Source organism: Blennius ocellaris (genome assembly GCF_963422515.1).
Source record: "Blennius ocellaris genome assembly, chromosome: 15".
Taxonomy (NCBI): domain Eukaryota; kingdom Metazoa; phylum Chordata; class Actinopteri; order Blenniiformes; family Blenniidae; genus Blennius; species Blennius ocellaris.
The window spans coordinates 18217104-18289007 of NC_137664.1; the positions used below are offsets into that span (position 1 = coordinate 18217104).

The 71904-nt window shown below is 42.5% G+C and overlaps 4 protein-coding genes across 9 annotated transcripts in view; 1 reads left to right on the plus strand and 3 right to left on the minus strand.

Moving 5' to 3' along the window:
• Nucleotides 1-9270: 9270 nt before the first annotated feature.
• bnip3lb (BCL2 interacting protein 3 like b) lies at nt 9271-24055 on the minus strand. The gene is made up of 6 exons (XM_080509590.1): nt 23758-24055; nt 18626-18857; nt 12296-12374; nt 12105-12208; nt 11366-11515; nt 9271-10404 (listed from the first exon to the last, which is right to left on the minus strand). Exons 1-6 carry the CDS (start codon nt 23813-23815, stop codon nt 10356-10358), a joined length of 672 nt encoding a protein of 223 aa, XP_080365716.1. The 5' UTR covers nt 23816-24055; the 3' UTR covers nt 9271-10355.
• A 3052-nt stretch (nt 24056-27107) lies between these two features.
• Nucleotides 27108-40911, minus strand: ppp2r2ab (protein phosphatase 2, regulatory subunit B, alpha b; the record flags this gene model as incomplete). Of its 2 annotated transcripts, XM_080510467.1 has the most annotated exons (10): nt 27108-27661; nt 28569-28660; nt 30531-30700; nt 30807-30971; nt 31269-31446; nt 32143-32255; nt 33252-33417; nt 33612-33709; nt 38358-38426; nt 40831-40911. In XM_080510467.1, 10 exons carry the CDS (start codon nt 40835-40837, stop codon nt 27382-27384), a joined length of 1338 nt encoding a protein of 445 aa, XP_080366593.1. In that variant the 3' UTR covers nt 27108-27381. The 2 variants fall into 2 exon arrangements, with proteins under 2 accessions (XP_080366593.1, XP_080366592.1); XM_080510466.1 differs by lacking the exon at nt 40831-40911 and having other exon boundaries at nt 38358-38442.
• Nucleotides 40912-45335: 4424 nt separating this feature from the next.
• On the plus strand, nt 45336-66548 carry gsna (gelsolin a). 2 transcript variants are annotated; one of them, XM_080510661.1, is made up of 17 exons: nt 45336-45461; nt 54049-54246; nt 55696-55850; nt 56723-56884; nt 57003-57152; nt 57232-57321; nt 57692-57830; nt 57940-58238; nt 58333-58466; nt 59508-59598; nt 59813-59839; nt 62153-62323; nt 63174-63348; nt 64106-64227; nt 64307-64384; nt 64474-64534; nt 65679-66548. In XM_080510661.1, exons 2-17 carry the CDS (start codon nt 54054-54056, stop codon nt 65846-65848), a joined length of 2217 nt encoding a protein of 738 aa, XP_080366787.1. In that variant the 5' UTR covers nt 45336-45461; nt 54049-54053; the 3' UTR covers nt 65849-66548. The 2 variants fall into 2 exon arrangements, with proteins under 2 accessions (XP_080366787.1, XP_080366788.1); XM_080510662.1 differs by lacking the exon at nt 59813-59839.
• An 866-nt stretch (nt 66549-67414) lies between these two features.
• The window catches only part of stom (stomatin), a 14066-nt gene continuing 9576 nt past the window's right edge, over nt 67415-71904 (minus strand). For all 4 annotated transcript variants that reach the window (XM_080510260.1, XM_080510259.1, XM_080510258.1 and 1 more), the window contains 2 exons: nt 71386-71520; nt 67415-70072 (listed from right to left, as the gene is read on the minus strand). In XM_080510260.1, coding sequence (XP_080366386.1) covers nt 69884-70072; nt 71386-71520 — 324 coding nt within the window. In that variant the 3' untranslated portion in view covers nt 67415-69883. The remainder of the gene's footprint in view (nt 70073-71385; nt 71521-71904) is intronic.

Genomic DNA, 71904 nt, shown 5'->3' on the forward strand with positions numbered 1-71904 from the left:
ACTACCTGTGGGAAATGACGGGTCTGCGTTTGAGCTCACAAAGGGGGGGGGGGGGGGGGGGGGGGGGGGGGGGATCAGCACCGCGGACAGTTCCCATTAAAGTCACACCCAGCGCAACAATGAGGGGCGCTGTCCCTTCAGCACCACACCCAGAGATCCCTCTCTCTCATCCCGCCACAGATGAGTCGAGGCTTCACCTTTGCAGCCTGCAAATTAAACTTTCAACTTTCATATTTAGATTCAACCTGCTGCTCTGCAAACACATGTGGCTCTTTGGCCCTTGTGTAGAGGCCCCCCCCCTCAATCTTTCTTGAAAGTATACCAATGGGTAAAACTTTTCATTTTTGAAAGGACTTTTAACTCTTGGGTAAAAAGAAATGGCTTTTAAAAAAAAGGTACTATAATGGCAAAAAGGGAGGGGGGGGGTAGCTGAAATTGCACAAAATGGGGAGGAAAAAACCTGCTAAAAATTCAAAATTATTCGAAAATAGGGTAAAAATGGCAAATGGATCTCACTTATAAAGCAAGGCAGGCACTATACGTTGTTAATCACGTTCAGCCATTCACACAAACATTCACACACCAATGGATGTGGGTGCCATGCAAGGTGCTCAATCCAGTGCGAGCAGTTTGGGGTTCAGTGTCTTGCTCAAGAACACTTTGACAGATAGGGAATCAAACCTGTAACTGCTCTCCTCTACCAACCGAGCCACAGTCATCTAGAAAGAAAAAAAAAACTGCCACAGAAAATATTTTCAAAAGAGCAAAAGTTTAAAATAGCAAAAATGTTACAACTGTTTAAAATAAAAAAAAAGTGCTGAAAAAAAGGTTTAAACCTCCAAAAATCAGGTACAAAAACAACTGAAAGTGTAACGAAATGTGAACTGTGAAATTCAACATACGATACAGCTGGTCTCAATATTTTCATTTCATTTCAATATGTTAAAATTATGTATGAAACTTTAAGGGCTGTGAGCCTCATTTTTAAAGATTATATGTGTTTTGTGGTTCCAGTTATATTTAATTTATTGGAAACTAACACAAACGGTTCTTTTGGTCATAGACGTGGCAGACCCCTGAACTTCTGCAACGTACTTTATGTAGGGTCAGGGTAACCCTACATATGGGTTACCCTGACCCTAACAGTATCACACTACCATGATAAAGACATTTGATCTTAACTTCCATTCCAAAGACATCAAAGAAATATGTTTTTTTCCCCCCTCTTTTTAAGTTTGATTGGTGCACAGATATGCAAAATCACATCGTTCTTGTGGGAATAAAATAAACATGAGGAATACATTTTATTTACGGATATTTAACATTTTCTATTGCTGGGGCAGTGTGGAACATTTTGAGACAACTGTCGTTTTGCACTTGTCCTGTAAGGATGTTGTAATGCGATATGCAAAGTATCTCGCTGTAAAACGTGTTGATGCCATATTTGATGCGTAGTCGGAGACGTCTGGTTGAGGGTGGGGGGGTGGGGGGGTGGGGTGGGGAGTGGGGGGTGGGGGTGGGGGGGGGAAATGCTGAATCACTGAAGAAATGGAGTTTGTAGTAATGAGATGTGGCTCTAATGCAGAGAGAGCAGGAAGGAAAAGGACAGCAAGCAGGAAATGTGTTCATTTGTCCATCCATCCATCCATCCGTCCATCCATTCCATCCATCCGTCCATCCATCCATCCATCCATCCGTCCATCCATCCATCCATCCATCCATCCATCCATCCATCCTTCCATCCGTCCATCCATCCATCCATCCATCCTTCCATCCATCCATCCATCCATCCATCCATCAACTCACAATTTTCATGGTATTGATTATGACGGCTGCAAAAACCCTCTTCCAAAATCACTTGCTTACTGTGGGGTTTTTTTTTTTCCGACTTTGCACACTTGGCACTTTCAGCCTCCGACTGTCGTCTCTGACAAGGTTATAAAACTTGCGACGCAGTTTACAGTTCTGTTATGCTGCAGCCTATTTATACACTGCCACGCTGCACACAAGGTTTACGTGGAATTCAATATGAGCTTGTGTGTGATAAGATAACAAATCTAACACAAAATATTAGATGTTTGATGTTTTTAACAAATGTAGACAGAATTGTATTTTAACATAAGCAACGTCATTTTGAAAAGCTGAAATGAAGAATTCATATATTTGGCGACCAATCAGTGAATTCACGCAACAATTCTGAAACCATTGTCAGTGAACAATTACTGCAGAAATGAGAATTAGACCAACAGCAACAAAAATGTATGTGTCACTATGTAAAACACTGCTACTCCATTACAGTGATTAATGTCCTTATGTGTTTTATCAGAAATCAAGAATGTTGGTCACCGAGTTGAACTGATCATAAAGTTTCAATAAACTTTCCTGTAATAAAAATAGTCCATCAGAAAATATTGTATCCCGGAAACAAAGCCTGTTCTTCCGACTTCTGAATGATTGAATTTATTGTTTTAAAATCCTCACCTGGTCATTTTTAATCCTGAGAAAGGGTCCCAGAAGGTTGATAAACAAACAGGTAATCAAAGACTTGTCTTTAAATGTGGAGCTCCAGAGAGTAAATGCTAAATGCAAATGCATTTCTTTATATCAACACAATGTGTTTTCCCTCCCTGATGCAGACGTACGGTGGCTAACTGGCCGTGGAGTATAAATAAATCAGTGCTGCATGGTGATCAATAAGACCTCTCACACACTCTGTTGCCTCCTGACTTCCATTACCACAGACCGGTGCTCTCCTGCACAAGAGGCCACTGCCGAGCGTTGGAGCGGCGAGTCCATGTGGGCCCAGTTTCCATAACAACGTGGTGGGCAGCCACTGTCTGCCAGTGGGCGGACAAAACAAGCCTGATGTGTGAGAATCAGAGGAGGAATGTGGGAGTGGAAATGTCCCAAAAGCCGGGGCCCTGACGCCTCGCGTCTTCACTAAAGCAAAACAACCCAGAGGCCGAGTGCAGGACGACTGGAGGGAGGGAGGGGGGGGGGGGGGGGGGGGTAGAGTTGGCGGCGTGCCCTACAAACAGTTGGGGGGGAGTATGGTCCCTGGACAGGACGGGCACGGCCGTGGCATCCAGGAACAGATGTAGGACAAGTGGTGAGGTCAGCAGGATGAGAGCACCCTCCCTCTGAAAACACCCATTAGACCATCAGCCGTCCTCAGCTCTCCAGACAGCCTGATGCCGTGTTGAGGAGAGGTTCAAACACAGAAATCCAAACGTTTCACGGACGAAAGAGGCCAGGTCACAACGACAGAGTGGAAGCACCAGCTATTGTTTCATGTCCTCCATGTTTCCAGCCTCATGGAGGTCAAATAAAGTTTTAATGAATTAATTAAGTTTTAATAAACACACAGCAGGGCTGGAACTGTTGGAGCCCCAGGCTAAATGGGTCTTTTAATAATAAAGAATACAGTTTTTCATAACCTACATGAGGATATCGGAGTGTAGAATAGCCAGTACGTCGCTCCCGCATGTTAATCAGGGGATGCATCAAGAAGATTTTTGCCAGCAAAGACAGACACTGTAGAAGAACCTAAGTCAAGATCGAGTTCTTTGTTATCCCACGTGGGGCGGATCCTGTGCAGAAGCAAACGAGTAACAATTATTCATTCAACAACTTCACCGTAAGAGAAGCTGAAGTGTGATTATTCTGCATTTTAGAAGCAGTGAGAACTCACCGACGGCTCACTTCCACTCAGGCAGCGTTATTCCAGCTGCCTCACTGCACTCCTTCACCATGGAACTCATGTGTGCCGATGGAGAACGTGCACACTCCACAAAATTGACCGTATTTATTAAACACACACACAAACACATCTCCTACAAGCGAGGTGTGTTACACTGAAGACGACGACATCGCATGTGTAGCGGCTTTCAACGTTTCTGTCTTTAGTTCGAGTGAGTTTGCTTCGATGGTGGAAAGTCACATTCCTGCAAAGAATGACGGACAACGGACAACATTGTACCTGTCCAAGCGGAGCAAAGACGACATCGGATTTGCAGCAAATTTGCAGATTTGATTCTAAAACTGTGAAGTCAAGGAAAACATGAACTCGTCGACCCTGACGTGTTGTTGAGGGACTTTTCTAAACTTCAAGACTTGACACTCAGTATAAAGAATTAGAATAAAACCCTGGTCAGTGAGTGTTTGAGCCAACATGATTGATCGTTGACAGGTGACACAAGCAGTAAATCCAGGGTGGCAAATACTTGTTGTCGCTTGTTGCATTTTCACTTTAAACAAAATCGAAACCACGAGCTATTTTGACACGTTGCTGCATTATGGACCTGCATTGTTGAAGTTTTGTCAAACAATTATAAATGCGATCTTCCTGTACTCGAATGTATTTGCACTAAAACAAAGCTCAGACATTGACAGTTGTGTGTGTGTTTTTTTTTATATAGAATTATTACAAATAATGAGGCTGTAATTTCACTGATCCAGCCACTCCAAATACTAATGGGAATAAATCATGAATATAGTTCAATGTGGGCTAACAGCAAAGGTACAAAAACTATTTATATTCAACTAGTTACTAACTAATAAACCACCAACTGTATTAGTTAGCTTTTAGTTAGTTTTAACTGCTCTGATAACTGCTAGTATTGCATTCGACGAAAACATATATTTTAATTAGAGGTGAACGTTTGGAGGGAGAAAAATAACTAGAAGTGAAAATGAAAGCATTTGTGTGTAATTTTGTGCAGAAAATGTGTCGGTTGAGAGCTGCTGCACAACGTGTGTGATCCTGAGGAGATGAGGAGGCGAGGAGACGAGGAGGTGAGGAGACAAGGAGACGAGGAGAAGATCAGGTGAGGATATGAGGAGATATGGAGGTGAGGTGATGGAAATAGGGGTGTGTGGGGGGGGGGGGGGCTCCTTACCATCACCAGAGACTGAGACGGCCACCACCCTGTAACCCATGACAACGCACCATCAGCTGCAGTGGGAGGAGCCGTGCTTTGCTCGCTGCATCCGGATTGGCTGAGAACAGGTGTCCTGAGCCTCCATGGAGGGACGAGGGAGGAAGACGGGTGTGGTTACTTACACACCACTTATTTCTTCTTCTTTTTTTTATCATGACTCCGTTTACACTGATGCATTATTCAGGGGTGTGTTTTGAATCATTTATTGGGATTACTGTATGTATTTTCCCAATTCGGACATTTATTCAATCAGACTGACTAGAATTGTTCACCAGGCTCTTCTATCCAGACACACAAATATCAGGAGATATTCACTCTTATCCAGTTTGAAGTGAGTTTTCATACTTTCACTCGTCACTTTCACTCGTCATGTCTTCCTAAATCAGTCAATTATGTAACTATAGGTCAGTTTACACTTTTAAAGACTTCTGACAAAATACAGTGTTCAGTGATATTCATCAGTCATAACTTGAATTATCCCCTTTGTGTTACGAGTTGAAGCTCAATTTAATCTCATTTATTGCATGTTCACACCATCATAACTTGAATCTCAAGCCAAAATAGATTGGTTTGAATATTACCTCCACCTGTATACTTTATTTAGATAAGATGCTTCAACTATGCAGACAATTCAACAAGAGTAAAAGATATCAATTTGCAAACAACTACAGAAACAAACTATGAGACTGAGGTAACATCTGCATTTTAATTGATGAACGAACTCAAGAGTTTGTGGTTGACAGGCGGTGTGAACTGAACACTGCAGAAGGAGGTGGAGCTGTTAATCCTTACCTAAAGAATAGACTAGAATTTAAAAATGAATTGTTTTGTGTGTTATTTCTATGTTCACACCATGAAAACTCAAGTGTTTTGAGATTTTTAAATCTCATGCTAATCATGTTAAATGATTAAATACGTAAAATAAACCTCAGATCTTATAAAATAGTCCAATATTTTCATATAAAGTGTCTGATTTTTATGTAAATTAAAACAAAAAGGCTGGGGATGTTTTAGTTTATGTGACAATCTCAAATAGATGGATGTCCCATCTATTCACCGACTTCCTTTCTTTCAGAACCTCATATCCTGTCAATTTTTAAATTCATGTTTTGAATTTAGAAATAAACACTGAATTTAGTTTAAAGATACTTGTAGAGTATCTTCTACCTTAATTGCATTGTATTCATCTTTATTTCAATCAATCAAAATATGATATTAATTTAGAAATACACACTATCTTCAGTTTTCTACCTTATCATGTTATTTAAAAAGTCTTCCTTTACTGCTCCAATAAATCTTTATACTGTTAAAATGTTGTGTTTATCTAATTCATGTATTCATAATTCGTGTTTTAATTGTATTGTTGCACAATAGACAGAGTGATGATTTAATCCCGTGTATAATCTGTATATATTGTAGAATTAACTAATTGTTTGCAAACAGACCCACAATGCAGACTGACTGTTTACCACTAGATGGCAGTGTTTCCCCACTGAACAGTGTGCGAGCCTCAAACCAGACTCCACTGGGCCCAGAAACTCAAAATCAACACTTATTATGTGACGTTATTGTTTTGGAAAAGCCGGCTTTCTGGTTATTGCAGAATTCCCCCGTGACTTCAATCCGCACTCATTGTCTTGATTTGTTTTGCTGAATTGTATCTATAAATGAACTGATGTGGCGTCATGCAGCTGAAGTCACAGCAGGTCAAACAGCCTCACACACCTCAAACATTTTGATTTGTGGAGCGCTTGAAATAGTCAAGGGGGGGGGCAGTCGAGGACAACAGGTCAAAAACAACAGGGGGTAAAATTAGCTCCTCAGAGGAAAATGTGATGGCAATAGAGTTCCGGTGTGTGACTGGAACTGGAAATCGGAGAGCAAAACCTCGAGGACCAGGAGACGTCTCCACCTCTCACGTCAGACTCCCTCAGCAGGTCAGAGGAGGACAAGAGAAGGACTCGTGAAAGCCGAAACATCCATCTTCTCTCCCAAGTCGGGTGGAGGCGGCACAGCGACGAGCAGATGTTCCCGTAACCCTGGACAACTTCCTCCCGCTGCTCTCAGCAGGACCCAGATACCTCCAGTCCCGATCGTCTAATAACCCTGCTTCTCAACCTTCTACCAGTAGTAATCCCCCACACCTGTACAGTAAAGTAAAGATGAGCGGTTTTTCTCTGAGGATAAACTCTTTGGGTTGGTAAATAAACTTAAATAAACTCTTTGGATTTCCACTCCGTCTCGGGGTGTTTGATCTTTCATTCTCCAAGTTTTTCCACTGCAAAAGATTCATTCAGCTCTTATTCTGTCCATTGCTTCAAACAAACCACATTCAAACACAAATATTTGTGGGAATAAATTACACTTTTATTGTACATTTTTTAGCTTAGTAGTTTTGTGACTTATCACTTTTTTTTTTAAAGACATTAAAAAAAAAAAGAAAAAGTTTGACCCCTTAAAATCAAGTTACCTGCCATGAATCTTCTAAATTGAGTGTGAAGCATTCAGATGCAAGATTTTGTTTAACTGCATGTTTGTTTCTATTCAGGAAAAGCCAAAGAACTCAACCTGTCACTGGTGTCAAATTACAACCATTTCTGTTGAACAGACAATAAAGTTCTATTCCATTCTATTCTATTCTATAAGCCAAGAAGAAAATTAGATTGTGAGTTTTTAATGAATGCATTTTTAATGAATTCTTCACCATAAAGACTTAATTAACTTGAGCCCATCAGAAAATCTCCAAATGAACATGTGGTACTTGGATTGTGTTCATTTGTCGCTCCGACTACGTAAGCTTTGAGTTCTTTTTTTTTAAACGACAGGTTAAGTGCGGCGTTCTCATGAAGCTAGTTTCAGTAACTCTCAACATGCTCAGCAGTTAAAGTCTGTCGAAATCAAGAAGGACACAGTCGACACTTGGCTTCATTCAGGTAATCTTTAATGACAAAAAAGGTTGATCCATTTCTCCAATGTAGTGGGGAAAAAGAAAACTTAAAGCAATAAAAGCATCATTACGATAACTACTGTTAGACCCTCGCAGTGTGAGGGGAAGCCTCTTCACATCGGGCTCTGCCATCAACAAAGGAGGAGGAGGGGGGGGGGTGCTTCTTTTACTTTCATGCTTTTAGACATGAGTCGAGTCAAACTCCCGCTCCGAGCTTTCACAACCTCTTTCTTACAATCAGGAACAAATCCTCACAAAAAAAACCAAACAAAAAAACGTACAACTTCTGTAAAACGGCTCGTACAAACACAAGTGGAAACAGTGTCGCATCTCTGTGGCTGAAGAGACTCCAAATCAACACCTTAATGATGTTTTTTACTCTTTTCATTGATTTCAATCAGATACCAAAATCGTTCTTTTTTAAAAAATATTTAAACATGTTGAGATTATTTATAATTGTTTGCTGTGGCGAGTTGATCCATTTCTAAACTGGTCAACCAGGTCATTTGTTGACAAGGAGAAAGTGTAGTATATTCTACACTGTGGAAATAAAGCTGTGTTCTTGAGAATAAATTATAAATAGTTCTCAACAAGTTGACTTTAGTTTTGGAATTTAAAATAAAGACATAAAAAAAAAAGATAATGATTTCAGGAATGAGGTTGAAATTTTTATTTAACCTCAATCCGATTCCAAAATCAACAAATATTGAGTTGCACCAAAAAGCCGACTGCAGTTCAGCCTCAGAGATACGTCAGTCAACGTAACGCTGCTGTACTTCAGTGGTCCATCGAGAGACGGGGATGAAAAAGTCAAACGTACTTTCCGCCCCGTCTAAAGTTCACACCTCTGCATCTTCCTCGTCTAGCTTTCTTTTTTTTTCTGACACACTGGAATATCAAGAAAGCGGCGCTGGCTCGAGCGTTTTAATACTCAAGAAAAGCTCATTTCTTTGAATAACATTAAATCAGTTGATGAAAGCAGGCTACTGTTTTTTTTTTTTTTTTTTACTAAAATCACTCAAAACCTCCTAAAATCAAAAGTCAGCTGATTACAAATCAAATCTCAAACTTTTTCAGCGTTTTTTTTTTTGGGCGGTGGAACAAATCATGTAATTACTTAAAGATGCCTTACACAAGATTTGAATGGTACCACTTTTGTACACCTGGTGGCAGTAGTGAGCAACTGAAGCGTCTAGTTTTGGCAGGTTTCGACTTGGTAGCTGCCAAACGATTCAGACATGGTGACTCACGACACCGCCGTGTGGCAGCAGGTGGTATCAATGCATTGATTAGTTCCTGTTTATTCCAAGAAAACGGTCGCTTTAAAATGCAAAAAGACGGGTGTGAAAGCGAGCGGGGGGGGGGGGGGGGGGGGGGGGGGGGGAAGTCTGGTCACGACGCAGAAACAAACCCGGAGCACTGGGGCGTGGGAAATGAACAACACGGCGGCTTTGGACCGCAAAATACTGTCAAGGAGAACAACGCTGACCGGCTTTCCAGTTATTGCCGCTGAGCGAAAAAATGCGTGGTTCTTTTTGTCACAGAGAACGCGGGGGGGGGGGGGGGGGGGGGGGGGGGAGAAAGAGAAAACAAAACAAAAAAAATTCACAGAAATCTTTCTTCTGGCAGAACCTCACTTTGCTCTCCCCACCGAGCGCAACTCACCAGAGCCCGTGGTTCGGGTTTGGCCACTATGGTAACAAACTCCCCTTCGTCGTTACAACCTCTCAATAATCCACCGCGGTTTGTAAAACACTATTTAAAAAAAAAAAAAAAAAAAAGATGATAATACCTAAAGAAGATGGCTACTTTAAAAAAAAAAAGAAAAAGATAAAGGCGTGATCACAGGTTCAGTCTGCGGAGCCGACTCCCAATTTGGTCGAACCCTTCGTGGAGATCGAGTGTGGCACAATCTGTGGTCGGGCGGAAAACAGTACTCCCCCTATGTGTGTGTGTGTGTGTGTGTGTGTGTGTGTGTGTGTGTGTGTGTGTGTGTGTGTGTGTGTGTGTGTGTGTGTGTGTGTGTGTGTGTGTGTGTGCTTGGTTTTAATGCTGCATCCCTCCCTGGAAACCCACCCGGTATAAAGATTAAAACCCAATTTCTGGGGGAAGTGAAAGGGAAGTATGATCTTGCTCGTATTTGAAAAGCTTATACAAATGACTGATGGAGTGTAGGGGTGGGGAGGGGGAGGTGGGGGGGGGGGGGGGGGGGGGGGGGGGGGGGGGGGGTATCTACAGACAACAAGACAACAGCTGATTGAGGAGAAGGTGGATGCACTTCACCTGAGAACATGTCAAATCTCAGGATGTAGGAGGAGGAAAGGAAGCGAGCAGGAGCAGCAGGGGTGGTGATACGAGGGTGGTGGTGGTGGTGGTGGTGGTGTGGGGGGGGGGTTCTTCTGACAACAGTAAAAACTCTCTCCGACAGCTCGTGGCCACCTCTCAGGCACTTCTCTTCAGTTTCGGTTTCAGAAAGAGCTGGCGGGCGGCGTGGTCAGCCTCTTTCCGATGTAGACTCTGGGGAGGCCGAGCACAGAAGAAGCTCAACGACTTGTTCGCGGGAAACAGATTTCAAACTGGCGGGTTTACGGCGTTGGGGAGACGAGGAAACGAAGCCCCCCCCCCCGTTTACCCTGACGCCCAGTGAAACACGGGGGCCGATCGGCATTCTCTCACCACATCATCGTGATCTCACTGCTGCCAACTCACACACTTTAAAGTCATGAATACTAAAATACAATGCTTGGTTGTCATTGGCTGTTCGGCGCCCACAAGCACTGAAAAGTGCCAGACCAGACATTACATAAGCCCGGAATACTCGTACCTGTTCACACTTGACGTCATATTCAGTTCTACAATGTTTCAATAAAAACGTGTCCAGCTCGACGACAGGAAACTCAATGGACCTACATTTGGTGGATCAAAGAAAACTTTCTCCATATTGGTAATTATTGGTGCGAACGATCGAGGTAATCCATCATTTTAAAGCTCAAATTTTAATTTTTTGTATTTCTCTCTTGCTTATATTGCAACGTTTCACATTAGACATGGTGAATACTGAAGTTTTCTGTACGTTCACACTGGATAATGTTTACCCATGGAGGCCACTTCAGGGGCCTTTTTATGGCTTTTTTTTTTTTAATCAGCAGAAAGCGGCTGGAGCTTCAACACGTCGCCGGACTCGAAGAACACTTCTCACGTTTGGATACAGTCCCGTGTGCGCGCAGAGTAAACCCACCTATGACACTACTTTTAGCCTCGTTCGGGGGCTTTTCGGCTTACGCTGATTCAGTGCGAGATTAGTTTGGTTGGCACGGGAGGGTAAAGGACTTTAAAGGCTTAATATCAGGAGAACATTATGACCACAGCCAAAGCTGCATTAAGAACTCTGTTTTTGTTTTGGTTTGGTTTTTTTTTTTAAAACATATTTGACAAGATGAAGTAAAGGTAGACTGCAGAGTGGCGTTGTGACTCTTACCCCAGCCCCAGAGCGAGGATGTGTGACAGTAGCAGCGAGGGGATGAAGACTTTGAGGAACTCGGCGGAGAAGATGCCTCCTTTCTTCATGGCCCCGGTCTTCCTCATGCTGAGTGTTACCGAGCGTCGAGGGTGACGGAAATGAAACTCCCTGCGCACACACACACGTCACAGAAGCAAACGTAGAATAAATAAATGAGGAACTCTTTGAATAAGGCAGGAACTTATGAGTGTCTGCAATGCATAAACTAGAAATCTCACTAATACAAAAGCCACGGGGCAAGTGAGAGAGTCTGGCATGTTGATTTTTTTTTGTCTCTAATTTCACCCGACTGCACACTGATGATTATGTGTGTGTTGATTCTGAAGACACTTTGTGGACATTGTGACCAAGATATTGACTTTCATTATGGATTGCTCAATCAATTGCTGAACACGTCTTTAACAGCTGGAACTGAGCAAAACAATGAATAACTCGGGTCTTAGACTCACGATGTCTTTAGAAAGATTCTGTAAATCTCACTCCATGGAGACCTCAGTTCACAGGACTCTAATTTACAACGGATCCACGTCAATGAGACAAACTGAAGTCACAAAATCCTTGCCATGTCGGAAACCGTCCTCCTGTGTGCGTTACACTGTTTATACTGTGGCGGCGAGGAGCTGCTTCCTCAGCACTAAACTAAGGAGTCGCTGAGTGTGCTCGCCAGCGCGGCCGGCTGCTGTTGACCGAGACCTACTTGGGGGGAATGTTTTCCGGCCGACTGGACCAGTCGGCAACCCAATCTGCGTCCTTCATCAGGATGTCCATGTCCCTCTCCTTCTCCAAGACGTCCTCCTCAGACTGAAAGACACACATTCAGTTCGTGTGACGGACAGTGACTTTACAGCGACGGACTGGTGAAGAAGCCCGCGAGGCAGACGAGCTTACTTGGCTGTCTCTCCTGCTGGTCAAGTCCACGTCGAAGATGATCTGTCCCTCGTCCTGGGGAGTGTGGGGCCGCGGGGGGCTGCGGGGAGCAAACAACAAACATCAGAAACGCACAAGAACTTTTTGTGTGTTTTTTTTTAATAAACTCTCATAGACGTTACTACAACGCTTTATCACAACACTAGTTTGGTCAAGGTGAAGGACAGGCACACAAAAATAAAAAACCACAAGGAAGGGGGTCAAATGAGGAAAACACCAGCTCACATGACCGGAACTGGAACAGAAATAGAAAGATCGAACTTCAACAAGTGGACGGATGAGGTATCGAACCTGAAACCTTCCCAGTGAAGACACAAGAACCGTGTCACTTATAATAACAGTGGTTATGAGCCTGTGTCTGTAGCCGCTGTGGAAAGATCTCAAAGTCACCACATACTCATCATGTTCTTGGTATGGGGTCATTTTTATTTACTCTGTTTGTCAACACGTCTTCAATGTTCATTCCAGTTGGCCTTGTTTGGTTGTATGCTACCTCCTCACCACGCCGTTATTGTGAATAACAACCAATTCTCTACTACCTTACCTGGTTACTAAAAGAAATAGTCAAATCAATTTAAAAAATCTATGAAAAATGCACTGCTGTTATTTATCTTACACATGCTTTGTTTTTTGTTGTTGTAATAATTTCTTTTCATAGTTATTGCTGCTTTTTTTTTTTTTACCATTTTCCTGTCAAAGCCCATTGTAATTGTAATAATAATAATAAATCACTATTATTATTATTGTCATTATCTGCAGTATGATTGCATTGTATTGTACAAAAATGTTTAAATGAAATCACAACAAATAGTTGTTTTTTTAAACAAATTTTTATATTAATACTGTAAAAGACTAAAGAGTAGAAGTGATGGTGAGTTATGGGCAGAAGTCACTCCTTTCAAGAACAAAAATTGAAAAGCTATATAAAAACAGAATGTTGCTGTAACTTTGAGAAGATTTTCCAGTTGATCATTAAAACTGTGGTTAATGAAGCTTGAAGCTCAAAAAGCTGCCGTGACCATGAAAGAGAGTAAACTTTATACCTTTATAGTCTTAAAGTACTATTAGAACTGTTAATAAGTCATTCTGTTGATTCGTGTAAGATAGAATTTATATAAAAACAAATCTTTACTATGCCTATAACTTATTTTTGTCATATATTGACAGTCAGGGCCTCTCTGTGTGGAAATATCAAATATGAGTGGATTAAAATTCATCCATAAAATTAAAACATGTTAGGGTTAGGGTTAGTTGTATTTAGCCTCCAGAGAAATTAGTCGTCTAATTATTCCATCTTGTCCCGGATGTTTGACCTCTTTGTTGAATCGTGTAGTGAAGCCCGAGTCAGCAGCTTCTTAATTAAGTGGGAGTAATGCGACACCGCCCGGCTCTCAAAGTATGAAGCCTTGTTGATGTTGGAGCGGCAGCCTGTTGATACAATGTTCTTGGTTCAAATACTGAAGAAACACCCTCAGGTGATTCACTCACAGCTCCCTGATAGGGCTGCTTCACTGCAGCTCCGGGATTACACAGAAGCACATGATGTGGCTGTGAGTTCAAAGGTCACAGTTTCTTTCTTTTTTTTTTTTTGTAAACATGCTCAGGAAATGTGAGGCCAGACGTGACAGAAGACGTCATGTTGAAACCTCAGCTGCTTGTGGAAGGCGACTCAACAACAGGTTTTGGAAACCAAGTGATATTACACACCATTTGTGAGAAGTGTGTTTATGCTGCTACTCCCATGAAGCGCCTGATGTGTGTTTAACATGTGGGAGGCATTTGGACAATTTCCATTTCCATCAGAGAGATCAAAGTGATTTCTTTCTTTCCAGACTGAAGAAAATCTTGATTACCGATTGGAAATTGTTTTTCTAAAGCAGAGGTCTGCACCCTGCAGTTATGGAACATTTTCTGAGAACTATTTTATATCATCAACATATTGCTTATATTCTTATTTTATTTGCATGCCATAATAATAATAATGATAATAATAATAATATAAAAACTGAAAATCGAAATGATCAAAATTACTAGTATAGAGGATTTCTTTTCAGGCAAAGAAAAAAAATCCAAAAAGGAAAGAAAAGTAGAAATAAGGGAAAAAGAGAAACGAAGGGGGAAAAAACAAAATGCTATTCAAGCTAAAACTGCTCCAACCACAGAGAAACACACAGCAGCTAAACTAGTTAAGATACATAAAACAGCTAAAGTGGGAGAATCCATGAAAGAACAATAGAGACTAGAATCCCTAAAAATGTCTACAACAGTTAAAAACAAAATAAATCTAAATTGTACCTATGGCCCTTGATGAATGCTCCTTCAATTTTTGTTAGCATAGGGGAAGAAAAAAAAAAAGATGGTTTTTCTTCATTTCAAAGAATTTACATGTTTTGCGGCTTCAGACGAATTGTATTTCTGGGAAAATTGTGAAAGTGGCTCTTTTGGTCCTGAATGTTTTTGAGCCGTGGTCTAAAACGTCCTCCAACAGTGCAAAAAGCCGCGTGGAATGGACGGATGGATGAAAGGTATTCATATCATCTGGTCGCATTTCTCGCTTTACAATCTGCCATTTCTTCTTCAATGAGAATTAAAGCAGACAAACACAAAGGAACCACGTGGCTGAAATCTGTCACGAGCTCTGAACTCATGACTTTATTTATGTGTGCAGTCATGCAGGAAATTCCTGTGTCCTCAACTGTATTCTATGTGAAGCAGCGTTTTACTCCTCGGCTCGTCTCTGAGTTTGTGAACGTTCACATTGGGTTAAAAATAATGGGACTCCATGCTGAACTCATTGAAAATGTCAAAAAGCGACAACAGGAAGTGTCGTCACTCAATGCGCGAGACCTCCAGGGTTCAGGCGTCCACGTGGCTACTGTGTCAGGGTGTGTTCACACGGGGAACGATTGCTTTGAATAAAACTGGTGCCATCGAGAAGCTACATCGGGGCAAAACTAAATAATATTCTAACTAAACCACACAACTCTAAATTGGAGGAAATCTTCATTAAAAGCAGTTCAAAACCATCAGAGCAATGGTTGAAAGAGAGGATGTGTCATTGGAGGCTCACAAACAAACCCTGAATTCCAGATTAAGGCTGCTGCAACACAACAAAGTCAATGTCAACATAAATCACACCATTAAAACTGAACAAACACAACCCAGATATTCCAGACAAATGTATATTAAACAATGTGGCACTGTATGCATGAATGCAGGAAGACCGTTTGTGTTCCAGTAACACACATTTTAGAAGAAATAATATCGAAAGGAAGCACTGGATCGTAGGATAGGTAAGGAGGCAAAACGAGACTTTGGAAAGAGACGATGGAACCTCGAATTAGACTTTGGATTAACCCAAGATGAAGCAACATGAAGCTCTTAGGCCCTTTTGTCGTGGCTCCCTGTAGCTTTCACTAAATTATATTCAAATAAACATGTCATCTTATTTTTATTCTGTTTACGCACCAGAGTAACTTTCCTCATAATTTTTTTTCTCTTATATGAAAAAGGCCTTTAAAAAAAATAATAAAAAAATAAAATTAAATAAAATAAATGCACAATCACTAAAATGTGGAAAAATGCTAAAATGAGTAGAATTTCTAAAAGGGGAAAATAAAAAGCTTGAAAATGGAATAAAAAACCAAAAGTGCTAAGAAAAGAGTTCAAATGGTTCGAATGTCGTCCGTATAATTAGCATTTGCTGCGTTTCTCATTTCCATCATTTCTGTGCTTATATTCATCACGGTTAAGCCTTTTACATATTAATATTTAAAATTACTTATTTAATTCTTATCCTGTCTTATACGATATTCAACTTTCTTTCTATTCTGTGTGGAGCTTGATGGAAATTTCCCTATGGGAAGTATTCCTATTTTATTCCATTATAAAATGTCTATATTGTCTGAAAAATGCTGGAAAAGAAGGACGAAACCACTAAAATCAGGTACAAAAACATGTGGGAATGTAAATAAACGTGTACCATCCTAAGTTGCAATTAAAACTTCATACAGAAAATGCAATTCAAAACTACTGTAAATATGAAACATTAGAAACTGCTTGCGCCTCATTTTAAATGTAAAGGTGTTTCGCGGCTCCTGGTGAATTTGATTTGGTGTGAAAAAGCACAAAAATGGCTCTTTTGCGCAAAAAGGTTGCAGACTTCTGCAGACCACTGGAGCAAACTACATAAATACTATAGCAAATCAGAAAAAACGGTCTCATCTAAGCTTATAACTTAATGATGTCTGATTATTTTTGTTGTCTGAGACGATGTAGCTTTATGTTCATACTTCGTTAAAAATCTAAAACTAGATCAAAACATTTTTGGAAAAAAAAAACCCTAAAACTGGTGCGATCGCTCCGTTATGGCGAGTCCTGTCTGAACGCTTATTTGCACCAACATCCGTGGAAATCGGTGCCTGATGACAGACGCAACCCAAAAATAAAGATGGAATCACTCTACTTGGAAAAGTAAACGACGCAACAGCTGAACCTGTATTCTCATGGCCATGTGAACGTAGGAGTCGCTCTGACACATTAGGCGTCCTGTGCGCATTGTGACGGTCGCTTCAATGACTGATCAACTCAAAGAAGTGCAGCTGTAACACCCGGGTGTTACATTTCTGTGTTCCGAACGGCAAACGCTCCGGGGAGACGGCAGCTCGGCGACGGTTCTCGACGCGGGCAACAAAAAGTGGTTTGAACTCCATTACTCAGTACATCGGGCCGTGAACACAGAGGCTCTGACTGAAACCAGCAGCTGTCACTGGGAGCAGGACACGAGAAAGACGGCAGCTCCACAGATGTTTTCAAGTCAGACAGAAGGAGCTCAAAAGAAAATTCTGTAATTTTATCTTTGTTACGACACTCCTGGTAATGGAGATCCGCAGTGCTGCATGTTTTGTTTTGTTTTTTTTATTCCTGTTCCAAAACAACTGAATGTATTGAATAATATCATCGCTGAGTGCTGCAGGAATCCTGATAGTCACAGGCGGAGGAGAGGCTTGTAGCCATGTAGCAGTGTTGCTCTTCAAGGGGCTTTTATTGCAACAAACACAGATGTCGTCCAAATAACTTCCTCTGCAGACTGATTGAAGGACGGACAGAGCAGACGACACCAAACAGACCAGACAAGACAAGACAGGCGCTCGGACCACAAGCCTCTTTGTAGTGTCTCTTTGTTGCCGGAGGGATTCCTGCCTCCTTTTGAACATTTCCATGTGTGATCTGGAGCTTTTAGCTGTTCCAATATAGCCTGAATGATCCTGTCAGTGCATCAAACTCGCCAAGCAGCACCTGCCAATGGGAAGAATGAAAGCAATCGCGGGTGACGTACACCCAACCTGGAGTCTATTTACATCCAGTGTCGGTGTGAATAAATATATCGTGATCCGTGGAGCAAGTGACTGCAGGGTCATGGAGTGTTGACATATTTCCTCTGAAGGACTTGGTTGTTTCCAAAAACAAACATTGCAATCATCTCGGAATTATCTGTGACCATCTTTCGGAAAGTTGACATAAGCCACTGCAGTCATTAATGATTTCACATTATCCTCTGTCACGTGTTTGCAGTCGCCAGATATTTTCAGAAATTTACCAAATTACTTTAATAAAGAGAAAAGTTGAAAGTGTGATTGTGATTTTCTGACATTTTGCTGATTTTTTTTGTCAACGGGTTACATTTATGATCAAAAACAAACTAAACACAATGCAATGTTGCGTGTTTTCTCCATTAATTCTAGTATAACAACATAAAGTGAAGAGCTTCTAGCAATTTGGATTTTACTAATGGTTTTCTCCAGTTGGAAAAAAAAAATGGAGAACCATGTGATCTTCTGAAATATTCTAATAAAGCTTAGACACTTTTTTTTTTAATATAAGCTCAAATAAAGAATGATTCTATACATTTAAAATCTATAGTACTGTACCCATCAAAAGCAATTATGGGAGAAAGTTTGTCGACATGCTGCTGTCATGAGATAATGTGTGACATTAGAAAATGACTTCTCCGTGTTTTCGGAAGGTTTCCACCCCCATAACGTGATTATCATTCTGCCGTCGTCAGCAGAAGCAGAGGCTTCGTGTCAATGTTGTGGGGAGACGGTTAATCTCTCTGCATGTCTCCGAGAGCTCATGGAAGTAAAGTCCAATCGGATGGTCGTTTTTGTATGATTCTGTGAAGCTGGTGTTTAAATTACAAAGCAAAAAATAAATAAAAAATGGAGTGCTTCACGGCCCAGCAGGCCGTTCACTGGGTTCCTGAACCCAGAAGTCTTCCTGCCACACTACCTGTCGCAGGAGGAGTTGCTGCGGCTGGACTCGTGCTGGGCGTCCAGCAGGATCTTCTCCATGTCGCCATTGTGGATGGAGGACGACGACGGGACGTGCTCCAGGCCGCCCACGATGGCCTCCTCCTCCCCCTCCTCCACCTGGGGGAGGGGCAGCAGGCCCGGGGCCGGCCCGGCGGGCTGAGACGACTGGCCTTGATGACCTCTGTTCATCTCCAACTCCACCCAAGAGCCTGAAGCAAGAAAAAACAACCAACAACAACTACTTTTGATTCGCTAGTTTCAACAGAAAGATTGAGCCAAAACATTTTGTGAACGATTAGGACTGACGGGACATGTTTCAACCTGAAGATCAGATCAAATTCCCCATCGCGTTCCGTGTTCGGTTACAAGTTAGAAATATCAGTGTGCTGATAAGATGCAGTCGCCGAAGTTGTGTCAATAAACCAATAAGCTCACATCCGGCTCAGAGCGAGAGCTGCTATTCCTCCGCAGGAATCAACCGTCTGCAAATGGGAAACATCCAATTTCACTGTGTTCTTTTCCTCCCCGGTTGGGAACACTCTATAGCTTGTAACAGCTTGTGTGTGCGCGTGTGCGTGCGTGCCTCTGCGCAGCCCACCTTCTTATGTTGTGCTTCAGCCGATTACAGTCTTTATTTTTGCATTGTTTGGACTTTGGATTTAACTGGAAATGTGCACCAGAGGTTTTTAGCGGGTACTCGTACTTTGTGCTTGCGTAAGGTTTTGCATTTACTACGTCCGTTGCAAGGTGATGTCAGATGGCATGTGACTTAAAGAGTCCAGGGGAAAATGCAGCGTTTTCTTTTATTTTATATCCACTTACTTAAAATAGTCGGAAATCACAGACGTGGGCACTGGGAATGTTCTTCATTTCTCTGTCAACTACAAACATTTTTAAATCACCACAAGTCAGCTACAATAATCCGACAGTGTGTTTTATCGTTTTAGTTTTTTTTTATCATTTGCCCTTGTTGGACTTCTCTCGACACAATAACCTGGAAAACTCCTCCTGTGATAAATCAGGGTTGTGCAACCTTCAGCCACTCTGTAGTGGCTCTCTGAAACTTTCAGAAAATTCCACAAAAATAAACATTTTCCTGTCATTTTTGTTTTACATGCATACCACCGTGTAAAAAAAAAAAAGAGGGAGTCTAACCTCTTAGGCTAAAAGCTGTTCAAGAAGGTAATACTGCTAAAACAGCTAGAATTGCTAAAAATGGATAAAATAGCTCAAACTACACAAAAATGTATAGTAAGAATAATAAAGGAACAACAGCCAAAATAGTAAAATTACTAGAAACAGTGAAAGGTTGAAATTGCTAATATAGCTGAAACTCTTGTAACTATTATTATTACACAACTAAATAGCTAAAACAACCAAAATGCATAAAATGGCTGAAATGGGAAATATTGATTAAAAAAAAGGACAAATTGCTCAAATGGGCTAAAACGGTTGAATGCAAGGTTAGTTTTTACAATGTAAAGCAATTTTTAATGTTTTTTTCCCCCCTTTATTTCAGATTTTTGATGTTCCAAACTGATTTTATGTAGTGGGAAAATAAAAAAAGTCTCTTTGTGCTAGATAGATGCCTTTAAAAGGATTCATCTGTGAAGTCTATGAATATTTATAACTGAAGAATCAGTGTCAATATAAATAACAATGAAAGGATATTCTTGGTGAGATTGAAATTATTTAAAAAAATACCCTGAACATGAATATCAGGGTTCCTCTTTAATACTAGGCATGAAGAGAATTGGCAGTACGCCCCCCACAAACTGCTGCAGAAGGACTTTTGCTCTGAAACGCTTGGAGGAGACAACAGATTGGACCTTCTGAGGCCGTCACTCAGGAGAGAGCAGGAGTAAAGCTCTATTTACCGCTGTGTGATGAAAGGACACTAAATGCCTTGGCTGCGTTATGTGCTGAGGTTCCTTACAGACCTTGACCGTGATATACGACGCCCTGCCCGATCGTACGTGAGCCGGGGGGGGGGGGGGCATGGACGGGCAGCTGAGGAGGCACAGCGCGTCAGGGATGGGCACAAATACATAAAAGGGTGGTTGGGGGGGGGGGTTAACCTGGGCAACATAATTTTCAGAATGGAGAGGTGGGATTCTCGTCGCCACACTACTTTAAAAAAAACAACAAAAAAACACTTTCTGGTTCTTGTGAGTGTGAACATCTCTTGAGGAAGGTTCACATGAGGGTTGGAGGGGCCGAGGTTTAAAAGGCAACAGGCCGATCATACCCGCGACCAAAACGCCGCTCCACTCTCCCCTAAACTGGCCTCGACTCGGCACCCGCGCTCATCCCGTGGATTACCCAGCAGACTGCGAGCCAAGCTGCTGTCCACGGACTATTGTCTCCACTCGCTGGACTAAAACCACGTTGCCATGGCGCTGACGCTTTCCGAACATTCTGGCCGCAGAGCCCCCGTCATCAGCTGTCGGGTGGGTTTTAGCGCGAGGGGAGACGTGAAGTGACCTCCCCGAGTATCCGACGCCGAGGCTCACACTGGACCAAGGCTGCCTCCGGCCTCAAGACCTCGGGCTTTAGATTTTTAAAAAATGTGACAGGAATGAGAGGGCCAGGAGTCTCCAGAGAATAACGTCAGATAATGGAGTAGACTGCAAGTCTCTCCGTCTGATAAGCACAAGGTCTTATTGTCCTGGAAGCTGCGTCTCAGGCGCCGTTTACACAACAAGGATTTGAAGAGAAAACTTCAAACTTTTGTGGCACAATGGTGCTTGGAGTCACTGGAAAAACGTAACTCCCAAGGTGGCCCTCTTCAACTCCATTGTGTAGGCGGGTGAAAACGACGCTTTCTGGAAACGCTCGGGTTCCGTCTCCGTGTAGACGGTGGAAGGGCTGCACACACACACCTGTGGCACCAGCAAATACTTCTTCTGCACATGTGCGAGTGCCGTCTCCAGAGTGTCATGACTCCCAGTCCATATTCTCCTGGAACTTTGGAGTTTTAGAGCCGAGAGTCATCGTAATAGCGATCCAACTTCATAGCCTGTCCGTAAGAATGTCTGTGTCACCATTGTTAACGTTTTTTAGCATATGTGCATGTGTGTGTGTTTCCATTACATAAACAAACAACAGTACGCATTAGTGGGCCTACATGCTCACTGCATGCAGGTTTTCACCAACTATTATAAACATTTGAAGAGGAAAAAGGAAACAAGCTTTTATCTGCTACATCTTGCTGCAACTGAGGATTACGTCTCATCTCACCAACTGTACATCCTCGGTGGAAAAGATAGAAATAAAAGTCATTTTAATCAAAACGTTTGCTTCAATGTTGCAGTTGTAATTTTTAAGACTATGCCAGCCAGATTGGAGCTCCTTCTGCAACCTACATTCCCAACACAAAGCAAAACAGATTGTAAAATGCCATAAGAATTGTGTTTACATCAGGAGGTTTGACCCATGAGCAATACTGCATCAGCTGTTTTTTTTGTTCTTTCTCAAATTGTTACTCTTAGATAGAATTCATCTAATCTCTAGACTCTGCATGTTCCTAACTGTGGCTCGGTGAGGAAACAACAGATCTGAGATAGTCAAGAATGAACACAATTATTTATTAAACAAAGATATTCTCACCACACGGTCAGCTTGCACAGGACGGTCGTCCTCTCCCCAGCTTAAGGCGGAGAAAGAGAGTGATTCTAAAACAACCAAATTTATAAACTCTGGGTGCTTCTCGTCTTCCTGAGAACTGCCTCCAGTGACCCACTCCCTGTGATGCACTCTGAGCCAATCACGATGGACACCTGGTCTCAGAAGCAGAGTCCAGTCTGGAGTCACTTCCTTATTGACATATCAACACGCTACTTTTCTTGAGTATCAGTGAAGGTACATGGTAGAAAATGGGAGGGAAAAACACATGGAAGGATGCAATCCTGTTGACTCTAAACAGTGAACCTAAAATGGCATTCTACATCGAAGAATTCAAGCTACAATAATCCAACATTACATCGATGTTTTGTTGCTAATTCCAGTTCAAAAGTGTTATATTCACAAAGAACATAGTGGGAGAGATGAAACTTCACTGCAAGTTTGATCTTTTCCTAGTCTACTATACCTTCATTTGAATATTCACTGTCTCAGACAACAGCCTGATATGCTGTATGCTGTGAAATGGCTGGAGCAAAAAGAATTAAACAGTCCCACTGTCAATTAACCAAAAGCTGGCTATTTTCTGGTCTTTCCACAATCAACGATTCAACACCAGCTCCTTGTTTCCAAAGGGGAAAAGAAAGTGTAGGTTGGTGCCCAGACACTGGCTCTGAATTAACCCAACTCCTTGTTCCGACAGTGCTACGTGCAGCCACACCATCTCCCCTCCCCTGCCTCATGCTCGAAACGTCTGTCCCCTTCTCGCTGTGGCCATAAATAGCAGGTCAAGTCAAGTTCCTCCTCAGTGTTGTAAAACTTGTTCCAGGCAGGCTGTCCAGGTAGGCCTGACTCAGGGCAATAAACACGCCTTTGTTTACTCCTCTGATGACCAATGCAAGTCGGTGGGTGACACGTAGCCTGTAGGAGTACTCTACTAACACAGTCTGGCTTACATAATGTGTAAGCAAGTTAATATTATGCGAGCTGGTGCATTATAGGTTAATATTGTATACTTAATTAACACAGAAATAAAAATAAAAAAATGTAATTCAGGTTGGCGATGCAATTAACTATATAGAATGTTATGTATATGATATATAATTATAATACAGTCAAACAGTGAATACTTGAAATTCGGTGAAAAGTACCTAAATGCGTTTATCCCTATTTTTGCCACTTCTTCTGAGGCTTGTTGACAACATGTAAGCCCACCCCCCCCCCCCCGCAGTATGTTTGGAACGCTGATTGGCTGACGGAGCAGTCAATCAAACACACAGAACGCCCATTGGCTCAGAAGCTGTCAGTAAGCGCACTGAACATACCGTTCTAACTCCGCCCACTTTCAAGAAGCCTGGCTGTGGGGAAAAATAAAAACTATCCCGGTGGATAAATTTGCATTTGAAGGCAAATACACGTGCAGATGTGTGTCCAGACACGACTTGAGTCAGGGAACTCGATGGCAAGATGTTGTTATTCCCAGCTCACCGTTCAGTCCGGAGTCTCCGTTGTTGTCTGTAGCAGCGGTGTTAGCAGCGGCGGACATCGTGGTGCGTGGCGAGCGGGGCGGGTCGCATAAACAGGTCCAAGTCAGAGCAGAACGCGCTCCGGCTTATCTGCGCACATTCAGACGTGCGATAGAGGAGAGATGAGTCAAGTCCTCCTCCGAAAGAGAGGGAGAGAGGAGAGGGAGGGAGGGAGAGACAGAGAGAGCGAGCGCTAACGCGGCCGGGCTAAAGCTAACAGCTCCGCCGCCTCTGCCGTTTGTTGTGTTTGCTGGTCTGTCGCGAGCCGCTGGCTGATGACGTCACGGCGTCCTGTTGATAACAAAGGAGGGAGAAGGAGTCGGATTACATAACGGGGCGGGAAAAAAAAGACCCGCAAAACATCCGCGGGGGGGCTGCTACGTGCGTGAGCGACACATTGCCAGTAATACCTCTACAGGAAATCGCATATCGCGATTTATTATGGAGAGTTAATTTGTTCACGTAGTTGCATGCGTGCTTCATCCCACGTGTGTGCACAGTCAGCCAAAACACAGGGTGCGTGTGTGTCCGTGTGTCACAGTAAATTAATTTCCAGTGGTGGAAAGATAATCTCTAATCAAATCATAATCCCCTGTTCCATTATTTTTACTCAATCAAAACAAATCCAGGTAAAATTATGAAATATTGGTCACTTCTAAATCACATTGACATGCTCCGTCAATAGCAATTATTTAGTTTGTATGAAATGTGAAAAGGTATACAATGGTACACTATTTAAAATATTAAGCATTCAACTTCAATTTAGGATTTTTACCGAAGTCGGTAAGACGGTGGAAGTTGAAAGTAAAATTTAGACAATTCAGGGTTGTTGATAACTCATCCCAGCTAACAAGGGATGAAGGCATATTTTACATTCACACACAGGCACCTGCAGGTAATTTAGAGTCACCATTTAACTCCTTGATGCACGTTCTCAACCTGAGGAGAAAACACACATACGGGCAGGGAGAACATGCAAACTCCACACATAACGCATAAAAGGCCCAGCTCTATGACTGGACTTGAACCCACATCTTTGTTGGTATGAGGCACAACACCATTGTGCTGCCCCTCTTTAAAGTACAGTTATCTTCAAATAAAGCTTCATGATAGTAATGTCAGTCGTGGATGTTATTGATTCCTGTCATTTAATGCATTTACTTGAGAATAACACGAGGCTGATACATTATATAATATTTTTAAAAACATATTTCCTGTGTATTTATAGAATCTAGAGAAGGGGTGTCAAACATAAGGCTCATGGACTGGAGCTGAGATATCGGTAATGCTGACATGAAACCTTGCGAACTAGTTGCTATTAAATTTTAAATGAACTAGAACGAAGGCAGGGCTTGTTCTTTACATTGTTTAAATGTATACAAGTAGAATCAGAAAAAAATGCGACAATATTATGTGTGGAGACAAATTAAAAAAGTTAGAATGAAATAAAATTCCTGACAACCTTCAAGTTGATGTAAGTTATGATGTAACTGATGCGACTTGGTGACACATTGACCTTTTCCCTTCAAGTCTGCCTTCAGTCAAACAGTGATTTGGTTTCACATTAGGTTGTTCACATATTTCTGTGCTTTACATCCATGTGAATCCGTTTAAAATGCTATTTTGGTTTGAAAACCAGTGACTGGGATGACAGTTTAAACTAATCGGGAATGGATGGAGCTCTGACATGGTGTGGTAGCTTTCACAAATATGGCCACGAAAGGCAGGGTGCTGGAAACTGCTGTATTTAAATCCATTTTATTAACCGTTAAATAATTATCAGGTGCATGTAAGGATTAGCCCGGTGAGCTGATGTGTTAAGTGGGACCCTAACATTTTGAGTGTATGATGAGGAAGCAAATGAAAAAGAGATGCTTTAATCCATAATTAAGTATATATTTCCATATGTAGTTTCCGATTTTATCATTTAAAATGAAGTTGAACTCATTTTTCTTGTCTGAAGACACGTGAAGCTCTGATGACGTCCCATCAACAATCAGGAAATAACAGCAATGCAAAAAGTAGTTCCTTTATTTATTTTTTTTTTCCACCGTCATAGATTAAAACTGTAGCTATACATTACTCGAGGCCTCGATAGAATCTGAACTGTCCACATTTTAAATATGGTGCGGCGACACCGAGCGCCGCAGTTTCTTGGGAGTGGCTCGCCGCACCACCACCACCGCGTAACAGCAGCAGGACCGTCTGCAGTAGTTCAAACACACACTTTCAGTGACGTAATGCCTCAGATAATGGTTTTTCTTTTTGAATTGCAGTCTTACAACACAGACATCCACATACTTTTTAATTTTTTTTTTTTTTTTTTTTTAATTGGTGCGGCAAGAAGAGTCCAGTGTCAAATCCAAATAAAAAGAAGAAAGGTTTTCCCTGTCGTGGTGTGCGGCGACACCGCGGGAAGACCATATGTTCAAAAGATCACTAGGGAACAAAAAGATGCATTTCAGGTCCGGCTTGATGTCACAAAATAGGACGGAACAAACGTTTTAACCTCTTTTTAATATAAATATGACAATCAGAACAATTCTTTGAATAGGTTTTTCTTTTATACCTGACAATTGTTAAACAAAAAAAAAAAAAAAAAAAAGGAAGTGAGACACTGAGCATCTCCAAAACTACAGTAGAAAACAAATGTGTTGAATGTGGCGAACCCAGAGCCTGAGGCACAGTGACAACAAAGTGGGATAAACACATCGCTGGACCCGAGCCGAGCCAGCAGCGAATGTGTGTGTGTGTGTGTGTGTGTGTGTGTGTGTGTGTGTGTGTGTGTGTGTGTGTGTGTGTGTGTGTGTGTGTGCCTGTGTGTGCATGTGTGATGTGTGATGTGTGTGAAGAAAACCGTAAGCATACTGGTGTGGTGGTTGGATACGAATGGTTTAATGAAACACTGGAGATGTGAGGAGACTCAAATAACAGACAGTAGAATGGATTCATTAATAAAAAGGTGTATATACACACACACACACACACACAAATGCACACACACACAAAACAGGTCAATTTTCTCTTAGAAAAATAAACACTACAATGGCACAGGACAAAAAAAAAAAAAAAAAAAAAAAATAGGTGGGGTGTGTGTGTGTGCGCTAAATGGATGGTCTTGTCATTTACAGCCACAAAGCCATTCGGAACAAGGGGAATAGTTATAAAAATAAGTTTGTCTGTATTCTGAAGTATTTAAGGAAATTAAACGTTGTCCCACGTAAAAAAAAAAAAAAAAAAGCAAACGGGCAGGTGGTCTGGCAAAAAAAAAAAAAAAAAAACATGGGGGGGGGGGGGGGAATTGGCACATCACTTAAACAACAAGGCAGGTGTCACTCTGCCACACAGACTGATGATGGGCACGAGCGAGTCTTCCTCCGTCCACATCGAGAACAAAGTGGCAAAGTCTGGGCACGCAGTAGCGACGGACGGGGAGGGAGAGAGGGAGGGAGAGGGGGGGTGAGGGCGACGCAGGTCGTTACCACAGATCATCCCCCCCCCCCCCCCCCCCCCCCCCCCCCCCCCACCGGTGAAGCTGCGGGGCGGGGCCGAGTGCCCGATCTCACGCCGGGCTCGCCGTCGCACTTTAGTTTACTTTATCCTGGAATATGTATAGGTTGTTGGTCGTTGCCACGGCGATGATGTTGTCCTGGGGGTGCCAGGCCGTGTGGAGGATCTTCTTGTTGAAGTCCAAACTGTCCACGCTGATTTCGTCCTTCTTGCGCTTGCCGCCGGCGCACACCTTGCGGGGCTTGAGGACCTGCATGGGCTTGCTGTTCTCGCGGGACGCCTCCAGCGTCACGTCCCGCCGTTGGCCGCGGTCGAACATCCGGAAGAAGTTGTTGTACGAGCCGGTCATGACCACGCTGGGGGGGGAAAGGGCGAGACGCTTTAATGCAACGACTCAAGAATGTCAACATATCATAAAAAGGTAAGATACATTTTTTGGGGGGAAAATGTATCAATTGATGGAGTATAAACTAGGCTTTATGATATGTAGTAAGTAATTGTATCAGGAGTAGGAATCTGCATGCAGCTAAAGCTTAGATGTATCTCTCAAGATCCGAATGCCTTCTAAAATTCTAGAAATTATCGTTAATGTAGCCAAATTTCTAGGTGTAGTAATCCTGATCACCTGAAGTGATTCAGTTTTACCCATGTGCGCATCCTGGTGGTCAAATCAACATATTGCAGTTAATGATCCATCTCAGGTCTGATTGGACTCCATCAGGCCAGGTTTGGCCCCGCCGGCCACTACTGAACCAGACTATGACATAACACTTCATTATTCAATAACACTGGGACCTTCAAGCGTTCTTTGTTTTATTCTTGATTACATTGGTTTATAAATCCTGAAAATTCAAAAAGCACAATTGAAAAAATGTAACAATTTTCCACTTGTTCTCTATGAACCTGTATCTTTTTAATCTGAAATACTTAAATGAGGCTTAAAATCATGTGTTCCCAACATCCTATAACAATTGAATCTAACATCTGGTCTGCCCGAGGAGAAAAAAGCTGTCAGGCGTCATCGCCGGTGTTAAAAGAGGATATATGGGGAACCTCTACAGCAGCTCGATATATCGCCATCCAGTAAGTGGAATCACTTAAAACTGACTTGATAAACTGTTAAACATGATGTGCAATGGTCATGCAGGTAAATGTCTAATGAGAAGAATTGTGATGATCATGGCCTGTGGTTTAAAAAGGAAAAGACACCTGATCAAAGAAGCAGTATTGAGAATCCAGAAAAAAGAATTCAAAAGTGTGTACCTGTCATTTCCATTCCAGCAGCATTCAAACTTGTCGAAGATGCAGTCGTTCTCGTAGAGCGAGCACAGCTTGCTCCTCAGGTATTCATGGACCTGGACAGAGGGGAGGGAAGAAAAAAAAAAACAACGTGAAAAATTCTGACCACAGCAGCTTTTAAACCTCAGGAATGAGTTTACAAAAAACATTCAGAAGGAGGGGGGGAGCATATTTGGACTTCAATGCAGTGCAGCCCAAAAAAAACAAACACACACACAAAAAAAATACCCCACCAGAGCCATCTAGTGGTCACCAATAGAATTACAAATGATTCAGAACAAGGTGTGGTCACAGTAGGAAAATATGTGATTATTGCTGCAATCAATAATATCACACGCAGACCATTGTTCATTAATACTAAAAATATAACATCTGTCTGAGTGTGACATGACACTGAGGGGCTGATACAGGAATGTAGCAGCTTTTAAAGCTGGAAGAAAGCAACTTGGAATGAATAATATTTATCAGGGTTAACGCAGAGTTACAATGAATCACACATTAAAAAAAGCACCGCAGACGAGATCGCTATTAAACGCATCACTGATCTCACTCAGACGTTACGGGTGTGGTTGTTTGATAGTGAACCAATAGAAGAAAATCATTTCTTCTGTAGACTTATTAGGTTACAGTGAGCTCCAGTTTTGCTATAAACGGAGGCGGTGTGTCAAATAAAGCAACAGTGCATGAGAGGACACACGGTGCCAATTAATATATTGTTTAAGACATTTATGGGTGTTAACAAAAAACTGTCAGGTTTTCCTGATGCAGCTTTTCTGCATATTCCAAGTAAATTTATAGAATAGAATAGATTTTATTGTCAATTTTCTGGGCCAAGGCTTGCAGGGCAACTGAATAAAAACATTTCTCTCTTACTTTGTAAAAGCAACCACACATCTAAAATGATTAAAATGCAGTTTAAATAAAATAAAGTATAAAAATAAATATAAGGAATGTAGAAAGGCCAATTCAAGCCTTTTGTCCAATTCAATGTTCCTCTTTAAAAAACAGATTATATCAATTGCTGAGCGCCTCATCTTTTTTTGTAAACAAATACATCTAGCAGTGTCTTGAGCTTTTTACGCTGACTTATCAGTATTGCCATCATTATTTTCAGTGCACCTATTGATTGAACTCGCATGCTGAACTTAAAGATTCAAGATTCATTCAGCCACTTAAGGCTATGGCAGCGTCCTTGCTGTTTAATCTCTGGCTGCTGTGGGGGGGCATTATGCAACACATGGACAAGGTCATGATATTGAAAACGTCAGAGTTAATGAATGACACCAAACATAAAAAATTGAAGAAAAAAAAAAAAAGACAATGCTGACAGCAGCATTCATCAGTGCTGTGGTTGTAGAAAACCTGCTGTCACAACTTATTTTCTGATGACAGGTATCAAGAAGTGACAGTATGTTTTTATTCTATTTTATTAACGCAGAAAGAACCCATTATGATTATAAACCACAAGAAAATACTACGTAATGTTGCTGGTATGAGATCAGATCTGATTCCATACTTTACTGGAAAACCAGAGCATCACCGCCCCAAAATAATAAGAATGAGTTTTTCTTGTCAGAGATCATCTGGTATTTATTTGGTATGACACAATCATCATTCCTATAGTTACAAGGCTCGACACAAAACAGGTTAATCTTCATTCGAAAGGAATGCGTGTGACAATTGGCCATAAAAATAAGAACCTGCGCGAGTGGTGGAGGAAGCCGATTTGTTCGACTAACGTGGGAACATGAGCAGATATGATCATCAGCCAAAAAGAAGAGCGTCTCATATAAATCTATCAGATAAACAAGTGTACCCAACTTAAAAATGTTCTCAGAGCCATGTGCCTTTCATTCTGACGCCTGTTCGCCACTGAGAAACACTCCACTCTATAACAAACTGCTGCATGTGTGTGTTTGCAGTCACCTGGTAGGTCTCCACCGGCCTGTTCTCCATGTTCAGGTCCCAAATCTTCACGGACAAGTAGTCCCTCGTCATCATGTATCGACCGTTGTGGCTGAACTTGACGTCTGAGATCGAGGAGATGATCTCGGAGAAGAAGGAGCGATTACTGGGATCCTCTGGCTCTTCGAACACTGCCACGCGAGAGAAGGGAGAATGAAACATACCGAGCGGGACACAGTGGATTCGGTCCGCCGGCCCGGTGCAGAGAAAAAGGAGGGATCGGCGGATTAAACTCACACTTTGAGTGCTTGTCGCAGAGTGCCGAGGCCCTCATGTCGCACAGGCGGATGGTTCCTTTGCTGCTGCTGTAGACGAAGGTGTTGCACTGGTGGGGGTGGAACTCGGCCGCCGTGATCACCTCCGTCAGCTCCTCCATGTTGGCCGGCTTGATGTCCACGACGTCTGAGGGGCACACGGGTTAAGGAAAACGCTTCCAATAAAGTGGGCGCGTTCCAGCGTTGATTGACATTTTCAGCAGCTAATTAAGCCGAATGTGCATCACAAAGCAGTTGATGAGGCACATGTGAAGCTGCAACTCCATCAAAAACGGAAAGAAAGCCAATCGTCCCTCTGACTCTGACTTTTTACAGTTAGATAAAATCCACTAGTATATTGTAAAAACACTTCTGGGTTAACAAGAGCAACGATCAGCCCGTAGACGCAAGATTAAAAGGTGTTTGATGAGGCCTTTAAGGATACTGAAGCTGCGGTCGGTGATCTCCAGGTGCCACAGGTTGATGCGCAGGTCGTCCGCAGACAGGTAGGTCTCATTGTCGCTGTTGACCGAGATGGAATTGATATGGTAGGTGTGGGCGTTGGCGAACACCCTCCGTGGACTGGCTTCCACCATGAGATCCATGGGTATTAAAACAGGTACCTGAAGTATGAAGACGAGAGTGCATGAGTCGACTGGAAGGCAGCGGGAGTCAATTCAATGAGTAAAAGAGGAACAGACATCCGATACGAGCGTCATCAACTGAACCGTGACTTGAAGAGACGTAAAGGGTTGGTGTCAATTTTCTACTGCGAGCAAAACTAAACTTAAAAACTGAAACAAAGAGGTTTTCCTTGCAGTGAAAGTCATAGTCTATCAGGTCACTTTGCTGACGGCTTCATAAATATAAATATGGCCTGGCTTCTTTAATCACTTGTAATACTTGGTGTATTGTATTCAGGTTAAAAAAAAGAAATACAATTTAGGCTAAATCCAAGTTCTTTTTCCAAAGAGCAATTAACACTTCGATTAGTGATAATCAATGATCAATAATGAAAATGCACAATTTTCATTGATGTGATTGAAGATGGAAAGACTTTCCTCACACACACACACACACACACACACACACACACACACACACACACACACACACACACACACACACACACACACACACACACACACACACACACACACACACACACACACACACACACACACACACACACACACACACACACACACACACACACACACGTCATATTGAAGCAACCTGTCTTTTCTGCTAAAACTAAGCAATGCAGCCGTGCAGCCTGCTCTAACTGACATGAAGCAGTGTTTGAAGTGACCACTGACCCGCAGTGACGTGATAGTGTTGGGGTCTTTGTAGCGTCCATCCTCCTCTTTCAGATTATAACCTTCTGGTCTCTTGTCCCGTTCACTGATTTTCCACAATTTAATCGTCTTATCTGGAGAAGAAAAGGACAAATTCACAACAAATGAATCACAGAAGGGGATATGACAATACAAAGTCAAAATTCTACTCGGCTTGCATCAAATGATGCAATGTGTCCCATTCTTTGAAGTATAAGGCCCTGTTTACACGTTTCAAGTGAAAACATTTTTGCAATGTTGTTAAAAAAAAGTTGCTCTAAAGTTTTGACAAAGTGTCGTTTTTAAAATAACTTTGAAAAACGGTCGTTTTTAAAATAGCTCCTGTTGAAACAGGCCTGAATCGACATCGAGGACTTCGGTTTTCAGAAAACTTAAGACATTTTAAAAGATGACTTCAAGAAAAAGACTGAGCAGCTCATAAACATTGTGTAAAAAAAAACTGCTTCTCATCAAGAGAATGTTTTATTGAGCTAAAATCATGTTGCCATCAATAGCAGTGCTACGTTTTCATGTCCCTGCCAACCACAGTCAGCTGGGATCTTTTCCAGCCCCCTGCAAGGAGAGATGTTTTACTTAAGATCGTCTTCAGGTTACATTTAGGAAAAGGAAAAAAAAATAAAGTGATGATCTTGGAGCAGCTTGTATACAGTACACAATCGCTGAGGAAGAGTCCCATAAGTTAAGCATTATCAACAAGTAACTTGTGTTTGTGCCGAACCACCTGTCCAAAAACAGTGTTTTCACTTCAGTGAAGTGAGATCACAAAAAAAAAAACTGCTCAACACTGCTGTCATCATCAGGAGGATAAAAGCTTCAGTTTGTTTTCAATCAGTTTCTCAGTGAAATATAATGTTGCCAGCATCTCTTTAGTCAAAATCGTGAAGGCATGATTGTTTCTTTCTTTTAGTCTTTTTTAGGCTGGTCTTTATGAGTTGATCTGCTTTTAATTTCAACACCTCAAAGCAGATCTTAGCATCCTCACACATTGTTGTGAATAAGTGAATGAACTTGGTTGGTCAGGAAAAGGGAAAGGCCGGGTTGCCAGGTCTGACGAAGACATTTGTTCTCACCATTAGTGGAGAGAAGGAACTGAGCAGCGTTCTTCTGAGGAAGCCAGCGAATCTTGTTGATCTTCTCCTCGATCTCCAAACTCTTCAAGTAGTCGAACTCGGGCTCGTGGCTCTGGAAAGTGCTGTAAACATTGTACTCGCTGCGGAACTGAGGCAGATTCTTATTCTGTAGGGAATATAGATAGATAGATAGAGATAGAGATAGAGATAGAGATAGAGATAGAGATAGAGATAGAGAGAGAGAGAGAGAGAGAGAGAGACGTCCCACGCAAACATGAGGAGAGCTTTCGGTCTTTGTGTGGTTCGATGGAAATCTTTGAAAGCTTTTGCAACGGCTGTGGAAATGAAACGAGGCTGTACCTCTATTTCCTGCTGGAATATGACCACACGGCCGCCCTTGTCTCCGGTGGCCAGCAGCTCCCCTGTGTGGTTGAACTCAACAGTAGATATAATATCCGCTGTAAGAAGAAGAAGAAATTCGGACGTTCATTTCCCGGGTTTCACAAATGGGGCACTAAATAGCGAGCGGCCGCTTTCCACTACGCTGAGAAGCCACTCGTTTAATCCTAACTAACCCTGGATTTATCCCCGTGGTGGACGGACGCGAGCGCAGCCCACGGCAGGATGTCGCCGCATGTGGAGCAGACGGAAAGTGATCACTAACCTACTTTTCTCCATTTTTCTTTCCATCGTACTCGGACAGCGTTACACATCCCCCCCCAGCAGCAGAGCGCCACTTCACAATCCGTAGCTCGCTGCCACATAAGACGCACACTCAGTTAACCCTTTGTTGTCTACTGGAGCATGAAGACACTACTCAAAAAAGAGGAGACGGCGTTTGTATGTGCTGTCCTCCCTGAGGGCTTATGTATGCGGGGTGATGCGTCCAAGCTGATAGCGTGGTTATTTAAGATGATGCATAGTCGAATGAAACGACAGACATTACACGGGCCTTATATTATGGTACCAAATCCTCACCCAGACAACAGTATCAACAGCATTACTGAATCCTGTAGGTCAATGAAAGCTGCCATCGGAGCACAGACATTCTCCTCAAAGTGTGTGGCAACAATCAACAGCCTGAGACTCCAGAGAGCAGCTGACTGAGGATCCAAATGTGACGCTAAGTGATGTGTACAAAGCAGGAGAGGGCTATAAAAAGATATCAAGATCATTCCAGCATGCAATTTCCGATGTCAATTAAAAGGCAAAGGGGAGACTGCGGAAGTCGTCGGAAAGATGAAGCTTCACATCTGTTAGGCGGGGACGTACAGATCCAGATTTGCGTGCAGAAGATCGTCAGCTGACGTTCAAGTGTGGCTGCATCCTTCAAACTGTGCAAGGTCGACGCACAAATGATGTGAAAGACAGACCAGACTTTGTCTCAGAGGCAGTTGGCTGAAGAACGCAGTGCAATGCGGCGAATAAGCAACTGCCCATGCCTAAATTCTATAAATATGTATATAGAGATCAGCCCAGGATGATAAAAGAAGTACCCGATTAAAAGGCTGCATGAAAAGCAACACATTGAAAATGTTGAAATCGGTTGATACAGATGCTCAAATGTCGTGTCAGGCTGATTACTGGTGCTTCCATAAAAATCGTATCAGCCTTTAAGAGAAGAAAAAAATAAATAAAAAAATCCAAACTTCATCTTACAATCACCAAAACGTCTCTTGTTTCAGGATACAATACACTGTCATTATACTGCTCCGTTCCAAACGGAGATATTGTGTGTTGGTTTATTTCACTGAGTAGCAGCTACTTCTGAATGCAGATGGAGAAGTCATTAGGAAATTATCATGAGTTAAAAAAAAAAAAAAGAACGCCAGGAAGCATTTAAGAAAAAAAACAACAAAAAAAACATCATCACACCAATAGAACATTACACAACCACAAGGAAGCATTTGTATATTAATTGCACAAAACGTGTGCCGATAGCAGTGCGAACCACATGCAGGCTGGAGCGACGACTTCTCCCAGTGCGATACTACATGCCTCAACATTTAAAATCTGATGTTAATTGTAGATTATAATTAAAAGGCTTCAAATACACATAATATATTCTGGGCGCACTGAACAACATCCACTTATAAATTGCTATCGGTTGCCCGTTTTCTTACGATCGTAATCACGACCATGTAAAATCTGCTCCCATTTAGTTGAACGCACGAAGCCAAATTTCAAGTCATTTAAGCGTTTCCTTTACTGAGATTTAACCGACGTGAACTTTTTGTTTCGTCGACATAGAAGTCAGTCACGAGGGACATTCCTACACAACAGAAACCTCCTACAGGAGCCTCCACAGGGAGATGGAGGTCCACCCCCTGGATGGATTGAGGGCAATTAAAACTCTTGTGTCACTCCTCTGTTGGTATGTGTTAAAGAGCTGAAACATACCAGACAGGTGCAGAACATGAAAAAAAAACACATCAGGCTTTTAAATGAAGAATGACTCAAACGTCTCATTGTATTATGACTGTGGGGAATTATTCAATGTCAACTGCTATATAAATGCTATATAAAGTTAGTTAATGAGATTATAAACGTATGCATGAACTGGATAGTGGGCTCACAACTGGGGGTAACGTCAACATCATGAGCACATTAATATCAAATCGGATAAAAATGTATAATTAAAAGCGTTTTTTCCACACAAAGAACATTTACCCAAAGAAAACCCACAATATTTAAATGAATAGGAGTTTTATAGTTTGTGCCAAGTGTATTTAATCTACTGGTAAATTAGTGAAATACTCATCAATGGATTATCCAGTATGTGTTTGAGGTGAATCACTACAGCGCATAGAGCTGGTCCAATTGTTGGCCGTTGAATAGCCTTGAAATATTCTTTCTTGATCAGAGGCGTCAGACGTTTTAGTTCAGGAGCCACAAATAGTCCAATTTCATCTCGAGTGGGTCAGACTGGTAAAATAGTGCGATAATAACCTTTAAATTTGATCTTTAACTTTGATGTTGTATGGAGTGCACGTGATGAAAATGTCGATATTTTCATTAAAAAAAAAACTATTAAGACAATCTCAAGTTAAAGCCAATTATAATGCGGTGTTAAGAAATTTGTTGCCATCTATGTTCTTTGACATTTTTTCCATTTGCTTGATGGTTTGGCCGACAGATTAGAGGGCCAGTTTGGCTTTCCGTTTGACATCCCTGTTGTAGGTTCTGTCAACTCATCGGATATTTTAAATTCTATTAATATTCTACTATGTGTGGAGCAGCACTGTAAGGAATTTACCCTGGGATTAATGGCATTTTCTATTCTAGATAGACGGATCATTTTGTTCTTTGAGGTACAAGTATAGATAGTAGGAGTATCAAAAAGGGCTGAACGCAGTCATTGGAACATGTGAGACGCAATAATGTTCTACAGATGTCAAATAATACAATTCCAAATAAATGCAAAGACTTATTGTCGACGTTTATGTCCTGTGTTTTGAGATTTGTACCTCCAAACAACAGCCGCCCTTTTCAAACTGGTGATTCACTCTTTCCCCTGGACAGTGCAAATAACTGGAAATGTTGAATGGAATTTGAACCTGCGGTCGGTCTGTTGATTGTGCTCACAAACCCTGCTGATGGGTGCCTGGTGGTTTCACTGGACATTTGAAGATCGTCCATCTATCAGGCACCCAACTGAAATACAGATCCAGAGGCAGGAGAAATCGTCTGCATCCACAGCAGTTTGGAAAGACGCCAAGAAACACTGAAGTATTCGTCAGTCCCACATTACCTGACTGGCTGCACCGACCGTGACACTCGCCTTCAAAAAAAATGCCATCTGGGACGTTGGAGCCCTTCACGGTATGTGATGCTGTGATCATGGCGTTCTGTCAAGTATGGGACGGCCTCTTCCACCTCCAAGCATAGAAGTAGTTGCTTGTGGACGTGGGTGGACTTTACGGTGGCGTTAGTATTATCAGATTGTTGGTCAGGGGTGCCGCTGCGCAAACTATTTATTAAATTATCTGAAGGCTTCCAGATGTTCCGTTTTCTGCATTTTGTAACTTTTATATTTTGAAAACGAGGGATGAACCAATACCCTTTTTTTTGAAGGACACGTATGAGTAGAAACCTTTGGCTACTTGCCTCTACCGAGTACCAATGCAAGTACTTATTAAATTCGATTAAGGCTAAATCATTCTCGGATATACAAAGGCTATACGTTGCTGTGAACCACCTCCGCACAGCCTCTGCGTTGCTGCTGCGCTCACCACCAACAGCCTTGAAGGCTCCAGTAGAGTACTGCGTCTACAGTACGCATAGGACGGTATGTAGTGTACATCTATGCATACTGCGGATGCATTAGTAGCCTTGAGATAAGGGACCGAGCATGCAGTGTGCCGCCACACCCTCCAGCTCACTGTTAACAAGTGCATCAGTCATACTTTAATAACTTAAAAATTGGAGCCCCAAAACTCTTAACGTGTAGCACAGCTCAGAGTAAAATCATCCTGGATCCACTGAGCAGTTAAACTAATGAGCGACAAAGGAGCTACCTCTGCTGGTACAAATGTCTCTGGTGTTGTACAATGCATCTTTCACGTTCTCTTGATATGTTGGGAGAACATAATTAACATCCTAGCTTACTTTTGTAATTCTCATTAGTAATAAGGGCTTTCCGAAATGGTGACATCACTGGTGCTGTCTTGCATACCCGCGGGCAAACGTAGCTGACGGATGAAATCACGTAATACTCGCTGGGGAGTATTGAGGTTTTTTTTTTTTAATGAGTACCCTGCACAGTATTGGAACAGAAACCCAATATCAGTATTGGTACGTTGTTATTAAAAACAGCACTGAAAATTTAGTTTTTTTCTCATAACATGCACATAACAATGTCACGTCCTTTAACAATGAACGACAGGCCATAAATGTATCTAATCCCAAAACGTGCTCCAACAAAATCCAGATCGAGTTCATCACACAGATAATACTCTGCTTCCTCCATCAACTCCAGGCTTACTGATGAGAGGCAGCTCACTGATAAGTGTTTGATTTGTATTCGCACCTCTACAAAATGGCAGATAACACTAAATACTGTAAATATTACTCAAGCTCAATGCAGTGAGAAAACAGAAGTCGTACCTTCAGCTACGTCATCATCGATGGCTCCTTTCACCTGAGAGAAGCACCACTGCATGTCACCTCCAGGTCCTGCACAGACACACATCAAGTGACACATTAGCAACATTTGAACTCCTGCAGTACATGCATATTGTAAAAAAAACAAACAAAAAAAAAAAACAGTAACGCAATGCAACATTGTTGGTACATTTTTGGACATGTTGCAAAAACATGCACGGACAGAAATGTGCACACATCCTCTCACAACTTCTGCAAGTTCGGCCTCAAAGCACAGAACTTCGATCCATCGCCATCCTGACACAACGGTACACCCACATGTCGCGACTCAACACAATGTTCATGTTATGAGGTCAATGTGTTCAGTCCTTATGAAAGTTATACCAAGGTGGAACTGACCAAAAAATACCGTTGGTGTAAAAATCTCTTTGACGGAGATAGATTTCTGCAAAAACATTGTTATCTTGTTGTTACAATGACAGCAAGAAAGAAACCATTAAAAAAAACTGTCGCAGGTTTATATTTACAATGGTCAAACTCTGTGTCATGTCACTCGCTGCCTGGGAGTGAGTAAACCAAGAGCTACAACACCACCATTTGTTGTATTTTGAGAAGTGGGAAGCAAAGGCATTTCTAAATGTCCATAAAAAATAAAAAAAATACTTCAAAACTCGCCTGTAACTCGAAGTTCAGCACGAACTTTTTACACATGTATCTGGTCGATTTCTTCAATTTATCACAGACCGGTTAAAAAAGTACGGTTACTTTGCCAATAAACGGTTAATACCGTGGTTTTCTTCACTCTGCGAGGAAGAGTGAAGTCCATATTGTGGTCATAAATACTGACTGAAAACCACACTACAGTGACACTGTGTGAATGCAGTTTTTAAACATCCATTATTTAAACCGTGGTCCATTGTTAACAGTCAGAGATGCACTCGTGCCAGGCTCCTGCGTTAAAAATACATCGACAAGAAAACACATGCCTCAATATTTGTTAAGGGCCTCTGCGACTAGTCCCTACAGGTTCCCATCAACACAGCTCATTGCTCAATAAAGAAACTGGAATTCTGCATATTCTAAAGGCGTAATCATTTCTGTTATTACACAATAAAAAAACTGGTCCGATTGGATAACAATGTCCAGGCCTATTGGAGGAGCTCTGCAAAATAACCAAGGACATTTATGAGTCACCGGTGGCTTCAGAATGAACACAATCTGAAGTGAATCATGCTTTAACATAAAAAGGCAAGGCTTGGTTGCACAAAAAGCAGTGTCTTTACATGGAAACCTGAATATCTGAACCATCCAGAAGAGGAAATGTCTCAAAAAGCAAACAGGTGTGACAATGTGCCGATCACGCAAATAAATGATGTGCAAAGCATCTGCATCCAGACCAATGCGATTTCCCGACACAATTGGACGTTATGCGTGATATTAATACACCACCTCGCTCCCATATTCACTTCATTCATATTACACTGGAAAATCTAAATCGGAAACAGTCGCATAACCACGATTCCCTGCCAAATTGACGATAACGCTGACTTCAATGCAAATAACGCAAATGAATGAAATGAAGCTCAAGTGTCCAAATCCCTCAACTGTGCAGCTCTATATTTCAACGAGATTGATTCAGATTCTGTGCAGGTGTATTTTGCCAACACTGGCTCTTGACTGTTCAGTTTTTTACAAGGAATAAATAGAGAGAAGCAGCCTGTGGGTGTGCAGCAGGCCTGCTGAGCTAGCCTGCATGTGGGCAATGTCAAAGTTTGCGCTAGTGGAAGCTAGCCGAGCTCTGAGGAAATATATAATGATTTTAGATAAATACGTTTATCAGCACAGACTATTATTCACACCAAGAGCTATTAACAAGTCAGGAAACGAGCTGCGAGAACTTAGTGTCACGGATAGCTGTGTTGGACTATGCAAAGTTAGCATGCTCAGAAAACGGTCCCGGGCCGGTGTTTCGGATTAACTGGTCTCCCTGTTGAATTGTGACCGCCTGCCGTTAACATCCGTCGTTGAACCGACAGTCACAGGTGCAAGTCACAGCAAATATCAAAATAAGATTCGTAACAAGGTGCAACACTTGGACACTTTATTGTAAATGTGGTTAAACGGACAGCTACGGATTGCTGCCGGGTTTCCAACACCTGCTGTTACTCGCAGCAACAGAGGACACGAGAGGAAGTCAATCACCAGTTAACAGGGAAACCGGTTAAGCCGAAACACCGGTCGACGGTAAACAGCTAACGCATGCTAAGCGGCTAGTTAGCCGGCCAGCTAGCTCCGGGCCGGATGAGCGGTGACATCCGCGCTAGCATTAGCACCGGCTAACTTCTGTTAGCTCGGACCGACACCGAAACGCTGCAGCCGCCGAAGCAGAAACCCGACCGGACTCAAGTGTCCCCCGCAGACACCGACAGACACTGCTCTCGAGGCGGTGGTGCGTGCGGCGGCTCGGCTGAATTACCTGCCATGACGAGACAGACAGTGGAGCTCGCCTCAGTCAGTCACGATCCTGCTCCCACTCCCACGCGTTGATTCATGGGATGTGAACTTTTCCTTCCGCTCTGTGTGCGAGTGTGTGTGTGTGTGTGTGCAGTAGTGGTGTGCGGTACGATACGCCAAGATTGGGTATCGATTCGATACCAAGTAAATACAGGGCCAGTATTGCCGATACCGATCCGATAATGATACTTTTTTTTTAATATTCAAGGTTAATACATTATCAAACTGATAAATCTGGATGCATTTTCATGACCTTTCCACTTTTTTAAGATACCTCCTTTGCTATTTTTATTACTTTAAACCTAGGGCAGAATTAGAGTTTACAGGTAAACAGAAAATACTTTACTATGATTAATATATAATCATATAATATGATATAAAAATGTTTATTCAAACAACAGTAAGGAATCAATTTTCTCCCATATACTGGAATGTCTGGATTTTTTCTATTCAATGAATAAAATGTAAAAAAAAAAATAAAATAAAAAAATCAACAAAAAAAAACTAAACCAGAACAAAGTAGAACAGAAAATGTTGCACTCAAAGATATTACAGAAAAATTGCAAAAACAGTTATAATCAGCATATACTTCTGGTACTTGCAAGTATAATAGGGTCACTCTGAACACAATTAAATAACGTTGTGTAATGTTGCTGCCACAGTTCCAATATATTATCAATGCCAGAGATGCCATCGACCATACACGGCAAAGAGACCTTAGTTTCCATGGCTCTGACTTCTTTCCAAAACTCAAATGTATTATTACACTGCAGTTTTCTGGCCATTAAGTCAGCTTTCATTGCTTGTTCATTTTTTTTTTTTTTTTGATGTAACGAAGAGCATATTTCTATTTAGCATTGGTGACATTTTTGTGCTCAAAAACTGGCCCAAATCTTGGTCTACCTGCCAATATCCACTCAATGGATATTGCACACAATAGGATACAATTTCCTGTTATGTGAGGGAGCTACGTAATAACTACTGCGATTGTCATAATTTACTGTCAAAGGCAAAGACTGAAAATTAATTTCCATCCCAAAAGGTATATGATCAGTTGTAGATAGCTCATAAACATTTTTTTCATGTCTGTCAGTGAGCCAGTGATCCAACCAAGAGGTTGTGTGCCATGCCTCACTTGCATATGTAAAACTACCAGCAGGTAAATGGACTTTGGATTAACACATTATCCTCACAAAACTGGTTCAAATGACTAGCAAAAATAGACTTCCCATCAGTAATATCTGCATTAAAATCACCAATAACCAACACATTGGAAAACTTGGAGTAGGAGTTCATAAAAGCAAGTCTATTAAAATATTTAGTTTCATTAAGATGACATTCATACAGAGTGTACACATTCAAAATAACACATTCCTTGCCATTGTATGTTAAATGTATTTCGATACACCAGTCCACTTCAAGCCGAATAACAGTGGCGCATGAGTCGAGTCTTTTAGTCCAAGATTTTGGGCCAGAGTTTGGGTTTATACATCTCCGCCACATCATTGCACTCAGCAGTCACTTTAAATGAGGAAAATCTACTGTTAGCTGTAGCTATTTTCTGACACAACACTTCACGGCCAAGCTGTTCTTGAAGATAGTCAGACAATGTCTTTACATCCAGGTCAGGTGAAAATTTGGAGGCCAATCCGATACCGATACTTTTTAATGTTCAAGGTTAATGTATTATCAAACTGATAAATCTGGATACACTTTCATGACCTCCACACTTTTTGAAGACACTTCCTTTGCTTTATTGATTACTTAAAACCTAGGACAGAATTAGAGTTTATATGTAAACAGAAAATACGTTACCATAATAAAAACGTTTGTTCAAACAACAGTAAGAAATCAGTTTTCTCCCATATATTGAATTAAATGAAAGAAAAAAGAATGAATTTCTTTTTGCGTTCGCTCCCTGCGGCATGTAAATAATAACAAGCGCGTCATCAAACTGCGTCATCAAACTGCGCTGCCCCCTGGCATCTCTTGGCAGCTTTTCCCTCACCTGATGACTGTTCCCTTGTTTTGCTTTATCACTTGGGTTCAACAGCAGTTGGCGTTCGTGGAGTTGCACTACCACCATCTGCTGGTTCCAGCGAGTTTATACTATTCCAACCCCTCGAATAAAAAAATTACAAATTAAAAAGAAAGTGGAGATCAGTCATCAGATAAATGTCTATAGTGAGGATCGATCTCACATGATAATCCAGACAATTGTCACAAGATTTTGCTTGAAAACATCCAGAGTAAGCAGAAAGGAGTCTTCTGTATTATATAGCTTAAGTATTTTGAACAGATAAGATGGCTGTCGTGTACAGGGAAGAAGTATTGATAAATACTGGTAGAGGATAGAGAGAGCTTTGGGTTTTCTGTTTTTGTGAGATTTGTGCACAAGTAATCATTTGTTTCTCAGTGTTGCTCCCCGGGGCGGGGGCAGCAGAAAACCTTTGGGGGTATTACAATAATAACGAGGCAGACGAGAACTCAGAATTTGGGTTTTGATGTATGAGGCCACGGTGTCTCTTGATCACAGCCCTGGCCTAAGAGCAAGAACATCTGTGGTTTGAGTTCGATAGAGGCTTGTTGGCCTTTCTGTGTGGAGTTTGCATGGTCCCCTTGTGTGTGTGTGTGGCGGTCCACCACCCTGTGACACGTGTGTGAGGTTAACTTGTGACTTTAAATTGCCTATAAATGTGAGTGTGTTCCTGTTCTTTGTTTTATTTGTCCTCTCTGATTAATTTTTGATCTGTTCAAGTCAGTCCAGCACCAATTGACTCTACTAAATCCAGTCTGCATTGGATGGCGAACATGTGCTTTATTGTGCATTTGGTTGACAGAGGGTCACTTTCAGTCCAGTCTCAAGTGTGCAGCTCTTGTCTTCTGAGAGTTACTGGACTTCCCGTATGCTGAGCTGCAGTACGAAAGAGTCGGGCCCGACAACAAGACCTTCTTGTTGCCATGTTTCCCCCCCCCCCCCCCCCCATGACTGGAGCCCTTCAGCCCTGCGCATAAATTACAGCTCCTAATTTTAGAAAGTGGCAGACAATGCACATTAGGGAGAGTAATTCAGTAAGCGGTATCTGTTTACAGCAACACGTGATTTCCATGATATCGATGCTTTATCCCCATGGAGACTGAAAATATTTCCTGCATGCTCGCATGCAGCCTGATGTTTTTGAGGCAGCTGTGGCTCACTAGTTCAATCGGAGGGGTGCAGGTCCAAAGTGCAAGACCTCCACAGCTCCCTGGAGTGCCCTAATGTGGCTGCCGACCACATTGTGGAAATAGAATGGGTAAATGCAGCAAAAGGAATATTCCCAAGTGAATTAATAAAGTATGATTAGTTTATTAATTACAATTAATACATCGTCAGCAAAAGTCATTTTCTATGCATATGGTCAACAATATCTCTTGTATAGTTTTCACATTGAAGAGTGAGACAGCATTGACAATAAATACATAAACATGTTCTATTACTAAATAAACAGATGCATATCTTTTTTCAAATGTGATCAAAACTGATAATGCAGATTAAATTCTGTCATTCTTCATTTACCTAGCCTATATTCACCCCGTATTGTAAGTATTTCCTCAGCAATTGTCAGGGCACTGTTTGCATGTAATTTCTTGCAGTTACTGTTTAAAAAGTGTTGCATGAATGCAGATAAAATATCATAGGCACGTATAGACTTCTACTTTTGTTGTCAGATTCTTTAAAAATCTCAACAGGCCAGCTGTGATTCACGACACAGCCCAATTTCATCTGAAAGGTGTGCAAGTCATTTTCTTTTTAAATTCATATTTAATAAGACCTCTTGAAGTTTTGAGATTTTAAAGAAGATCCAGTGGTTTGTTTTTTTGTTTAAGTTAGTTCTTGAGTTTGAGAATGATATCAAATATCCCTTTTGGTCAGAATAGAGACTGACGTCTGGTCTGGCCACTGGCGAGCGATCAAGAATGGAGGAGTTTTGATTTACATTGAGTTAAAATATTTTTCATCTTTTGTTTTTTTTGCATTACATTGTGTCTAAAATTACAATTTCAGGAAATATTTTTAGATACATTTAGTAGAGTATTTTTACTGTTTCCAAAAAGGTCAAAATGGGTCGAATCTGACAGGAACGTTATGTGAAAGTCAATTAAAATGAGACGGAGCAGGAGGGGTCAGGGTTGTGTTGGGAGTTGTGCTTCACTCAGGACAGAAGGGGGCAGTGTTGTTCAGGGTGATCCGTCCTCTGGAGGGTTTTGAGTCGTGGCCGGAAGTCCTCCTCTGCGTGCACGTTATCACTTATAACATATGCATTACAAAATTACAAACAACACTAAAAAAAACATCCATCTGTCGGGTTAAAGAGTGAATGATCAGTGCACGGGAATAAACGCAGGTTGCAGACTGACATGTGCGGAGACGCGTCCGCCCCTCCTCTCTTGCAGGCGTTGCAGGGGAGTGTCACAGGGAGTGTCCCGGTCCTCTTCCCCCCCCTGGCCCGGAGAGACACACAGCGGCTCGACGCCTCTCTCTCTGCTCCCCGCGGCTCATCCAGACCCAAACTCCTCCGATCACCTCCGATCTCAGTCCTCCTCTTCCAGGTAGGACCTCTCCTTCAGCCGCACACTGCGTTTTGCTCCGCGTGCGCGCAGATTGCGCAGATTGCGGCATCAGATTACCGCAATCTGTCGTATCAAAACCGTTAGTCTTCACGGATTCTGAGTCTTTCAGACTCAAGCTTTCATAGGCATAAAATGAGAAAAAGAAACTATTTATTTTGATGTTATAAGTGCAGGTCAGGAGCGCTTCCCATATTTGGGCATCTTAAACTACCAGCAGAACAGCAGCGCAAATGTCCCGTTAACCGTTTAAACTCAGTGTTTATTCACATTATACCATACAAAACTTACTTTTATTACTACAGATAATTGAAAACCTGGACTATTTTACTTAAAAAGCCAAGTTATTAGATTGCGCATTGTCTGCCTCAGCATCTTTGGTGCGTGGATGAGGAAGTGGGAAGTGGGAAATGTCCCACTTCCAAGTGAAAATTGAGCTGTCGAACTCGAAACTTTCCATCGAAAAACATTTGTTTTTTGCACCACCACAGTTCAGTCGATGTGACAGCAGTCAAAACATTTACACGAGAAAGTTTGCAATTCAAATGTATTACAATTAAAAGAAAAAAAAAAAATCTAGATTTTTTTTATAAAAACTTCCAACTTGGAAGGTGGGGAGTTTCAAAGAGCTTGGGAAAAGATGTGTCGTTACCATACATACACAATGCAAAAACAACAACAAAAACATGTCAAAGTTAAAGTGAACATAGGCGGACCTCATTAGCCTTGCTCACATCGTTCCCACTGTCTACTGGGAAAAAAAAGTCACCTGAATGCTGTGAAACTGGGAGCTTTCCACTTGGAGAATGTGAAGTTTCAGAGACCTGAGAGAAGCTACTGTGAGATCACTCAGAATGACTGCATTTGTGCAGCGACTTCATAATGAGAGAAACAAACAAATATGCAGAGGTGACAAGTTTTAAATGTGTTTAAATGGCTTGTTGGTTGTTTGGTGTTGTCATGTGAACATTCCCAGCTGGGGAATAGCCACATGAATGCACCATGAAACCTTTAGGTTGCCATAGAAACACTCAAACAGGGAAACTGTTTTGAGGAGGTTCGTCACAACATCCTGTGTATGGCCGTTTGCTTCAGCAGTGTGGCGAATGTGTCAGAAGCGTGCCAGTGTGAGATATAGATAGACCCGTGTTGGCCAATCAGCGAGGGATGTATCAGATCCCTCATTGTAGGGATTATGGGATGCCTGAATTCTCCAGCTGCACTTCAGCCCTCTTCAAGCCACAAGCAGCTGTGCGTCTGCGTTCCGGGGAGGGGATAAACGGTGGGGTGTGTTTGCATATCAGCAAATTCTGCATATTTAGAATGAGAACTCCACCTACCAGACCCTTCTTTAGGTATTTGTGCACCATTTAGCCTCTCAGCTATAAGTTCTGCATTCATACAAAAAGAAAGAAAAGATTTGGCATCCAAAAACTAATACAATACAGTTGTGGGGAGGAGTTTGGGACTGGGGGGGGGGTTGTGCCAAGCAAAAGTACAATAAAACCAGGTCTTAAACTAAAGCCTGACTCACTTACCTAAAAACAGTGCTTAAATCAAAAGTGAATACAGTGGTGGCACCAGCCCCGAAAAAACCCCCTCGTGCTTTTAGACAAAGGAATACCTCCTTGAACGAAGAAAGTTACATGGCACCAAAACTCAATCCTACGAACCATTTTGGGTAAATTGTCCGAGAGCTCGGCGCTCCAGACGAACACAGCAGGCCACAAGCCAATGAAGAGAAGCTCTCCCTTCCCTGCAGGGGAGGTCTTTTTATAAGGAGGATTACTGGCTGTGATTGGCCAGTTCGTAAGAGACGACAGGAGCCCACAGGTGCAGGCGATTAAGCTGATCACACCTGAGAGCAGGCAGAGGAGGAGGGAGAGAAAATAAACCCGCCCGTGAAGCGAGCTGAACTATACGACAATGCAGCATGGAACGACATGACGACGGCACTCAGAGCCATTTGAAAATGCAACTTTTTGAAAATGGCTCCCCGAGGTGGAGCTGAGTCTGACTCTGTCGCCGTGGAAACCGTGAGAAAATGCAACTTTTCTGAAAGTGCTCCGTGAACCAGTTGTTTTACATATGCACGAGGAGATGGACAACAACAACGGTGGTCTCCAGAGTGTCATGACTCCTTGTCCACGTTCTCCTGGGACGTGGTGGTTTTATAGTTGACATTCATTCATCATCTTTACCCTTTCTGCCATATTCGTGTAAACCTGGTTCTTTTTCGTCAACCAGCTCACCTGGGACAACAGGTTTAGAAATACAAAATGGTACCAAATCTGAATCTGTTGGTGAACATACAGAATATAAGACCCCAGAACAGTAGTTTCGTCACACTAAGAGACACGTGCGGAGTCCATGGGAAACTAATGATACAAATGAGGCGCAACAATTACAGAAAGTGGAAGTCAAGGTGGGAAGTTGTGCAAAAATGTCCACAAGTGACTTTGATCTGTACTCATCTTGCGTGACAGTGTTTCCAATATGGAGTTGCCAAACAATTATGTGCAATATTGACGTCTTTAAATGACCAAATCAGTGTTTCCTGTCTTTGGTTGCCCAAAACATCCACCCGTCGAACCTCCCCCAGATCGATTTCCCCAGTATTATAGACGACGACACGCCAACACGCTGGACAGTCGCTGTATGGCGGCATCGCCACACAAAGCCGCTTGTCAGGCGATGTATATAGACTCCATGTTCAAGCTGTAATAAGACGAGTCATGCTGTCATTGTCTTGCGAGGGGTTTTCTCGAGCAGATTTTCAGCAGCTGACTGCAGGCCGGGAAATGTCTCCTCGATAACATTTCGTGAAACGACAGAGACCTACTTATCAATTATGGGGATATGACTTTGATCTAATATGATGATAATTCTTAAATTATCGCCAAACACTAAAAGCATCTCTGATCGGTACCGGATGCTTGTGTTCTAGACTTATACTGCAGAAGTGAGGTAGCTATTGTGTAAAAGCATTAAAAGCAACCAGTTTTACAGTGTTTTTTCTGAGATGAGCAAGATTCTTCCTCTTTCAAGCGCTGAGATTTCCCAAAATACATATGGAAGCAAGTGAAATGAAAAACCACACCCGTATTAGTCTAAATTATTGACTTTACTCTTGTAAAGTGGAGTTTTTTGTTTCCGCTTATTTCACTTCAACATACTTAACGTTTCCTCAGTTGTAAAATGGCCTCATACCTCTCACTCAGGCGGCCTTCTCGTCATCTCATATCCAGGATATTGCAGCGCTTTAGCCTCTCTGGAGACTTACTTCCACATCCTAATTACAGAACGTTTTTAATCCATTAAGTATTTCCTGGTTTTATATGATGGCTGATTTGAGAACTGGAGCCGCTTCCTGCAGAACTTTACACTGCAGACGGTTGGCGTAATAACCCTCTCATAGCTTTTAATAACCATCCCGATACCAGGGCCCTTATTTACAGAGTCATAAACATCTATTTCGTCTCCCTTTGTGTTGCGTTGTGTCAACAGATGAGAGGGAAGCCGGCCGGCTGATAGAGAGCCACAGTGTTATCTGAAGAGTCAGAGCTGAGCAACGGGGCAACAAGACGGGCCCTGGAGGGGTTGACAGTGGAATGCTAGGAGAAAATGAGTCATCAGAAGCCCCCCCCCTTTTTTTTTTTTCCCGAGACAGGGATCTTTCTCTCGCTCACATTGGAGTTGGTGTTATCGAGAAATCAGATTACACAGGTTGTGGTTCGGAGCGTCGCACCAGCAGGCAAATCACAAGGCCCGAAGTGACGGCGTCACATGAGGCCACGCAGCAAGTGCGGCGTGTTTGCACTGGGGCCTCAGAGGAAACACAAAAGGGAGGTCGGTGTGGGGGGAAAAAAAAAAAAAAAAAAAAATGGGGGATGGGACGGAATAGCTCAGGTTGGACCACCACACTGGTTTGGAGGAGAAAGGGGGGGAGCTGAACGCTGGGTACAAACTCACACAGAGTGCCTACCCTGCTCTGCTTTACCCAGCATGCCCTCTGAGGACTCGCTGGCCAACACGTCATGTGACCTGTTCTATTTCAGCTCGCGTCGCCACGAAAACCCTCCTGAGTCACTTGGTCCAAGGAAGTCTCAGAAGTTAATCTTTTAGTCAGCTGCTTCCCGTCTCCCAACATTGTGTTTGCAGGAACAACCACACTTATTGTGCCCTTAACCTTTCTTCCCCCTCGATTTATTTATTTATTTATCCTCTATATGTTTGTCAAAGCTGTTGCAGGTTTTAATGCCGTCTTTGATTCTTCAAAGGTGGCTCAGATGCGGCGTATTCCTTGTGATGTGTGCTTTAATAAGTCACAGACGGTATCTAACGGTGGGATAAGAACCAGCTCTGATGTTCCCAGACAGACAGAACTCCGTCTGACGGCGAAGATTGCCCGTTAGAGTCGCGTTTATTCTTTAGAGTCGCGTTCATTCTAGTGCCATGGAGACGTTGATCTCATGATGCCAAGTTGCACAAAAAGTGACGTTTTCCTTGTGGGAAGGTCAATGAACTTTTTGTGTGATTGAGCCAATTTTTGTTCTGGACTTTTAATAGAAAAGTTGAATCGCAGACAGCCAGGGAACGAGATATTATTGAGCCTCTGTAATGGAAAACGAATTAGATTCAAACTTGCAGTGAAACTTTCTCTGCGCCGCTGCAGTTGCGCAAGAGAAAAATGCAAGATTGAGAGCAGTGGATTTTGTTTTTACCCTGGAGCAAAAGGCTCCAACCTCAGTGTCTTGGTTTTCAAATTGCTCATTAAGATGCTTTTGAGATATTTATACAATTTGTCTTTGTGAATCAACATTTAAAGTTGAAAACGATGATGCACGGAAAGATTCAGTTCGGTGTGACCGTGCTGTGAACTCGTAAGATTGTTAAAAATTGCACAACGTGTCGCGGGTATTTGGTAAAACCTGAGCATTAGATTAAAAACCTTCCACCATCTGAATGAGATGACCCACTCGCCGCAGGTCCGGCGGTGCAGTTTCATTATTTCCAAGCCCCTGGACACGATTGCCCACTATTTCCTCGCAGGGAAAAACCAAATGAATAGATTGTTACGCAACATGACAAAAAATGAGTAGACACGCTGCGATTATTCGCCTACGCGTTGGATAAACTCTTCAGTCTGCAGCTTTCCAATTTGACTTTACCAGCAGAAAGTCCGGGCCTAATGCTGATTCGTAATGGAATCGCCCCGCAGCCCCGCTCGCTCGTCACCCTCGGTGAGCGAGTTCGGGCGACTCCCAAGACAATTCTGTTTTAACTGCGGCCGGGCCTGTCCTCATCTGAAGTCGGGCTATAAATTGTGAGAGGTCTTTATACTCTGACCTGGAGACAAACTGGGACTCGTGTTTATTTATTTATTTATTTATTTATTTTTTAAAGTTAGGAATTTGCCAGTCACGTCACGGAACGCTGGAAAACGTCCACGTCTGTCGAAAGTTATTCACCACTTTTTCCGCAGCGTTTAGAAAATACTGTCCGTAAACCTAAGAGGAGAGCAGGAGCCCCGTATACAGCTGTGGGTCGAAGTTTGTGGTACGCTGAGCCGCCTCCCTCCTCGTGGATGAGGATGGGATTCCTGCCATGTTTGTGGGCTAAGCCGGCTGCCCGGAGGAATTGGCTCCTCTTGCTTCAATGTGGACGGGCCAGTCATGCAGAGGGAACGGCAGCAGGTCCAAGAAGCATTCCTGAGGAAAACTGGACTCTTGAGTTCCTTCTGAAGCACAGAAACCTCCATTTAAACTCGTTGTGTTACTTCTAAATTGGACTTTTTTTTCCTTTTCTTTTTTTTTAGTCGACATAAAACATTCGGCTCCTTTTGTAATTTCAGATCATTGCTTCACTTTAAAATGTTTACAACGCTGTGTGCAGTGTTTATACCCCATCTAGTAATGAATATGCTTCGGGGGAGTCGGTGTGGGTTGGAGTCTGCTTGTAAATTGTTTTGTAGGTTTGATGACGGCGTTGCTTCATCGTACAATCTGACTTGGTTTGACTAATAAACTGCTGCCAGAAGTGGAAGAGGAATTTAAATATTTCTCCTCAAGCAGTTATTTTAACTTTGGAAACAGATTTGCGATACGTTTGGTAATAAACGGACTCAAAATAAGGGGAATGTAATTGTACACACAAAGCAATGTTTTGAGCTTTTCAAATACTAGAAAAAGTAGCAGAACTGAGTGATTTTAGATGGAGGTGTATTCTCACTTGTGGCCACAGAGGGCGCTATTGCCACTGTACAGCCAAAGTTTCATATACATATGACTTTTTTTTATCTCAAGCTGTACACATACATTAACTCAGAAGTTTTGTTGAAGAAATGTACTTTCTGTTTCTTGTTCACACAAGCATTTTGAAGTGAAAATGGAAAACCTTTGTTATGTTTGGGCCCGTTTATACGACGTCACTGAAAACGCGACTTTTTGAAAACAGGTCCCAAGGTGGAACTTTTTGAAAATGCGGTCACTATGCGCACCACTGCTGTAGTACATCAGGGTTTTTTTTCTGCACATCAGGAAGTAGGTGGACAATAGCAACAATGGCGGCATCCACAGTGTCATGACTCATGACGTGATTTGAGAATCACCCGGAATTTCTGGGTAAACAGACAATGTTTTCAAAATGCTGCTGTGTAAACGCCAAACTTTTTTGAAATGAAAGCACTTAAATGATGCATTTTCACTTGAAATGTCATGTAATCAAGGCCTGAGGATGGTATCATTTTGATGCACTTTTATTAAATAAGCAAGAGTGAAAAGTGAAATATAACTAATGCTGACCACATGTTCAAAACCTCCACATACTGGATTTTATTGCTAGGTTTCAAAACTTTTTTATTAATTTTAAATGGACTCAATAAGCGGTACGATGCAGTTTCAACACAGAGTAAAACAAGAAACTCATTCGAATAACTCCTCCTTCGTTACTCTATCCTTTAAAATAAACATCCCCCACATGTAACAACGCAGACAGCTGATCACCTTCTAGCTGCGACTGCAGTCTAGATTATGTAAGAAGCTTCCAGACAGATCTGAACAGGAAGCTCAGCTGCAGTCTTAATAATCTCAGGCAGCCACACACACACGCTGCCGAGAGGCCAGCGGATCGCCAGCGCAGCACAAACACCTACTTCAAACGCTTGAGTAGGCGCCATCAGTCTCATGTGCTATCATACAACTCGAGTGTGTGTGTGTGTGTGTGTGTGTGTGTGTGTGTGTGTGTGTGTGTGTGTGTGTGCGCGCGTGCGTGTATGCGTGTGTGTGTGTGCGCGTATGAGAACAGTAATATGGTTTGTTTTACGAGAATATTTTTTATTCCCACTTTCATTCTACTGTTTTAAGGCTCTTTAATTGAGCAGCTTTAATTTGCTTGGATATTGACATAAATAAATGATTTCAGATCACGCTGAATTTTTTCAAATTTTTTTTTTATGTAGAAATAAAGCTCCTCTGAAAATGTGTTTAAGCTACTAAACCACTTAAAACCGAGCAATTTGAAGGGAAGGCGGAGGGAATTGGCTGATCTGTGCGTTATTGTCTGAACTTTTTGTCCTTCATCTCACAATTCTATGAAAACTATCAAAAGGTCCATGATAAGATACGTTTTGGTGGAGGTGTGACAAAACAACACAAAATGATCATTACAATGCAAGTACTAAACAATTATTTTGTCATTTCAGAGATAAAACTCTAAAAAATAATACTACTTTGTACCACAAGATGGTGTTGTGAGTAACTTATGTAGTAACATATGAGTGAAGACAAAAAGGGTAAAGACTTGTTAATTTAACCCTGTGGTGAAAAATGATATAAAATGAGATGACATGGTTTGACAGGCATTTGACGGTAACTGTAACACACACACACACACACACACACACACACACACACACACACACACACACACACACACACACACACACACACACACACACATACACACACACACATATTGATTTTCTTGTAGACAACCTTTTTTTTGGCTTTTTTTAATTAAAAACTCTTTCAGGCATCTTTTAAGACTCCATGTGTTATTTCATTTAATTGTATATGTTTTGTCTTCTGCAAGGCACTTTTAGTTCCACTTTCTTTGCCAAAATGTGCCCAAAATACGGTTGAATTGATTTGGATTTACATCTTTAAAGTGTATAAAGGTTTAAGAAGTAGTTTAACATTTTGCGTTGGTTCTTAGGAGGTTCAAATGTTTGTTTTTGTACGTGTAGTTATGATAAAATGAGGAACCAAGACTTGAAAGTTATAAAGTATTTATTTACACGGAGGTTCGTCTCATACAGTTATGATTAACTGAGTCATAGCTGCCAGGACTTCCTGTTGCTGCTGCCTGAGAGGAAACACCCGAACATCAGTGCCCCAGTGACTCACCCTGGTTGTGCACTAATGTCTAACTACAGCCCTAAACTTTATCTTTGTCTCCATGGCGACAGCTGGGCCTCAAGGGGAGTGGCTTTGCCTTTTCCTCCGCCAGCGTCTCACAGACACAGTGGCTGGCAGAGCAGCAGTAAGCAGTGTGATTTCCCCCCCCGCAGGAAGGATGGCCAGCCACCCAGAGTTCGAACGGGCCGGACAGAAGGCGGGCCTGCAGGTGTGGAGGGTGGAGAACTTCGACCTGGTGCCCGTCCCCGAGAACCTCTACGGGGGCTTTTACACCGGGGACGCCTACCTGATCCTGAACACCATCAAGCAGCGCTCAGGCAACCTGCAGTATGACCTGCACTTCTGGCTGGGTGAGTGCAGGAGGACGGACACACTCACTCTTTAAAATGTTTTTTTTTTTATGATCAACAATAAATGCAATTCAAATTCAAATACATACGTTTCAGTGGACGTTCCCCGTTTCCATAAACCACGACCTCGGTTTTTCAGTGGAACGATCTCATCTGAGCAGACGAGGCTCGGCTTGTGGAAAGTTTATCGCTATTATTTAGGATGTCTTTACGGCTCCATTTACAGGCAGTTTTGTTGTTCGGCATATTGGTGAGATTTACAGATTCTGTTGCTCGATATAAACGCTGGCGTCATATTCTGAAATAAAAGCATTTGTCCGGGAACGAGTAATAGAGCAGCATGAAAAGTTTGTGAACAAAAGAAAGTCACAGTATTTTCCAAACTACTCCTTCGCTATATTTTTATTCCCAAAATAACTCCCTTGAAGACACATTAAGCCCCACAAATCTCACTCCAATTGGTCACTTGTGGTTGAATGCACAGCTTCCATGTTGTTTCCAAACATTGACAGATATTATTTCCTGCTTTTTTAAGGATCCTTCTGCAAAAAACAAAACAAAAACATAACTCCAAATGTATCCTAGGTTGTTATACAAGTCTGTAACTGTCACGTCTGTCATGGCATATATTCAATTTTACAATAGTTTACAGACCTTTTCCAAACTCAAAGGATTCTTAATAGTATTTTTTTTTTAACCAAACATCGGAAATTCACTGTTAATACTTTGTAAATATAAAAAAAAAATACTATCAGTGTCTAAAAAGAAATTGAATTTCACCATGTGTTTCTGAACATAATGTTGCATGAATAAATTATGATTGACATATGAATAAACTCTTAATATGTTTACAGGAATTAAAAAAAAAAAAAAGAAAAAAGAAATTGATCTGGTTTTAAAGTTTGAGGCTGAAATCTCCACTTCTTTAATCCTCCACACATTCTTCGGGTTTTTCTGATCTTTACTCCACATGGATGGATGGATGTTGATGACGTATCATCGTTGTGGAAAAAATCTTCACGTAAATCACAGAAATGTTCATATTAGTAGGAGGCCTCATTGAAAATAAGTATTGGCTGTCAATACAGGTCTGAAAATCGGGTCACTTCTGTTATTTTCGATTGATTTGCTTTGCTTTTCGTTGGTCTGATTGATCGTGGAAACACGACTTCCCAATAAGAGAGTCTGATGTAACGCCGCCCACGCTTGTGCCGAACCGCTCTGTGACGTCGGGAATAGAATAATGCCACATGTATTAACGCATGTGCTCTATCCGGAAGCCCCCCCCCCCCCCCCCTCGCTGATCGATTCAGTGACTCTCTGAAATCGTCACTGGGACATTGGGTCAGACGGGCGCTGCGTCTCCCCGGGGCCGGGTACAGTACGAGCGCTGAGATGAAATAAGGTGCAGGATTAACATGGACTTCATCCGCTGCTCCTCCATCACAGGGGATTCATGCACGCAGGACGAGAGCGGCTCCGCGGCCATCTTCACGGTCCAGATGGACGACTTCCTGGGGGGGAAACCCATCCAGTACCGCGAGGTGCAGGGATACGAGTCCAAGACCTTCCTGGGATACTTCAAGTCTGGGATCAAGTACATGGTGAGGAGATGTCCTGCAGTCTGCAGTTTTTCTTAAAAGTGATACAGCTTTATGGCCAGTGGGGGGCAGTAGTGAGCTTTCAGCGTGCACTCAGTCAAAGTTAAGCTTCTGCGACGAAAAGATTTTAGCCCTCGCCGTGTTTATCCTTCAATTAAAATGCGGATAGCCGAAAAACTTGAATGAGTCAAAACACCACCTTGTGGTACGGAGTAGTATTGCAGTACTAGCTGGTTATTATCATATACAAAAGATTAGAGAACCAAAACAAAAAAGGTTCTTTTTCATGTAATTTAATTCAAACAGTGAAACTCTGATCTACTATCAACTCAATTACAAAAACATATTTCAAGGTATTTAAAAAGAAAAGATTATTGACCTCATAAGTTATGAAAATCAAAAATAAAGTATATTAACATGCAAGCACAGTTGTCACGTAAACAGACACCCAAAATGCAATGAGCAGTTTTGTGTTTTCACTTGAAATCGTTGTATGAATTCACTTGAGCAAGTTAACTTTTCGACAAAACAAAAAGAAAGAAATGCAAGCCAGCAAGTGACTGTAAATATTTGATTCACTTGTATTATTTCGTTTTGTAACTAGCACGTCCTTTAAATGGACTGAATGAATCTAATTTTATTTATTAAATTTTTTTTTGGTAGAGATCAGAATGTCTTTCCCTTTAATTCTCAATAATGAAAATGTGACTGTGATTCGTGATTCATGTGACAAAAAATGAAAAACAAGACAGACAAGACCAACACGATCAGAATTGCTATATTACAAATATTAACTCAGACAGTGATCGAATTTCCCCTGAGTTCAATTCAAAAGTCCAAATAATTACCCTCATTGACTTTATTCTACCTTCCAGAAAGGAGGCGTGGCCTCCGGGTTCAAGCACGTGGTCACCAACGAGGTGGTGGTGCAGCGGGTGCTCCAGGTCAAAGGTCGGCGTGCCGTCAGGGCGACCGAGGTGCCGGTCAGCTGGGACAGCTTCAACCAGGGCGACTGCTTCATCCTGGACCTGGGAGACGTGAGGCACACCGGCCGGATTGCAAATCCCATGAACGTCCTCGGATTTGTCTGAGACGCGATGCGAAAGTACAGAAGAAACTAACGGTTTGTGCTGTTCTCGGCGTCCCCCCCTGCAGGAGATCTTCCAGTGGTGCGGCTCCCAGAGCAACCGCTTCGAGAAGCTGAAGGCCACGCAGGTCGCCAAAGGAATCCGCGACAACGAGCGCAACGGGAGGGCGCGGGTTTACGTCTGCGACGAGGGCATGGAGAAGGAGAAGATGATGGAGGTGGGAGGGCCGGCCGGTGACGACGAATGGAGTGATGTCTCTTTTACTTTGGTGAAAACGTCCTCCCGTCTGTGCTCAGGTGTTGGGAGCGAAACCGGACCTGCCTGCGGGAGCGTCAGACGACATCAAAGCGGACGTTTCAAACCGGAAGAGAGCCAAGCTGTACAAGGTGAGGCGCCGGAGGAGGAGCAGGAGATCACATGATGACGTCCTGACGCTGATAAATCCTCCATCGTTCAATTAGAACGGCAGTGGAAAAGTAAATTTTTGCATTGACATGGGGCCGCCATGGTCAGATGTTCATTCTCAAAATATATTCATATATTCATCCTCAAAAATTCAACCTGTGCAAAAGACAGAGTTTGTATTTACAGAGAATATTCGAGGAGTCGTCATTATACTTTTAAAACGTCATCAAGATTCACATATTGAAGAGTTATGTATACAGATTTCCTGACGCCATTCACAAAGAGGGGACGGTGGTTTCCCTTGTCTCAGCCTCATGTCTCATCTTCCTGTGCTCGTCTCCCGTCGTGAAGGTGTCCAACGCCAGCGGCGACATGACCATCGCTCTGGTGGCAGCGGAGAACCCGTTCGCCCAGAGCGCCCTGGAGTCCGGAGACTGCTTCATCCTCGACCACGGAACGGACGGAAAGATCTTCGTCTGGAAAGGCAAGAGTCTCGTCAAAGACCTCAGACAATCGGCGGACATCACGTTTTGTGGATTTCATACTTGGGTGCTCGGTATCTTAAACAGCCGTTTTTTTTCCCCCCTCCTCAGGCAAAGACGCCAACATGGACGAGCGAAAGGAGGCGATGAAAGCAGCGGACCAGTTCATCAAGAAGATGGGCTACCCCAAACACACCCAGGTCCAGATCCTGCCCGAGATGGGCGAGACGCCGCTCTTCAAGCAGTTCTTCAAGAACTGGCGGGACAGGGACCAGACGGTGGGCCTGGGCGTGGCGTACATCGCCAACAGCATCGCCAAGATCGAGAAGGTCGCCTTCGACGCCGCCGTCCTGCACGAGTCGGCGGCCATGGCAGCCCAGCACGGCATGGTGGACGACGGCACCGGAGAGAAACAGGTGGGGGGAAGCGGCCAAAGTGGAAGATTCTGACCGCGAGGAAACTCTCGTTACGACTTAAAAAAAAAAATAAAAAAATGTTTCTTTTAAATAGATCTGGCGTATCGAGGGAGCCGACAAGGTGGCGGTGGATCCATCCACGCACGGACAGTTCTATGGAGGAGACAGCTACATCATCCTGTACAACTACCAACATGGCGGACGGCGGGGACACATCATCTACATGTGGTAGGAACACATCAAAAGCAGTTGTTCTGAATTCTGTGGAAAGTGTGGAAAGTGTCTTTCTTTTGTTATTGGCATAAAGACAGCTGGTCGACACCACCTAGGGCTATGAAAAATAACTACATGTTCAAAAACGATTCAATATCAATTCAAGAAAACTCTATAAAATGCAATAGAATCGGCTGGTTTCTCATGTTCTCACTCTTATAATGATGAATAAGGGTTTATGTTTATGGAGATTTTAAAGCCAAAATACAACTTCTCGAGGTTAAACGTTAACGCTGAGATGAAAATAATCATACTATATTAAAAGTAATAATAATTAAGCTGGGTTGTTTTAGCATGAAAATATGATTACACTGAGAATCTGCAGCGCGACATCAAGTGGCGACGGTCACTAATTTCCTCATTTCGACTCGCAAATGACCATTCTTGACTTTTTGTAGTGCGATAGTGTCTCGTACTAGAAAGAAGAGGACACGGTACATCACAGTGTCTGATTTGGAGGTTCAGAGAGAAATATAACGAAGCGCAGGTTGAAGAGTTCAGTGCATTTTTTTAATAATTTTTTTCCAATTGCTGCATCTGATAATCACGCCATAAAAAAATCAATACGTTCCCATTTCAGAGAGAAGTTTATACTTCATCAAATATACATTGTGCATCATGAGAGATTAGATATCAAAGTGGGCTGGTAGAGTCTCCTGCAACGTTAAAATTCTTGTTACAAGTTGAAGCATCAATGATTAAAACGCAAAAATAAGGCGTCCAGTCTTTAGAAGTTCCCTTTAAATACTTTCAACCTGGAGGGAAAAAAAATTTAATAAAAGTCAAGCATTAATTCAATTGTATAAGAGCTTTAAGATGGATAAATAATCGACCGGCAACAAAGCTTGCAAATCAAAAACAAAGATAATCAAATAAGATAATAATGAACGAGAGAGTTTGGGGAAGACGGATGAGGGAGAGACACAAAGCCGTGTTTTTCCCAATGGAGCACGTGTCTCGTGGGTTTGAAAGCAGACGAATCCATTTGTTTCCCAGGCAGGGGATGGACTCCAGTCAGGATGAGATCGGGGCCTGTGCAGTCCTCGGAGCACAGCTGGACGAGGAGCTGGGCGGAGGTCCAGTGCAGGTATGACTCCTCCCCCCCCCCCCCCTCTATGTGTTGGTCTACATCTGTTTTCATGAGCTTACAATCATTTTCAGATTAATTTTGCCTCTGCTGCTCAGTCAGTCACTTCCTGTCTGATCTTTACATCCTTTAACTCTTCTTGTCCTCCTTCTCCGCCTCCTCCTCTTACTGCTGCTTGCTCCTCCCTGGTTTCTGGCCTTTTCTGTCATTTCAGGTTGTTGGTGCTCCTATAACCACTCAGGTATCTCCTCCTCCTCCTCCTCCTCCTCCTCCTCCTCCTCCTCCTCCTCCTCCTCAGAGGCACATTACCAACTTTATTCACTTCTCAATGAAGCAAAGCTGCAATAATTAAGATTTCTGCAAAATTCACAAATCTGAAAATAATCATCAAACGTGAGCAAACCGTGTGGTTCAGTTGCTTGTAATACCCCCTTTTCACCACAAGATGGTAGCAGGGATTACTCTCAGGGTGTAGTGGTTCTCTGTTCAACAAGTGAAAAAGGAGAAGCAGGGAAACCGAAGACCAGGATAGAGCAACAGAAATTCTTCACCGCTCTGGATGTAGAAGTTCACCGGTTTAAGAAGTTTTAACAACACTCTGGCTTGAAGTAAAGAGAAGTAAAGACACGGTTACTGCACTGGTGCAGTAGTCCGAGATTCTCTGTTTTACCCTAAATCTCTCATGTCACTTTTGTTCCCGGATGCACGATTGACTCAATGCACCACCCTGTGGTTAGAATGTGGTATTACAATGCTGCAACATGAAGGTAAAGCGCAATAACTAGGAACCAGTATGTATCAAACAGCCTTTTGGGATTTGATCCTTCGACGTCAGCGTCTCCATTCAAGGTGAAACAGGTGGAACTCATGTGGTTCTTCATCTCTATTCTATAATGACCTGTGAGACAATTTCAAAAAAAAAAATATTTTAAATATCACTTTCAACAGTCATTTAACCACATTGCACTTCATTTAACTGTAAAAACTCAGTTAATAGCAGTATTAAATTAAGACTTTTATGAAATTAGTAGCCATAACTTTGGTATATAATTGTAGTAGAATGTCTTAACTGTTAGTTTATCCTAGTTTTTAACCACTTAATGTTATTTTCTACGTTTGAAACTAGAATTATGGGGGGAAATGCAGGTTTATTTGCATATCACACACAACTTCTATCAACAGGCGCAAACAAAGATATATTCTCATACATATTGAAGACAAAAATACATGTATTTTTATTTTATGATCCTCAGGAGACGTCCTTCATGTCACCATTGTCTTTATCTGATAAACAAACAACACACCTGTTTATATGTGGTGTCCATCAGTTTACAGCCTCAGTGTTTGTTTGTACTGTAAATTATATTCAAATCAATATAAAATCAGAAAATAAAGCAGGAATATATCTATCTATATCATTTCAATCCTTATACACACAATCATGCGTAGAAACTGTTTCAATGATTAAATAGCTCATAAAACTACTTTTTAATTCATTTTAAACACTTTGGCATCATCTGAATATTTTAGAACAATTTTGTGTTGTATTTGTGATTTATGATTTTTTGAAAAGATGTTCTGATGCCATTACTGTGCTCAGCTTTTAGCTCCACACAGACAAAGATCTGTGGAGTTGTAAACTTGAAAATGTACACTTGTAATGAATATTTAAGTGGGATAATGATTCAAACTGATATCAGACTATCTGAGTTGAATACAAACAGGACATTCCAGTGTGGACGCTGATAAGACGCTTCCTTCTTCTCCTCCACCAGCACATAAATAACTGATCTTCAAACTCCCGAACAACAATCTGACGACAGTAATGCTTGTTGTCAATGCACAGAGTCGGAAAACCGCCATGATGAACGCTAGACAGTGAAGGTTGAGTTAATGTGTCTCTGTCATCGCGGCAGTCTTTGCTTTCTTCTCCACGTTGCATGTTCATCTGTGTGCAGTGGCATGTCTTTGAATCCTTCCATTCATGCAGAGATGTCAGATGTTTCCATGTTTTCTGCTGTAAGTTTGGTGTAATTCAGCCTTGGGGGGGGGGGGGGGGGGGGGGGGGGGTAAAAAAAAAAAGAAGAAATCTCCCAAACATTCCCAGATCTACAGAAACTGCGAGTCACATATCAACTACAAGCTTCACATATCAAATATTTGATCCAGCGTGTGTTAAACATCCTATAACGCACAGATCGGCTGCCTGCGACGTGATTCATCAGTAAATATTTACTCCGCTTCCTCGAGCGGTTTCAGGATTAGTGTGACTGAATCAGGAGAACAAATGCCTGTAGCACATAATCGCACCTGGAAATATGTCTTAAAAGCTGCACGTCAGGTGACTCCCGTCATCTTTTTCGACCCTGGCCTTCACTTTGTGCCTCAGAGTGTCACAGATGTCACCCGGCTCGGCTCCACGTCGCCATCGTGTGGCGGCAGCAGAGTCTGCATCTCTCTCTGGGGCTCTGCACTGGAGTGGTTCACAGCATGAGGTGTGAGTGTAAGCCCCGCCCACTTACCTGCGGTGACCGTGGTGCTGCTTGTGTGCCAGGTGAGGGTGGTGCAGGGGAAGGAGCCGGCCCACCTCATGAGTCTGTTCGGAGGCCAGCCCATGGTGGTGTACAAGGGGGGCACGTCCAGGGAGGGGGGGCAGTCGGCGCCCGACGAGACGCGACTCTTCCAGGTGCGGTCCAACTCTGCGGGACACACCAGAGCCGTGGAGGTAAGACCACTTTCCAACTCTACTTCTCTGGATTTAATGAAGCTTTGGAATGAAGCGGCGTCTCACAAAACTGCTTTACTGGAATCAAACCATTACGTCTGCAACCTGCAGTGAAACAGCTAAAACAGTCAGGATAGGTGGAATCACTAAAATCAAATAAATTAATTACAAATATAATATTGCAGACTGAAAAACTGTCAGTCTGCAATGAAGGAAAGACAAAGTGAAGAAACAAAATCAGATAAAATAATTGAAAAAGGAAAAATTGAAGAAAAAAGGAAAAGACAGGGACAAAATAAATAAGGGAATAAAAAGGAAAAAATAAGATAAGAAAAACAAGGAAAAGGGGGAAAGGAAAGAAAAGAAAAAAGGAAAAGACGGTATGTAAAAAAAAAGAAGAAAATTAAATAGCAAGAGAAAAGAAAAAGGGAGAATAAAGAAAATAAATTCAAGTCGAGCAAAAACTGATGTGAAAAGTCAGCGGCATCACATGTTTTTCCACAAGTTTTCAACTTTTAATTTAGGAAAACGTCTTTCCTAAGAGGTCATCCACCCTCCTGTGAGCCTGTGGTCGCTCCATAATGTCCCGTGGAGCTCGTCTGTCAGAGAAGCCTTTTTAAAATGTTGTATTTACAAATCACAAATTAACACATGTTAAATCACTGTCTTGTTTTCTACACCTCACCTCTAGATTTGCTTCAGTTAAATATTGATTTCAGTCTAACTTGAAGTTTTTTTTTTTTTTAACCAAACACCAAAAGCACATTTTTATCTCGCCGTCGCATCACGATGATAATAAATCCCGGTCTTTGTGACATTTGCAAACCTCACCTCACCTGTTCTCCCGCAGCTGGACGCGGCGGCGTCCAACCTGAACTCCAACGACGCCTTCGTCCTGGTGACCCCCGGCGGCGCCTTCCAGTGGGTGGGCGTCGGTGCCAGCGACCCGGAGAAGCAGGGCGCTCAGCAGCTGTGCGACATCCTGGGGGTGTCGGCCTCCGCCGTGTCGGAGGGAGGGGAGAGCGGTGAGGACACGCATCTGTATGGGGCGGCGGTCCGGCGCCTGCTAAAGCTAAACAGCTAAAGCGCTCACGCTCGTCTATATTTAAAGGGCAGCGGGTTGCGTCACTCCTTCAGATGTTTTCAGCCGAAGAAACTCACGACCAACAATTTCTCATTAAAACAAAACAAAAAAAAAAAAAAACTCCACCTCGGGCTAAAATCACAGCGCGGTCAATTTTTTATAAACGCTCGGCCTCGTCTGACTGCTGCCAAAGACAAAATTCACCATTTCGGCCTAAGCTTTTCCATTCGATACGCTTGACGTTTGATCAGGGATGAAATAACAAAAATACACTGATCTGCGCTTTGCCTGAGCTTTACGGCCTCATTATCTCAGCCTCATCTCGCCATTCTCTGCGTCGTTTGACACAAAGCCAACACTGGTTTTAGGTGTTTGCAGTAAACTCTTGTTATCGAAACTAAAAAAATTCCCTCGTTCTTTTCAGTAAGACAATCTTAATCATACTACACCCGCCCCCCCCCCCGCCCCCCACATTTTTTTAAGCAGTCTAAAAGGCTAAAACGTGACCCGCATCACAGGTTTAATACTTAAAAAGATACTTTTCCACTTGTCATTGAGGACAATATCTTTGCTCCAGAGCTCATTCTCCCCTCGTATGAGACTCATATGTTCTACGTGTCAATGGGTGTTTTATTCCTCCATACGGCTCCCGGTTGCCTGGGAATAGTAACCTGAAGCGTGTCTGTCGGGATTCACAGACGACTTCTGGGAGGCCCTGGGAGGAAAGGCACAGTATCGTACCTCCACCCGCCTCAAGGACAAGATGGACGCTCATCCACCCCGCCTCTTCGCCTGCTCCAACAAGACTGGAAACTTCATCGTAAGTCTTCCTCGGGAACGAGTCTCTCTCTCGCTGGTGACTCCGGCTGAATCACGGGCTGAATGTTTGCTCCTCTCAGATTGAGGAGGTGCCTGGAGAGATGACTCAGGAGGACCTGGCCACCGATGACGTGATGATCCTGGACACCTGGGAGCAGGTAAACACAACGCCGCCGGGACGGAACGGCAACTCACGATCCGTGTGGAGGAGAAAACAAGTCTGAATACACCGACCTTCTCTTTCTAGGTGTTTGTCTGGATTGGAAATGAGGCCCAGGAGGAAGAAAAGACCGAAGCCATGACATCCGGTAAAGAAACGACACAATCGCGTTATATTTAAACGTAAAAACTCACCAGCTCTCATTTCAACTTCTTTGTAAATCGAAAGACAACCATGTGAATTTCTTCTCCTAAATGACCCGTAGGTGTACGTACTTGTGAGGACAATATATTTTGAGATTGTTGTAGCGTTAACGCCATGTCAGCTTGTTGGCCAGTCGCTGGTTAAAGTGGCTTAGTTGATGGGTTGGATGGTTAAAGAGGATGGGATGGCTAAAGAGGGTTGGATGGCTAAAGAGGGTTGGATGGCTAAAGAGGGTTGGATGGCTAAAGAGGGTGGGATGGCTAAAGAGGGTTTGATGGCTAAAGAGGATGGGATGGCTAAAGAGGGTGGGATGGCTAAAGAGGATGGGATGGCTAAAGAGGGTGGGATGGCTAAAGAGGGTGGGATGGCTAAAGAGGGTGGGATGGCTAAAGAGGGTTTGATGGCTAAAGAGGGTGGGATGGCTAAAGAGGGTGGGATGGCTAAAGAGGGTTTGATGGCTAAAGAGGATGGGATGGCTAAAGAGGGTTGGATGGCTAAAGAGGGTGGGATGGCTAAAGAGGGTGGGATGGCTAAAGAGGGTGGGATGGCTAAAGAGAGTGGGATGGCTAAAGAGGGTTTGATGGCTAAAGAGGGTGGGATGGCGGGATGGCTAAAGAGGGTGGGATGGCTAAAGAGGGTGGGATGGCTAAGGAGGGTGGGATGGCTAAAGAGGATGGGATGGCTAAAGAGGGTTGGATGGCTAAAGAGGGTGGGATGGCTAAGGAGGGTGGGATGGCTAAAGAGGGTGGGATGGTTAAAGAGGGTGGGATGGCTAAAGAGGGGTCACTACTCAGGGACACCAGTGTAATATCCGTCCGGGCTGAACCCACCATGACTCCCGAGTTACACGAAGCACTATCAAACATGGATGGATAGTTGGATTATTTAATCTGTAGAACGAGAGAAACCCAGTCAGTGTTGACTTCTCATTTCACAAAGAGGGAACATCAATATAAAATCCCCACGTCAAGAACGATGGTCTACCAAAGAGACCGTCTGAAAAAGCGACACGTGTTCTGTCGTGCTTGCCATTCTCACGTCTCTCATTCCCTCCTCCTCCTCCTCCTCCTCCTCCTCCTCCTCCTCAGCGGTCCGTTACATCGAGACGGACCCGGCCAACAGAGACTCCAGGACGCCCATCGTGAAACTCAAGCAGGGCTTCGAGCCGCCCACGTTCTCCGGCTGGTTCCTGGGCTGGGACAACGACTACTGGAGCAGCGACCCTCTGGAGCGCGCCATGGCCGAGCTGGCCATGTGAGAGCTGCCCCCCCCCCTCTCTGCCACGCTGCTGCACTGAGCTCCAGACTTTTCCTTCTTTAAGCATGTTTTCTTTTTTTTAAATTTGACTAATTTCAATCCACTCGTGTCTCACATGCTCCAGCGGTGCCTTTACACTCGTTGTGAAACCAGGAGAAACAGCCGGGCTTCCAGCAGATAAACGGGCTCTGTTGGGTTCTTTGCACTATATAGTATATATATATATATGTGCTGCTGTGACTCTTATTCAACACTTTCTCATTTATAGTTTTGACAATAAAACACTGCGACGGGCAGAACGTACAGCGACAGTTTAGAGTTCAGCGTGTTACAATATTAGAAACCTCACTGCCACGAAAACAGAGCTTATAAAAAGCAATACAACAATGCCTTAATATCATTTCCTCTAGTTTACAGTAAGCCTGCTCTTTTTTTTCTTCTTTTTTTTTTTAAAGGTACTGTTCCAGTTCTAGATGTGTTGTTAGTAACTTTCGCTTAGATGTCACTTGTATTTATTTTTTAAAAAGATAATTTCACAGATCCACGCCCGGAAAGCTCGACTTCTGCCGCTCTGTCGAACTTTTAGTGTGGGAGCTGTCGCTTTGCTGCTTTAAAAAAAAAAAAAAACAGTTACATCTTCTCTGGCACTTTCTGAAGGTTTCCCCTCGGTATCAATTCAATAAAAACCAAACCTGTCAAGACTTTTCTGTCTCTGCTTTTACAGACACTTAACTCAATAGATGAAAACTCAAAATGGCACATGGTGCCCAAGTTATACGTCTTATAGTGCAGCAGGAGAAATCGGGGGTGGGGAGGGGAGTGTCTTTTCCCAAACAGGATATTTGTGAGAAGAAATCCTGTTAAAAAGAACAAACTACATTGAAACATTTAATATTTTAATGAAACACTCAAGTTGTCTGAGGTGTAATGTCGATCAATTGAAATCACAATTTGAAATCCAAGTGATTGATTACATCTAAAAAATATATAGCATTTTTCCTTTTATCAGCTGGATCTAAACGGCCCGTCATAACAGTAATATAAATAATACAAGATTAATGTTGCCGTGTAACAGTCGTGTAAACATGGCCTTATAATGAATAAACATGGCTAATGTTGAAAATCAACATCAACAGCATGTGTGGCTTTTAACCATGAACTGTGACCCGGTTACGATAGAGTTCACCTCAACATCTGAGGCCTATTTGAAAAATATATCGATGACCATTAATATTTCAAGGGAAGACGTGTGAGAAATGACCATGAAAGCGTCATAATAACCATTATGTTTGTAAAGGGGGTCGGCGACCTGCAGCTTTGGAGCCACATGAGGCTCTTTTGCACCTCTAGTGGCTCCCAGAGGAAATGCAATTCACATTAATGTTGCTATTAAGGTAGAACAGCTAAAACAGCCTAAATTGCAACCAAAGAAATGACCTGAAAATGCTAAAGAAGCTAAAATGGGAACAAATACTTAATAAGGCAGCTGTATTCATAATATATTCCTAGAAATTCAGCATTAATGGTGAAGCAACTCACTTCATTTAAAAAAAACCATCAGACAAAATCATATTTGAGTAACAGCTTTATTTGAATTCTAGGTATATATCTATAGGTACATAATTCAGAGATAAAAATTATACAAAAATTAGCAAACCGTACAAAAAATATAGCTACAGCTAGCGTGAGCACGGACGCTGAATGAAACTTGTAGACAGCTTTGATATTGACCGGGGCGAGAGGACGAGACATGAACATTTGACCACAAACATTTGGCAAGTCGATTCTGAGCAGCTGATCAGTGATCAGCAGTGGTTTTGCTGGATGTGTGTGTGGAGGTTTTTTTTTTCTTTTTTCCTCTCTCTCTCATTCTGCTCATTCAAAACCCTGAATTTGGTTTCCCAGCTTGAAAACAATTCTCTTTCTCGCAGCAGCAACACAAAACTAAAGCACATCCTGATTAATGTAACAGTGTTCAGATGTAATTAACTCGACGTTTAATTACAGCAAAACTATCATAAAGTTCACACGACAAGTCTATAGAAAAAACAAAACAAAACAGCAGAGACTCTAGAAATGTATCAGAACACAAACTACGGCAGTCTCAACACACAACAATGTTTTAACACTCGAGATAGAAAAATAACTAAACTCATTCATAGTGCATAGAAGTAGCATTAGCTTGTAACGTATGGATGGCAGGAAGTTAAGGCTCTTGGCTCGTTAGAGCGACGTGGGCGAGTGGTCACACCTTTTTCACAACAACATGAACATTTCAGGTTTGAATAATATATATTTTTTTTAAACAAACAAAAAGACACTTTCGCTCATAATGTGATCTTTGCCAATCTGATAAAAGTGTACAGTTTCTGTGGAGCCTTTTCTGACAATACTGCTGAACTTTAGCGAGGTTTTATGCCATATATGACATAAGCCTGCTACTTTACGTCCGTTTGAATCTCCCAAACACCACGAACAAAAGTGAATATTGGCGTCGGGCTGCACGAGGTACTTACTTAGGTCAGTGTTGCGCAGGAGTCCAGCACATACTGAAACTTTTTTTTTCATGTCGGCGACACTAACAAATAGTATTGGTAATGAAAAGTCATAGTACTGGAGCTCAGAAGAAGGTATAAAAGGAAAGCGTGAACAGGACCAGAACTGCTAAAGAAGCTTAAAAAAAAGAAGAAGCAACTTTTAGCCGATCATCACCTGCCGACCCTCAAACACACAACGACCATCCGTGAGCACCTCATTCCTAATCAGTCCAATCATCTATTCTATGATGCAGTAAATCGCATACATTTTCATGCTTCAGACGCAACAGTATATCAATAGAACATGACAACATGCAATGGCACAATAACATTCAAATACATGTAACGGACGCCACTTTATGGTGAAAACCGGCGCAGCGCCAAAGACGCTGGCCGCTGTAGTGCTACAATATCAGATATTAGATCTAGAAAGATTCTGAACTTGGCATGTTTGGAGTTCTCACCTTGTGGGGCGAAGAACGAAAACCCCCACAACATTCTTCAAGGATACAAAGTGTAAGTTAAGCCTCGTTTCCACTGCACAAAAAAAATGCAGGTATGGAACGGAGCGGTACGGCTAACCGTAACCGTACCCAAATCTGGTGAGTTTCCTCTGCAGAGAGTAGGTTAAAAAGTAGGCGGGGCTTAGAACGCCACAGATATGCGACGTTACAACAGTCGCCTCAGCCGGGGCGGCTGATCTGGACCTTATGAATCCTCTGTTTACATCCTCTACTTTGCACTAGTTGTTTAGTTAACTTAGTTTTTTTGCTGCAGCTGAAACTTCGTCGCCCCGTTCTATGGTCTCGACTACCCCAACGGAAGTGGTGGTGGAAAAGGCGTCCACCTTTGGACCGGTTGTTTCCGGAAAATCACAAATTCTTGCGGTGGAAAGCCCGAACCTTAAAGGACTAGATCGTTCCTGCACTTTTTGTGCGGAGGAAACGGGGCTTTAGAGATTAGTTGAAGGTTGCGTTTTAGAGAAAAACTCTCACGTTAATAGAAATGCCACAGATTACAGCGAGTTTCTTCAATCCTGCGTAAAAGCTTTCTTACTTAGACGAGTCCATAAAGTATGAGCTGTGTGTGTGTGTGTGTGTGTGTGTGTGTGTGTGTGTGTGTGTGTGTGTGTGTGTGTGTGTGTGTGTGTGTGTGTAAGCCACATATCCATCAGGCACTTTGCTTAGAAGTGTTTGTAAAACTGACAAGGTTTCAGATTCACAGAAAATTATGGAGCCCTGTAAAATAAATATATATATAATATACATTATATATATATAATTTAAACATTTGTAGCATAAAATATGATCAAATAAAAAAGGGAAAGATAAAAGCAAAACCACCTGCTGCTTTACTTTATGTTAAAACATTAATAAGTAATTTCACGAGACGCATATTAAAAGTGGGGAATCGTGGAGATAAAAGGTGTTTAACCCATCAGGCGCTCTGAGTGCAGGAGAAACGGGGGGGGGGGGGGGGGGGGGGGCTACGTGCTCCATTCAGCGTTTCATGAAGCTCTGCATCATCTCCAGCGGCAGCGGGAAGATGATGGTGGAGTTCTTCTCCGCCGCGATGGTGTTGAGGGTCTGCAGGTAGCGCAGCTGCAGGGCGGAGGGAGACTCGGCGATCACCAGCGAGGCCTCCTTCAGCGCCCGCGACGCGTTCATCTCGCCCTCCGCCGCGATCACCTGAACGCAGGAGAGAGGAGGATCAATCCCATTCTGCAGTGAAGAGCGGCGACGCGCCCGTCGACTCGTCGGCGAGCTTTTAGAATAAGCCAGGTACTAAAGGTAAAGCACGTCTTACCTTTGTGATGGCATGAAATGATCATGTGGCGTTTTGTTTTACAGGAATGGCTGTAAACTGCAGGAATAACTCCTGAACCACCTACATCATGACATTCCTGCTCATGCACAGCTCCGGTAAATAGTGTGCGCGTGTACATTTTTTTTTCTTCTTCTAAAATGAGTGAGCTGTATTGTGAAAATAATATATTTTTGTGATAAAAGTCCAGGTGTCATCGGGTCATCATCTTGGAGAGTGACAAGCAGCATACGGTGCATCCAGAAAGTATTCACGGCGTTTCACTTTTTCCACATTTTGTTATGTTACAGCCTTCTCCCAAAATGGATTGTTAGAATATTAGTACACAAAGTTAGCATATTCATGCTTAATTTCAGTCTTATTTCTTCTGTTCTTGTTTGGCAGCGCCACTCAGGCGCTGTTTATTGTCCTTGACTAATCATGTGTTCTGAGCCTTGGTAGGAACACTCTGACCGAGACTGATAAACAGGAACGCTGCGTCTTCCCCGTAGCTGCCATCTCGGTGGTGATCTACGCGTAGAGGATGTCCTGAGATTATGCTTATTTTTGATAACTGCCAAGCATAGCAACTTGTCTATTTCTATGATGCATATTCTGTAAACCCTCCCATCTTTTAATCGAAATAAAAGGCAAGGAGAAACGGCAAAAGCTCAGAGCGGTTCGAAGTGGTGACTTGAGCACACTTTGCCCGTTTCTCCTCGCGAGCAAACAAACTTGCCCTTGTTGTCTTGTTCTTTCTTGCAGATTTAATAAATGTCTATAGCCTGAACCTGACATTTAACTTGGTCCTTCGAGCCGGATGCCAACAACGCCTGGTGGTTCCAATTTTTCCCCCACCCCTCAAAACTCTACCCCATAATGACAACATGAACAAAGTTGAGATTTTGCAAATGTATTCCAAAATAAAGAACTAAGAATGTACAAGTAGTATTCACAGCCACTGCTCAACACTATGTTGATGCACCTCTGGCAGCACAGCCTCAAGTCTCTGTTAATACGACGCCATGTTCTCCTGCTGGAAGATGCCCAGCAGGATAAACCTTTATGCATTATGAGGTGATGTATGTCACATTTTGAGGGGGGGGAAAATGACTTTAATCCACTTTGGTATGAGGCTGTAACATAACAAAATGTGGAAGAAGTGAAGCGCTGTGAATACTGTCCGGGTGCACTGTACCTTGGCCCTGGCCTCCCGGGATGCCTCGGCCTCAGCAGCCATGGCTCTCTGGAGCTGGAGGGGCAGCTTGACGTCTTTGATCTCCACCCGCTCCACCTTGATTCCCCAGTCGTCCGTGGCGTCATCCAGAGTGCTCTGAAAGGGGGGGGGGGGACACAATGTTACACCTATTCTATCAAAAACGTCAAGGGAATAATTTGACACTGGCCAAGATCAATGGCTTATCGCAACACTATCATTTGACCAGATTTCCTTGCAATGCATTAGAAATACTATTTCGAATAAAGAATAAAAGTCTTCCCACAGAAAACAACTACAACTTAAGAGGACTGTGTATATTTGAAAAAGGTGGTGCGAGAACCAACGTGAAATACAGATGTGTTTCTATTCTGGGAGCAGGTTTATGGAATGGTCTCAGTGACAACTTAAAACTGTGCAAATCACCGTTCTGCTTCAAAAAAACAGTAAAAAGAAAAATTATTAATGTTTACAATGAACAATAATTTCTGTTACTTGGGT

Coding starts and splice junctions, on each gene's coding strand:
- bnip3lb (XM_080509590.1), bottom strand. CDS start 23,815: ATGTCCGCCGCTGCTAACACCGCTGCTACAGACAACAACGGAGACTCC. Junction 12,209..12,295: donor CCAGCAGGAGAGACAGCCAA/GTAAGCTCGTCT, acceptor TGTGTCTTTCAG/TCTGAGGAGGACGTCTTGGA. Junction 10,405..11,365: donor ATCCTCGCTCTGGGGCTGGG/GTAAGAGTCACA, acceptor CGGCCTCCCCAG/AGTCTACATCGGAAAGAGGC.
- gsna (XM_080510661.1), top strand. CDS start 54,054: ATGGCCAGCCACCCAGAGTTCGAACGGGCCGGACAGAAGGCGGGCCTG. Junction 57,153..57,231: donor AGAAGGAGAAGATGATGGAG/GTGGGAGGGCCG, acceptor GTCTGTGCTCAG/GTGTTGGGAGCGAAACCGGA. Junction 58,467..59,507: donor GGACACATCATCTACATGTG/GTAGGAACACAT, acceptor TTTGTTTCCCAG/GCAGGGGATGGACTCCAGTC.